The 60,948-nt window shown below is 41.4% G+C and overlaps 2 protein-coding genes across 3 annotated transcripts; both read right to left on the bottom strand.

Annotated features, from left to right (window-relative positions):
• Positions 1 to 10,671: 10,671 nt before the first annotated feature.
• LOC149466197 (uncharacterized) lies at positions 10,672 to 21,768 on the bottom strand. 2 transcript variants are annotated; one of them, XM_089672758.1, is made up of 2 exons: positions 21,668 to 21,768; positions 10,672 to 13,184 (listed from the first exon to the last, which is right to left on the bottom strand). In XM_089672758.1, exon 2 carries the CDS (start codon positions 13,131 to 13,133, stop codon positions 10,935 to 10,937), a length of 2,199 nt encoding a protein of 732 aa, XP_089528884.1. In that variant the 5' UTR covers positions 13,134 to 13,184; positions 21,668 to 21,768; the 3' UTR covers positions 10,672 to 10,934. The 2 variants fall into 2 exon arrangements, with proteins under 2 accessions (XP_089528884.1, XP_089528883.1); XM_089672757.1 differs by lacking the exon at positions 21,668 to 21,768 and adding an exon at positions 21,543 to 21,646.
• A 21,436-nt stretch (positions 21,769 to 43,204) lies between these two features.
• On the bottom strand, positions 43,205 to 54,256 carry LOC149466196 (uncharacterized). The gene is made up of 2 exons (XM_089672870.1): positions 54,148 to 54,256; positions 43,205 to 49,769 (listed from the first exon to the last, which is right to left on the bottom strand). Exon 2 carries the CDS (start codon positions 49,718 to 49,720, stop codon positions 48,836 to 48,838), a length of 885 nt encoding a protein of 294 aa, XP_089528996.1. The 5' UTR covers positions 49,721 to 49,769; positions 54,148 to 54,256; the 3' UTR covers positions 43,205 to 48,835.
• Positions 54,257 to 60,948: the final 6,692 nt, after the last annotated feature.

Genomic DNA, 60,948 nt, shown 5'->3' with positions numbered 1-60,948 from the left:
GATCGCCGCTGATCTCTGTTTCATAAAAGGACACCAAAGTGAGAAACCATAACAGACAACTTCAAATACTAAACAGGACTACAGGCGACCTGTTTCCCAATCCAGCTCGTTCATCTCTTATGCAGCCTGCTTTTACATTTCCCTACTCCTCCATCTCACAGTTGGATCCTCTCTCCTTCACCTCTCTTCTCCACCCCACTACAAACAGAATTAGGCCCCGACTGCTACAGCCCTGGCAAACAGACAATACCAGATGCCTCAAAACACGTAGCCGTGCTCTTGAGCGTTTATGGCGTAAGACTAAGACGCAGCAAGACTTCAACTAATATAAATCTGCCCTTCAAAAATACAATTCTTGTCTCCACACTGCCAAACAGACCTATTTTATCACTCCAATTAACACCCTCTCATGCAATCCCCATCAACCCTTTTCTACCTTTACCTCTGTACTTCGTCCTTCTTTACCTCCACCCACTAACTCACTGCCCAGGAGATCGCTAATCACTTAAAAAATAAGATTGATACAATTCGTGACAAGATCTCCACTGTACAAATATCTCCCTCTCCCTACACTCCTTGTCCACCAGACATCTCCCTCACCCTACACTCCTTGTCCACCAAACATCTCCCTCACCCTACACTCCTTGTCCACCAAACATTTCTGTCACCCTACATTCCTTGTCCACCACACATCTCCCTCACCCTACACTCCTTGTCCACCAGACATCTCCCTCACCCTACACTCCTTGTCCACCAGACATCTCCCTCACCCTACACTCCTTGTCCACCACATATCTCCCTCACCCTACACTCCTTGTCCACCTGCACAATCTATGCTTGCCTTGTATAACCCAGCTAATATAGAGGAGGTTGGTAAACTGTTTTCCAAAGCCCACCTAACCACCTGCCCCCTGGACTCTGTTCCCTCACAAATATTATGGTCACCCTCTGGCTCTATCCTTCACTCTTTAACTAATATCTTCAATCTCTCCCTTTCTACTGGCATCTTCCCCAACTCTCTAAAACATGCGCTAGTCACCCCCATAATTAAAAAGGCCTCAATGGACCCCGCCAATCTTAGCAACCCAAGACCCATCTCCTTGCTCCCTTTTGCCTCCGAACTCCTTGAACGTCTAGTCTACAACCGGCTGAGCTTCCACCTTATTGAGAACAACCTTCTCGATCCCCTTCAGTCTGGATTTCGCCCACAACACTCCACAGACACTGCTCTCCTAAAGCTCACAAATGATTTACCACTAAAACTAATGGTCACTATTCCGTACTCTTACTCTTGGACCTCTCCGCTGCCTTTGACACAGTTGACCACCCCCTCCTCCTCAAAAAACTCTACTTACTCGGCCTCCATGACTGTACTCTCCGTTGGTTCGATTCTTACCTATCTCACCGCACCTTCATTGTCACTTACAACTCTACTTCCTCCTCTCCTACTCCACTTACTGTCAGGGTCCCCCAAGGTTCTGTCCTTGGACCTCTCCTATTATCCATTTACACTTCTTCCTTGGGTCAGCTGATAGCTTCCCATGGTTTCCAATACCATTTCTATGCTGATGACACACAAATCTCTCTCTCTACTCCTCAGTTCACCCCATCAGTTTCCTCCCGTATCACCGATTTACTAACAGACATATCAGACCAGATGTCACACCACTTCCTGAAACTCCATCTATCCAAAACTGAGCTCATAATATTTCCTTCCCCCACATGCCTCTTCCCCTGATTTCTCGGTTAGGATCAACAGCACCACTATCAACCCATCCCTGCATGCCAGGGTGCTAGGGATAACCATGGCTTCTAAACTATCCTTTCAGGCCCACATCCAATCCCTGTCCAATCATGGCGCCTTAACCTCAACAAGAATACGCCCCTTTTTAACCAATGAGACCACAAAGCTCCTAATTTACTCTCAGGTTTTCTCTCGCCTCCACTACTGCAACTCCCTCCACATTGGATGACCATTACATAGGCTATCCCCCTTCCAGTCCATCATAAATACTGGCTCATTCACCTTACCAACCGTTCAGTGTCCTCCACCCCTCTCTGCCAATCCCTCCACTGGCTTCCATTCAGTGTCCTCCATCCCTCTCTGCAAATCCCTCCACTGGCCTCCATTCAGTGTCCTCCACCCCTCTCTGCTAATCCCTCCACTGGCCTCCATTCAGTGTCCTCCACCCCTCTCTGCCAATCCCTCCACTGGCTTCCATTCAGTGTCCTCCATCCCTCTCTGCCATTACCTCCACTGGCCTCCACTCAGTGCCCTCCATCTTTCTCTGCCAATCCCTCCACTGACCTCCACTCAGTGTCCTCCACCCCTCTCTGCCAATCCTTCCACTGGCTTCCATTCAGCGTCCTCCACCCCTCTCTGTCAATCCTTCCACTGGCTTCTATTCAGTGTTCTCCATCCCTCTCTGCCAATCCCTCCACTGGCCTCCATTCAGTGTCCTCCACCCCTCTCTGCCAATCCCTCCACTGGCCTCCATTCAGTGTCCTCCATCCCTCTCTGCCAATCCCTCCACTGACCTCCACTCATTGCCCTCCATCTCTCTCTGCCAATCCCTCCACTGACCTCCACTCAGTGTCCTCCACCCCTCTCTGCCAATCCCTCCACTGACCTCCACTCAGTGTCCTCCACCCCTCTCTGCCAATCCCTCCACTGGCTTCCATTCAGTGTCGTCCACCCCTCTCTGCCAATCCCTCCACTGGTTTCCATTCAGTGTCCTCCATCTCTCTCTGTCAATCCCTCCACTGGTTTCCATTCAGTGTCCTCCATCCCTCTTTGCCAATCTCTCCACTGGCCTCCACTCAGTGTCCTCCAGCCCTCTCTGCCAATCCCTCCACTAGCTTCCATTCAGTGTCCTCCACCCCTCTCTTCCAATCCCTCCACTGGCCTCCACTCGGTGTCCTCCACCCCTCTCTGCCAATCCTTCCACTGGCCTCCACTCAGTGTCCTCCACCCCTTTTTGCCAATCCCTCCACTGACCTCCACTCAGTGTCCTCCACCCCTCTCTACCAATCCCTCTGTTGGCCTCCACTCAGTGTCCTCCATCTCTCTCTACCAATCCCTCCACTGGCTTCCACTCGCACAAATGAATACAATTCAAAATACTAACAGCAACAACTTACAAAGCCATCCACAACTCTGTCCCAAGCTACACCACCAACCTGGTCTCAAAATGTCAAACATACCGCTCTCTTTGATCCTCCCAAGACCTTCTGCTCTCTAGTTCCCATGTCACCTCCTCTCATGCTCACCTCATGGGACTTCTTCCGAGCTTCTCCCATCCTATGGAACTCCCTACCCCAATCTGTCCGGCTGTCTCCTAATCTATCCATCTTTAGACGATCTCTTTAAAGAAGCCTATCCTGCTTATAACTGGTAAACTGCCTTTTAATTCCTCCATCAGCCCATCCCCCTCAGCTATTACCTTTTGTATCACTCAACCCTTCCTCCTAGATTGTAAACTCTGAGGATCAGGACCCTCTGTTTCCTCTTGCACCAAATTGTATTGTTACAGTAATGACTGCCTTCAATTTGTAAAGCGCTGCGCAAACTGTTGGCGCTATATAAATCCTGAATAATAATAATAAATGTATGTTTTTACGGGGGTTCTTCAAAAAGATTCTGCACTTTTTTATACATATGTATAAAAGTGCAGAAACATTTTGAAGACCCCTCATATTTATTTTATTATTTTAATATCATTTTATTATCATTTTATTTTTATTTATTTTGTTATTACGAGGGTTCTTCAAAAAGCTTGCACGCTTTTTTAAAACCTATATGTATAAAAGTGCAGAAACATTTTGAAGACCCCCTCATATTTATTTTATTTTTATTTATTTTCATATCATTTTATTTATTTTATTATCATTTTATTTTATGTTATTACGAGGGTTCTTCAAAAAGCTTCCATGCTTTTTTAAAACCTATATGTATAAAAGTGCAGAAACATTTTGAAGACCCCTCGTATTTATTTTATTATTTTTATTTATTTTCATATCATTTTATTTATTTTATTATCATTTTATTTTTATTTATTTTATGTTATTATTATTATTATTATACAGGATTTATATAGTGCCAACAGTTTTCTCAGCGCTTTACATTATTACGAGGGTTCTTCAAAAAGCTTCCATCCTTTTTTAAAACCTATATATATAAAAGTGCGGAAACATTTTGAACACCCCTCATATTTATTTTATTATTTTTATTTATTTTCATATCATTTTGTTTATTTTATTGTCATTTTATTTTTATTTATTTTATGTTATTATTATTATACAGGATTTATATAGCGCCAACAGTTTGCTCAGTGCTTTACATTATTACGAGGGTTCTTCAAAAAGCTTCCACGCTTTTTAAAACCTAAATGTATAAAGGTGCGGAAACATTTTGAAGACCTCTCGTATTTATTTTATTATTGTTTTTATTTTATGTTATTACGAAGGTTCTTCAAAAATTTTCCACACTTTTTTAAACATGAAGTGTATGTGAAAAATAAAATTGAAAAAGTCCTTCTCCAAAGAGCCTTTGACCTGTGTTGACACCGTATTAGTGCACAAATAACATACCGCACTCAGCAGATATTGGTGAAAAAAACTCTTTTTCTCACCAATATTTGGTGAGTGTGGTATGTTATTTGAGCACTAATACGTTGTCAATATGGGTCAAAGGCTCTTTGGAGAAGGACTTTTTCAATTTTATTTTTCACCTTATTGATTTGGAGTGGGACTTATTTATTTGATGTAATCTATTATATTTTTATTATTTAAGGTTTTTTTTTTGGTAAAATTCTTCGCATGGAGGTTTTTTCTATTTATTTTAATTGTATTTTTTTTATTTTTGCTGTTTTATATTTTATTTTTTTGGTGTTTGCACTAATGAGCAGCAGCATTTATTTAGTAATTAATTCACGTTTTTTTTGGCACTGGTGATTTTTTTGTATATAAACTGTATGTGTATATGCACTTTTTGAAGACACCCTTTTTTATTTTATTAAGGTTTTTTGGTAAAATTCTTCACTGGAGGTTTTTTATTTTAATTGTCTTTTCATTTTTATTTTTGCTGTTTTGATGTTTTATATATTTTTTTTTTTGGTGTTTACAAGTAAAAATTTTTTCTTTTTGCTGTTTTGATGTTTTATATTTTATTTTTTTGGTGTTTACACTAATGAGCAGCAGCATTTATTTAGTAATTCACGTTTTCTTGGCGCTGGTGATTTTTTGTATATAAAGTGTATGTGTATATGTACTTTTTGAAGACCCCCTTTTTTATTTTATTAAGGTTTTTTTGGTAAAATTCTTCGCTGGAGGTTTTTTATTTATTTTAATTGTATTTTCATTTTTATTTTTGCTTTTTTGATGTTTTATATTTAATTTTTTTGGTGTTTACACTAATGAGCAGCAGCATTTATTTAGTAATTAATTCATGTTTTTTTGGCGCTGGTGATTTTTTGTATATAAAGTATATGTGTATATGTACTTTTTGAAGACCCCCGTTTTTTATTTTATTATCATTTTATGAATGTTACTGTTTATCATTTTTATTTAATGTTTTATTTCTATCATTTTTTTTTTGCAATCATTATCCTTCTTATACTACCTGATTTTTAATATTAGGAATAGACATTTTAAATATGAATATTCTAATGACAAACAGTGATTCTAGTCAGTATAATAGCAGTCATAGGTTATAGTGTGTGAACTGAATATACAATAATATTCCTCATTAACGCACTGTCCCAATTGCTTATCTATCCAACCACAGATCTAGGGTACAAACCCTCCGGAGGTGAAAGGGATGAATTCTCAAAACGAATGAGTGGGGCTTTAAATTGTTCCAGAAATGATTGTGAAACACAACTGTATCTAAAAGCCAAAATCTATTTTATTACAAAATAAAATGAAAAAATAATAGCTTCACATTAAAAGCATAACCATCAGATCCAATGTCAACATACACTATGTACATACATACACTACATGACTTTCCACGCACATGACCTTTAATGGCCCCCCCAGTCTTAGTCAGTAGGGTTCAATATTGAGTTGGCCCCGCCCTTTGCAGCTATAACAGCTTCAACTCTTCTGGGAAGGCCGTCCACAAGGTTTAGGAGGGTGTCTATGGGAAGGTTGGACCATTCTTCCAGAAGCACATTTGTCAGGTCAGGAACTGATGTCAGGGGAGGAGGCCTGGCTCACAGTCTCCGCTCTAATTCATCCCAAAGGTGTTCTATGGGGTTGCGGTCAGGACTCTGTGCAGGCCAGTCAAGTTCCTCCACCCCAAACTGGCTCCTCCATGTCTTTATGGACCTTGCTTTGTGCACTGGTGTGCAGTCATGATGGAACAGAAAGGGGCCATCCCCAAACTCTTCCCTCAAAGATGTACAAAATGTCGCCCGAAGCAGTGGTGTATTTTGGTTTTGTGCTGCCCTAGGCCAGACTAAAATCACTAAAATCAGGCACACCCCCCCCCCCCCCCGCATCTAAATTTGTCCCACCCCTTCCTGTTTAAGATCCACCCCTTCATCTGTAAACCCCACCCCTTCCTATTTAGGCTCCACCTCTTCCTATTAGAGCTCCACCCACTGGCAATGATGGGGCGCTATTCCTCCCACTGACATCAACAATGGGGCACTATTCCTCCCACTGACACCAATGATGGGGCACTATTCCTCCCACTGATACCAATGATGGGGCACTATTCCTCCCACTGATACCAATGATGGGGCACTATTCCTCCCACTGACACCAACAATGGGGTACTATTACTTCCACACTGACACCAATGATGGGGCACTATTCCTCCCACTGACACCAATGATGGGGCACAATTCCTCCCACTGATACCAATGATGGGGCACTATTCCTCCCACTGACACCAATGATGGGGCACTATTCCTCCCACTGATACCAATGATGGGGCACTATTCCTCCCACTGATACCAATGATGGGGCACTATTCCTCCCACTGATACCAATGATGGAGCACTATTCCTCCCACTGACACCAATGATGGGGCACTATTCCTCCCACTGATACCAATGATGGGGCACTATTCCTCCCACTGATACCAATGATGGGGCACTATTCCTCCCACTGACACCAACAATGGGGTACTATTACTTCCACACTGACACCAATGATGGGGCACTATTCCTCCCACTGACACCGATGGGGCACTATTCCTCCCACTGATACCAATGACGGGGCAGTATTCCACCCACTGATACCAATGATGGGGCACTATTCCTCCCACTGATACCAATGATGGGGCACTATTCCTCCCACTGATTCCATTGATGGGGCACTATTCCTCCCACTGATGCCAATGATGGGGCACTATTCCATCCACTGATACCAATGATGGGGCACTATTCCTCCCACTGATACCAATGATGGGGCACTATTCCACCCACTGATACCAATGATGGGGCACTATTCCTCCCACTGATACCAATGATGGGGCACTATTCCACCCACTGATACCAGTGATGGGGCACTATTCCACCCACTGATACCAATGATGGGGCACTATTCCACCCACTGATACCAATGATGGGGCACTATTCCACCCACTGATACCAGTGATGGGGCACTATTCCACCCACTGATACCAATGATGGGGCACTATTCCTCCCACTGATACCAGTGATGGGGCACTATTCCTCCCACTAATACCAATGATGGGGCACTATTCCTCCCACTAATACCAATGATGGGGCACTATTCCACCCACTGATACCAATGATGGGGCACTATTCCTCCCACTGATACCAGTGATGGGGCACTATTCCACCCACTGATACCAATGATGGGGCACTATTCCTCCCACACTGGCACTAATGATGGGGCACTATTCCTCCCACTGACACCAATCAGAGAGAGAGAGAGGAGGGAGGGGGGTCCTGGGAGACCGAATATAGTGAATGCAGGGTCCGGGGAGACTGGATATAGTGAATGCAGAGTCCGGGGAGACCGAATATATTGAATGCGGGGTCCGGGGAGAGCGGATATAGTGAATGCAGGGTCCGGGGAGAGCGGATATAGTGAATGCAGAGTCCGGGGAGAGCGGTTATAGTGAATGCGGAGTCCGGGGAGAGCGGATATAGTGAACGCAGGGTCCGGGGAGAGCAGATAGTGAATGCGGGGTCTGGGGAGAGCAGATATAGTGAATGCGGGGTCCGGGGAGAGTAGATATAGTGAATGCGGGGTCTGGGGAAAGGGGATATAGTGAATACGGGGTCCGGGGAGAGCGGATATAGTGAATGCGGGGTCCGGGGAGAGCGGACATAGTGAATGCGGGGTCCGGGGAGAGCGGATATAGTGAATGAGGGGTCCGGGGAGAGTGGATATAGTGAATGCGGGGTCCGGGGAGACCGGATATAGTGAATGCAGGGTCCGGGGAGACCGGATATAGTGAATGCGGAGTCCGGGGAGAGCGGATATAGTGAATGCGGGGTCCGGGGAGACCGGATATAGTGAATGCAGGGTCCGGGGAGAGCGGATATAGTGAATTCAGGGTCCGGGGAGACCGGATATAGTGAATGCGGGGTCCGGGGAGACCGGATATAGTGAATGCGGGGTCCGGGGAGACCGGATATAGTGAATGCGGGGTCCGGGGAGACCGGATATAGGGAATGCAGGGTCCGGGGAGAACGGATATAGTGAATGCTGGGTCTGGGGAGAGCGGATATAGTGAATGCGGGGTCCGGGGAGAACGGATATAGTGAATGCAGGGTCCGGGGAGATCCGGATATAGTGAATGCAGGGTCTGGGGAGAGCGGATATAGTGAATGCAGGGTCCAGGGAGAGCGGATATAGGGAATGCAGGGTCCGGGGAGACCGGATATAGTGAATGCAGGGTCTGGGGAGATTGGATATAGTGAATGCAGGTTCCAGGGTTTAGTTATACTTTAAAGCTTTGCTGATTTCTATCATCCAATAAAGTGCAAGCAAAAATGCTGTTTTTTTTCTATTTCCTTTGCATCTGATTCTTTACCAATTGAAGCGTTACCGTGTTACATTTACTACGGAAAATGAATGCAACTGCACTTGCAAAGTGCACAGTCTATTTGTCTTTAGTAAATCAACCCCATTGAAACTGCATCAAGTTGCAATGCAAAGTCACACTGGAAATCGCAGAACGTTGAGGTCGCTGCAGTGTGAACGGAGCCTTAGCCTTTAAAATGCTAATTTTACATGACTACATCTTACTGTGGCCTTAGCTTCAATACTTGGAATCATTGAGCTGAACACCTAACATGTGCACAGATAAATGTATGACTTTCCTGGCCGAGGTTCTAGGTTAGTGACTCAGAAAGTACAGTAGCATCTGGCTTAAAATAACAGCCAAAGAACTGGCATTTTCAAAGAAGTCTTCAATGGCAACTCTTATTTTGTTTTTTTTTTCAAGTTCCCTTTCAATTTCTTCGCTACCGCACTATAGCCGAAAGACGGCTACAGCGCGGTTGTCCAGTCCTGGGGCAATGTCCATGGACGTCATTCCAGAACACGCCCCCCTGAGCGCCCCCAGACACAGATCACGTGATACGGTAAACGGCCAATCACAGCGGCCTTTTACCACGTGAACAGCTGTGTCCAATGACACCGGGTAAATGCAGTTGCCGGGTTATCGGCTGCACTTTCCTCACGTTGTGACAGCCTGAGGAAAGTACAGCCGATAATCGTCAATTGTCAGAGAAGTGATCGGCACTGATCATCAGGGCACTGATGTGCCCTGATAATCAGTGCCCATCAGTGCCGGCCACCTGTGCCCATTGGTGCCGGCCACTTGTACCCATCAGTGCCACCCACCTGTGTCCATAAGTGCCACTTACCTGTGCCCATTAGTGCCGCCCACCTGTACCCATCAGTTTTGCCCACCTGTACTCATCAGTGCCACCCACCTGTGCCCATCAGTGCCACCCACCTGTGCCCATCAGTTTCACCCACCTGTACCCATCAGTGCCAACCACCTGTGCCCATCAGTGCCACCCACCTGTAACCATCAGTTTTGCCCACCTGTACCCATCAGTTTTGCCCACCTGTACCCATCAGTGCCACCCACCTGTACCCATCAGTTTCACCCACCTCTACCCATCAGTGCCACCAACCTGTACCCATCAGTGCCGCCTATCAGTGCCCATCAGTGCTGCCTATCTGTGCCAGCGCAAAAAATACCCCCCACCCAGCGGCGATTAAATACCACCAAAAGAAAGCTCTATTTGTGTGAAGAAAATGATAAAAATTTCATATGAGTACAGTGTTGCATGACCGCGCAACTGTCATTCAAAGTGCCCATCAGTGCCGACCATCTGTACCCATCAGTGCCACCCACCTGTATCCATCAGTGCCACCCTCCTGTGCCCATCAGTGCCACCCACCTGTGCCCATCAGTGCCACCCACCTGTGCCCAGCAGAACCAACTATCAGTGCTGCCCATCAATGCCACCTATCAGTGCCAGCTCATCAGTGATGCCTATCCGTGCCACCTCAACAGTGCCCATCAGTGTTGCCTATCAGTGCCCATCAGTGCTGCCTATCAGTGCCCATCAGTGTTGCCTATCAGTGCCCATCAGTGCTGCCTATCAGTGCCCATCAGTGCTGCCTATCAGTGCAGCCTCTTCAACACACATCAGTGAAGGAGAAAAATTACCTGTTTGCAAAATTTTATAATAGAAACAAAGAAAACATTTTTTTCTAAATTCTTTGCGATTTTTTGCGATTCTTCCCCCAGCGGCGATTAAATGCTACCAAAAGAAAGCTCTATTTGTGTGAAAAAAATGATAATAATTTCATATGGGTACAGTGTTGTATGACCACGCAATTGTCATTCAAAGTGCGACAGCGCTGAAAGCTGAAAATTGGCCCTGGGCAGGAAGGGGGTATAGGTGCCCCGTAGGCGAGGGGTTTAGTCAGGTAACTGTGGCTCTACCCGTGTGTGTCGATAAATGCCGGGTCAGGTAGTGCTTCAGCACAAAACATTTTCCACAGTCCGGGCACTCGTACTGCCTATTGCCACGATGAATCTTCCGATGCGTGATAAGACCTGACTGGTCAGAAAAGCACTTTCCACATTCCGAGCAAGAAAAGGGTTTTTCACCCGTGTGAATCCTCCTATGGGTGATGACGGCTGACCGGCCCCGGAAACACTTGCCGCAGTCCGGGCAAGAAAACGGTTTCTCCCCGGTATGAATAAGCTGGTGGCCCACCAAACTTGTCTTACAATTGAAGCTCTTAGAGCACACAGGGCATGAAAATGGCTTCTCCCCGGTGTGAATGCGCTCATGTCGGATGAGGTGTGAGCGACTTGGGAAACTCTTTCCACACTGGGTGCAAGTGTAAGGCTGGATGCCGGTGTGAACCCGCTTGTGCACAGAGAAGCACGAACGGTCTGAAAAACGTTTCCCGCAGTCCGGGCAAACGAACGGCTTCTCGCCAGAGTGGATTCTCTGGTGGGTTTCCATATTGGTGTTGCTGGTGAACCTCTTCCCGCACTCCTTACAGATGTGTGGTTTCTCTCGCGTGTGCGTCCTCTGATGTGCCGATAGGACGGAGCTTCTCGCAAAGCTTTTCCCGCACTCGAGGCAAGGGTACGGAGTTTCCCCCGTATGAGTTCGCTGGTGGGTGATCAAAAGTGATCGAGTCTGAAAGCGCTTGCTGCAATCCGAACATTCGAAGGGGCGCTCGCCCGTGTGAACCCGTTTGTGCGTGTAAAGGCCAGAACGATCGGTAAAACATTTCCCGCAGTCGGTACAGGCAAAGGGCTTCTCCCCCGTGTGAATCCTCTCATGTGCAATCACGCCGGATTGGTTGGTGAACCTCTTGCCGCACACAGAACAAGCATAGGGCTTCTCCCCTGTATGAATTCTTTGGTGGGCGATCAGCTCTGATTTGCGGGTGAAACATTTGCCGCAATCACTGCAGGAAAATGGTTTGTCTCCCGTGTGAACCTTCAGGTGAATGTTAAAAAGTGAAATATGGTTGTACGATTTCCCACAGTGTGAACATATAAAGAGCTTAGTTGATATTTTCTGGTCAGGCCAACAAGACCCATCTCTGGGCAACTTCAAACCTACAGTTTCTCCTTGATGACATTCCTGATGGGTCAGTAGATCATCTCCGTTAAAAAAGAGCTTCCGGCACTTCGAATAAGAACATATGAAAAGTTTAGTTGATATTTTCTGGTCAGGCGAAGAAGACCCATCTCTGGGCAACTTCAAACCTACAGTTTCTTCTTGGTGACATTCCTGATGGGTCAGTAGATCATCTCCATTCACAAAGAGCTTCTGGCACTTGGAATGAGAACACAAAAAGAGGTCTAACTTTTGTTGATCGATCAGACTGTCTACGGTTAGATCAAAGGGTACGTTTGCTTTTTCATGACTCTTCTGGTGAGTCTTAAGACCTGCCTTACTTATAAAGTGCCTCTGGCAATTCGAGTCCGTACATATAAAGAGTTCTGACGACTTCCGATGGTCGCTTGGACCAGACCTATCTATAGGTGGTTTCACATTTGCCCCTTTGTGACTCTCCCGATGATCTAAAAGATCTTCTTCGTTTGAAAAGTGTTTGTGACACTCCAAACAAACGAACCCTCCTTGATTGGTAGCAAAGTCCTGCAAGTATTGAGGAAAAGAACCTGGAACGTTGAAAGTCATCATGTGCCCCGGATCGCCTTCATCAGAGGATGTTTCTTCTTTAATGTGAACGGAGTCAATTTGTGGTGGAGTGTTCAGACTGGTGAAATCTTCCTCATCACCCCAATCTGGCTCTTTTTTAATGAGAACAGAGGTTGGCTGAGCTGCTGTAGATGTAGTCAGGTCTGTGGGACACATCTTGTTGAAAGGGGCTTCCTTTTTAATATGGATTGTTGCCAAGCAATCGTGTCCACCCGTAGATAGTCTTCTCTTAGATAGGTTGTGTTGTGAGACTACATCATTATCTTTACATGGTATCTGGTCCCCTTTATCACTGGTTTGTGTGGTACCATCCTGGCCACCAGAGGTGACCGCATCGTATGCGTTCCCGGTAGTCCATCTGTTCCTTGTACATGGCCACTGGTTATGACCTTCTCTACTTTTGGTGGAGTTGATGTCACTTTTAGCTTCCATCTCTGAAACATGAAATTCCTCCAACGTACTACGAGCTAATGATCCGTAAAACTGGAAAAGCAAGAAAAAACAGTTTTAGGGACACAAAGATGCAAACATTTACCCTGATGTTTCTGCTATTGACTTTTCAACAGATTTGTTTTTGAACTGTATTAGCATATCATTTGTACAAAACACCACAGAAGGGAGAGAAACTATGTGGGGGGAGCTTGACACAGAATTAAAAAGGGTTTTCAAGAATAAGGCTTCCCTCCCTATTGCTACACAGGCGTACCTCGGTTTACAAATGTAATGCATTCTCAAGGAACCCCCTAGTAACCTTAGGAGGAAACCTGGTTGAGAATCACGGCAATAAAAGTTTTTGACTTTTACCAAGCAGAACTACACGGCATCTGAGCACCCCATATGGAAGAAAATATATTTGAAATATATTTTAAAAATATTCTTCCCAAATATATTGACATATATTTGAAATACTACAATTTTGGCCATATTCAATATATTTCAAAATATATTTCAATAAATATATACTGCTTGTTGAAATGCATCTTTTATATATTACAAAATATATGAAAAATATTTTTAAAAATATATTTTTTTAAATATATTCAGATTTTTTTACGTATAAAAAAAGTCATTTTACATATATTTGTAAATGCATTCCAAAAATGTAGATTTGTATTTTTAAAGACATACAGTATATTTGAAATTTATTTTTAAAAATATTTTCATATATTTTGTAATAAAAACGCATTTCAACATACAGTATATATTTATTGAAATATATTGAAGATGGCCAAAATTGTACTATTTCAACTATATGTCAATATATTTGGGAAGAATATTTTTAAAATATATTTCAAATATATTTTTCTTCCATATGGGGTGCTCAGATGCCATGTAGTTCTGCTTGGTAGAAGTCAAAAACTTTTATTGCCGTGATTCTCAACCAGATTTCTTTCTAAGGTTACTAGGGGTTCCTTAAGCAGAGCCATGGTGGACTGATCTCCCACCTACACTGACCATCAATACAAGGGGACAGTTTTCCACCGACTACCAATGTAAGGGGTCACATGTACACTGACCATTAATGTTAAAGGGCACCTCAATTTTTCCTGTCTGCCTTTCTTTTCTGCAGTAAATATTTATTTCAACAACTTAACTAAATCTAATAATAATAAAAGAAAAATAATAATCAGAATAATATTGTAAGGGTGCGCCACATTGGAAGAAAAGAAGAATGAAGAAGAGAGAGAGAAAGAAAGAAAGAAAGAAAGAAAGAAAGAAAGAAAGAAAGAAAGAAAGAAAGAAATATAAAGAGAAGAAAGAGGGATGAAGAAGAAGAGAGAAGGAAGAAAGAAGAAGATGAAGAGAGAAGGAAGAAAGAAGAAGATGAAGAGAGAAGGAAGAAAGAAGAAGATGAAGAGAGAAGGAAGAAAGAAGACAAAGAGAGAAGGAAGAAAAGAGAAGGAAGAAGAGGGAAGGAGGAAGAAAGAGGGAAGGAGGAAGAAAGAGGGAAGGAGAAGAAGAAAAAGAAACAAGAAGAGAGAAGGAAGAAGAAAGAGAAAAAATGAAGAAGAAGAAAGAAAGAAGAAGAGAGAGAAGAAGATGAAGACAGTAGGAAGAAGACAGAAACAAGAAGATGAAGAGAGAAGGATGAAGAGGGAAGAAGAAAGGAGAAGAAAAAGAAAGAAGAAGGAGAAAAGAAGAAAGAGGAAGAAAAAGAAAGAAGAAGGAGAAAAAAAAGAAGACGAAGAGAGAAGGAAGAAAAGAAGGAGGAAGGAATAAGAGAGAAGGAATAAGAAGCAAGAAAGAAAGAAGAAGAGAGAAGGAAGAAAATGGAAGGAGGAAGAAAGAAGAAAGGAGAGGAAGAAAAAGAGAGAATAAGAAGAATAGAGAAGGAAGAAGAGAAAGAAAGAAAGAAAGAAAGAAAGAAAAAAATAAAGAAAAAAAAATAAAGGAGAGAATAAAGAAAATGAAGAGAGAAGGAAGAAGAAGAAAAATAAAGGAGAGAATGAAGAAAATGAAGAGAGATGGAAGAAGAAAAATAAAGGAGAGAATGAAGAAAATAAAGAGAGAAGGAAGAAGAAGAAAAATAAAGAAGGAGAGAATGAAGAAAATGAAGAGAGAAGGAAGAAGATAAAAAAGAGAAAATGAAGAGAGAAGGAAGAAGAAGAAAAAGAGAAAATGAAGAGAGAAGGAAGAAGAAGAAGAAAAAAGGAAAATGAAGAGAGAAGGAAGAAGAAGAAAGAAAGAAGTGAGAAAGAAGAAGATGAAGATAGAAGGAAGAAGAAAGAAACCAAGAAGATGAGGAGAGAAGGAAGAAGAAAGGAGAAGATAAATAAAGAAGGAGAGAAGGAAAAAAAATGAAGAGAGAAGGAAGAAGACATAGAGAGAAGGAAGAAGACGAACACAAAGAGAAGGAAGAAGATGATGATGATACATTTTTTTTGTCAAAAACATAACTAAAAATGATAAAAGTAAAAATAATAAAATAACAAAATAATTATTATTATTATTCAAGAACATAACTACAAAATAAATTTAAAAAAAAACCATATATATTTTTTGTTTTTAATTCACTTCACAGAGTAGCTGATCTCCAGAAAAAGTATGTGAATATGTCAGAATAGGACTACTAATAAGAAAAATAAAAAGAACAAAACTACCAGGCAGAAAAAATGAAGAAGAAGAAAGAAAGAAGAAGAGAGAGAAGAAGATGAAGACAGTAGGAAGAAGACAGAAACAAGAAGATGAAGAGAGAAGGATGAAGAGGGAAGAAGAAAGGAGAAGAAAAAGAAAGAAGAAGGAGAAAAGAAGAAAGAGGAAGAAAAAGAAAGAAGAAGGAGAAAAAAAAGAAGACGAAGAGAGAAGGAAGAAAAGAAGGAGGAAGGAATAAGAGAGAAGGAATAAGAAGCAAGAAAGAAAGAAGAAGAGAGAAGGAAGAAAATGGAAGGAGGAAGAAAGAAGAAAGGAGAGGAAGAAAAAGAGAGAATAAGAAGAATAGAGAAGGAAGAAGAGAAAGAAAGAAAGAAAGAAAGAAAGAAAGAAAGAAAGAAAGAAAGAAAAAAATAAAGAAAAAAAAATAAAGGAGAGAATAAAGAAAATGAAGAGAGAAGGAAGAAGAAGAAAAATAAAGGAGAGAATGAAGAAAATGAAGAGAGATGGAAGAAGAAAAATAAAGGAGAGAATGAAGAAAATAAAGAGAGAAGGAAGAAGAAGAAAAATAAAGAAGGAGAGAATGAAGAAAATGAAGAGAGAAGGAAGAAGATAAAAAAGAGAAAATGAAGAGAGAAGGAAGAAGAAGAAAAAGAGAAAATGAAGAGAGAAGGAAGAAGAAGAAGAAAAAAGGAAAATGAAGAGAGAAGGAAGAAGAAGAAAGAAAGAAGTGAGAAAGAAGAAGATGAAGATAGAAGGAAGAAGAAAGAAACCAAGAAGATGAGGAGAGAAGGAAGAAGAAAGGAGAAGATAAATAAAGAAGGAGAGAAGGAAAAAAAATGAAGAGAGAAGGAAGAAGACATAGAGAGAAGGAAGAAGACGAACACAAAGAGAAGGAAGAAGATGATGATGATACATTTTTTTTGTCAAAAACATAACTAAAAATGATAAAAGTAAAAATAATAAAATAACAAAATAATTATTATTATTATTCAAGAACATAACTACAAAATAAATTTAAAAAAAAACCATATATATTTTTTGTTTTTAATTCACTTCACAGAGTAGCTGATCTCCAGAAAAAGTATGTGAATATGTCAGAATAGGACTACTAATAAGAAAAATAAAAAGAACAAAACTACCAGGCAGCTGGACATGATAAATATGTATAGTTTTGACAGGACAATATAATATAGTAGAATATAATATTGTGAGAATACATATTGATATTGAAATGCGAGTGTAATAAGATATTATAATATAATGAGGTATGATAATAAATACTTATGATGTTGATGTGATAGTAAGAAAAAAAACAAAATAGCTCATTATAATATTAATAAAAAACTAATATTAATTTAAAAATTATACTAGTAATAAAAAGCAACATCAGAGTAATTGATGTTCACTGAGCAGCTGATCTCCATAATAAGAACATTATCACGTCAGAATAAGACTAATAAAAATATGTGCTCAAAAACACCACATTTTTAGGCATCCGGGCAAAAAAAAAAAACAGGTAGAAGAATGTATATGTGCTTATATATGCATGTACTATACAGTCCATCCTCACATTTTTAAGCTGGAACTTTCTGGCAGAATATCTGATGTTCATACATTAGTACCGTACGCAAGAACCCTACAACTGCTAGGCAGATGCACATTGTAAGTTATTTATGATATATTGATGTGTTGGTATAATATAATGTGATATTATAATAAATATGTATGATATTGATGCAATAGTATCAAATAATAACATAAAATTCAGCAGAGAGCACAGGAAGTTAACTCTCGATTTTTTTGTCAACATATACTGGTATAATATAACATTATAATGCGATTATTATTATATATATTATTATATGCGATTATTATTATATTATTATATGTATGCTATTGATACACTAGCAGCAAATAATATATTATAATAATATAAAAAGCTATGATAAATATGTATGATTTTGATACGACAGTAGTGATTATTAATGTTTAATAATATAATGAGATATTATAGTAATAAGTCATCTCTGTTTCCTCTAGTGCCAAATTGTATTGTAACTGTAATGTCTACCTTCATTTTGTAAAGCGCTGTGCAAACTGTTGGCGCTATATAAATCCTGAATAATAATAAATGTATGTTTTTACAGGGGTTCTTCAAAAAGTTTCTACACTTTTTTATACATATGTTTCATGTTTATTTTATTATTTTTATTTATTTTCATATCATTTTATTTTTATTTATTTTCATATCATTTTATTTTTATTTATTTTATGTTATTACGAGGGTTCTTCAAAAAGCTTCCACACTTTTTTTAAAACCTATATGTATAAAAGTGTAGAAACTTTTTGAAGACCTCTTGTATTTATTTTATTTTATTGTCTACCTTCATTTTGTAAAGCGCTGCGCAAACTGTTGGCGCTATATAAATCCTGTATAATAATAGTGCATATATTATAGTAATGAATAATAATGTATAGTAATATAATTATTATTATTAATTGTAATAAATATGTATGATATTGATATTCTAGTATAATATAAAAATACGAGATATAATAATAAATATGTAAGATTTTAGTATGATGGAATAATATAATAACGTAGAAAAATATAATATGAGATGTATATGACATTATAATATTATGTAAAATAATGTAATGAGGTGTTATAACAAATATGTGTGATATCAATACAATAGCATCATGTAAATAGAATAATATAATAAATATGCATGATATCGATTTGAAACTATGATATAATACCATGAAATTATATATGTCTTCTACTAATATGACAGTATAATATAATAATATAACATGAAGGTAAAATATAATTAAATAGATATGATATGTATGATACTAACATGACAGTAAAATGTATAATAATGCAATGAGATATTATATTAAATATGTGTGATAATGATGCAACAGTATCAAACAGTAACGTACTGTAGAATAAAATAAAATAATGAACTATAATAAATATGCATAGTGATACACTGGTATCAAGTAATAACTTCTAATAATATAAAGAACTATGATAAATATGTATGATATTGATATGACAGCAATGCTCAATAATGTTTAATAATATAATAAGATATTATAGTAATGAGTAAAAATATAACTATAATGGGATAATATATTAATGAGTAAATATGTATAATAATAAGAGAAAATGAGTAATAATGTATAATAACATAACAAGATATTGTAATAATGTATAATAATATAATGAGATATGAGTAAAAATGTATAATATTATGAGATGTTATAATGAGTAAAACGTATAATAATATAATGAAATATTATAATAATGAGTAAAAATGTATAATATAATGAGGTATTATAATAATGAGTAAAATGTATATTAATATAATGAGATGTTATAATAATGAGGAAAATTGTATAATATTATGAGATATATTTTAATAATGAGAAAAAACGTATAATAATATGAGATGTTATAATAATGAGTAAAAATGTATAATATAATGAAATATTAAATGAGTAAAAATTTATAATAATATGAGATGTTATAGTAATGAGGAAAAATGTAAAATAATATAATGAGATATTATAATAATGTGGAAAAAACGTATAATGATATATTATAATAATTTTGAAAAATGTATAATAGTATAATGAGATATTATATTAATGAGGATAAACTTATTATATTATGAGGTATTATAATAATGGGGACAAATGTATAATAATATAATGAGATATTATAATAATGAATGAAATGTATATTATTATAATGAGATATTATAATAATGAGAAAAATGTATAATATAATGAGATATTACAATAATGAGGAAAAATGTATAATATAATGAGATATTATAAAAATGAATAAAATGTATATTAATACGAGATATTATAATAATGAGGAAAAATGTATAATAATATAATGAGATATTATAATAATGAGGAAAAACATATAATGATATAATGAGATATTATAATAATGAGGAAAAATGTATTATATAATGAAATATTATATGAGTAAAAATGTCTAATAATATAATGAAATATTATAATAATGAGTAAAAATGTATAATATAATGAGATATTATAATAATGAGGAAAAACATATAATATGAGATATTTTGATAATGAGTAAAAATGTATAATAAGAGATATTATAATAATGAGAAAAAATATATAATGAACTTTTATATGAATAAAAATGTATAATAATGTGAGATATTATAATAATGATTAAAAATGTATAATAATATAATGAAATATTATAATGAGTAAAATGTATAAAAATATAATGAGATATTATAATAATGAAAAAAAACATATTATATCATGAGATATTATAATAATGAGGAAAAATGTATAATAATATTATGAGATATTATAAAAATTTGTAAAATGTATATTAATATAATGAGATATTATAATACTGAGGAAAAACGTATAATGATAAAATTAGATATTATAATAATGAGGAAAAATATATATTAATATAAAGAGGAAAAACGTATAATAATATGAGATATTTTAATACTGAGGAAAAGCGTATAATAATATAATGAGATATTATAATAATGAGTAAAAATGTATAATAATATAATGAGATATTATACTAATGAGGAAAAATGTATAATAATATCAGATATTATAATGAGTAAAATGTATATTAATATAATGAGATATTATAATAATGAGGAAAAATGTATAATGATATAATGAGATATAATAGTGAGGAAATATGCATATTGATATGAGGAAAAACGTAAAATAATATGAGATATTTTAATAATGAGGAAAAACATATAATAATGAGATATTATAATAACGAGGAAAAACATAATAATATGAGATATTATAATAATGAGGAAAAACGTATAATAATGAGATATTATAATAAAGAGGAAAAATGTATAATAATATAATGAGATATTATAATAATGAGGAAAAACGTATAATAATATGAGATGTTATAATAATGAGGAAAAATATATAATAATATAATGAGATATTATAATAATGAGGAAAAATGTATAATAATATAATGAGATATTATAATAATGAGGAAAAATGTATAATATGAGATATTTTAATAATGAGGAAAAATGTATACTAACATGAGATATTATAATAATGAGTAAAAATGTATAATATAATGAAATATTATATGAGTAAACGTATAATAATATGAGATATTATAATAATGAGGAAAACCGTATAATAATATAATGATATATTATAGTAATAGAAGCAATAGAAAATTGATGGCAGAAAAAGACCGAGTGGTCCATTGAGTCTGCTCCTTTTTTTTGGGGGGGGGGGGGGGGAGGAGTAAAAATGTCTAATAATATAGTAATAAATAATAATGAATAATAATATAACAAGATTTTATAGTAATGAGTAAAATGAATATTGATATAATTAAATATTATAATAAATATATATGATATGCCTGAATAATATAACAGAGAAATATAATATAACATGAATATGACATAATAATAATAATAATGAGATGTTATAATAAATCTGATATTGATATGACAACATAGAATAATATATGATCTGATCTGTTTGATATAATAATATATTGATATAATAGTAGAATGACAGAAGATAATAAAGTTTCTCACACTGCTGATCACAGTAGTATAATAAATAAAATAATGACGTGATACTAAAGATGGATGACATATAGGATGGCAGGTATAATGTGATGATGACGTCACAGCGACATGACCCATCCTCCCTGTCATAGACCTGGACTGATCAGCTGATCTCCTGTATAACAATCTGCGGACAATACATGACCTCCCGTACGGTGTAGTCCATTGTCCCCGCACACTGAGGACGGTTAGCCCCCATGCCCCGCCCCCTATGGGTACCTGCTCCAATCGCAGCTTCCACCTGAGCTTCTCTTCCACCTCCTGACGTCACCAGAATGGGAAAGAGCACAGGACCCTGGGAGTCCCTATCTATACACGCCGAACTCCTGGCTGACTGCGCAGGTGCGGGAGACGAGTTGTTGTGGCAACGCTAACACTCCCAGCGTGCGATGGCCCAGGCGGCCATTTTTAACCAGGGCAAAACATGATTGCACTAAAAAGGCAAGTGAGCGTACGTTCTACCGCACAGGATTCGCTTCTCTACGTAATCATAGCAAAAAAAATTTTTTTTTACACAGCAGTAAAAATAATACATAAATTCTGAATACATTTTGGAAATAGACATGCTAATAATAGGTGACCGAATTAACTACTCGCCTTCCAGAGGATTCCCCCCCTTTCTGACCATTTTTTGTGATATGGCGCTGTGTTAATTTAACTGACAATTGCGCAGTCATGCAATACTGCGCCCAAATGAAATTTACATCCTTTTTTTCCAACAAATAGATTGTTCTTTCGGTGGTATTTGATTGCCTGTGCTTTTTTTGGGGGGGGGAGGGGGCTATAAGCAAAAAAAGACCGACAATTTTGAAAAAAAAAAAAACAATATTTTGGACTTTTTGCTATAAAACGTCCAGTAAAAAAATTAAAAAAATCTAATTTCTTCATAAATTTAGGCCAAAATGTATTCTACTCCATGTCTTTGCTGAAAAAAATTCCCAATCTGTGTAAATTAATTGGTTTACGTGAAAGTTATAGCGTCTACAAATGGCGGTATAGATACTGGGATTTTTATTATTTTAATAATAGTAATGGCTGCGATCAGCAACTTATAATGGAACTGTGGCGGGCATTCTGACACTGGGGGGAACTAACTGCTGCTGACATCCCGAGTGACAGTTATACAAACGGTGATATATATTGGAATTTGTTTTTTTTTATACTAGTAATGCCAGCGATCAGCAACTCATAGCGGGACTGTGGCGGGCATTCTGACACTAACTGCAACTGACATCCACAGTGACACCAATACAGTGATCAGTGCTAATAATAAGCACTTACACTGTACTAATGACACTGGGCAGGAAGAGGTTAACGTGGGGCAATCAAAGGGTTAACTGTGTATGTTTTCCTATGATTGTGATAGAGTGGCGGGCAATCTGGCGCTACCTGACACTGGCTGGAAGGTACACTAACTGACACCACCAGTGACACTAATCCATTGAACAGTGCTAATAGTATACACTGTCACTGTACTAATGATACTGGATGGGAAGGGGTTAACATCAAGGGGCAATCAAAGGGTTAACTGTGTGCCTAAAAAGTGTAATATGTGTTGCTCTTACTAAGACAGGCTGTTTGATCCTGTCTTCTCTGATTCTCTCCTTCTACTATCTCCAATCCATCTGCTAATAGTACAGAGCCTTAGGGGCAAGCTACAAATGCTCAGTTTGGTGTGTGTTGCTAGTTTTTTTTTTTCTTGGGAGAGTGCAAGTGATCAGCACAGGGCCAATCAGCACTGTCCAGACAGAGGTCAGGGGTCCTGCAGCCTCATAGGACAATCAGGGGAGAATGAAAACTCCTCCTACAAACCTTAACCAATGCTTGGCTGGACACTGATAGAAGTCACAAAACTGCTCTATACTGCTGATGAGAAAAGGTATTTAGCAGTTTATATTTACCAAACTAATTGCATTTCCATGTTCTGTGTACTGTGGGAGACCAGATATAGTGAATGCTGGGTCCTGGGAGAGCGGATATAGTGAATGCGGGGTCCTGGGAGAGCGGATATAGTGAATGCGGGTTTCGGGGAGTGCGGATATAGTGAATGCGGGGTCCGGGAGAGCGGATATAGTGAATGCGGGATCCGGGGAGAGCGGATATAGTGAAAGCGGGGTCCGGGGAGAGCGGATATAGTGAATGCGGGGTCCGGGGAGAGCGGATATAGTGAATGCGGGGTCCGGGGAGTGCGGATATAGTGAATGCGGGGTCCGGGAGAGCGGATATAGTGAATGCGGGGTCCGGGGAGACCGGATATAGTGAATGCGGGGTCCGGGGAGAGCGGATATAGTGAATGCGGGGTCCGGGAGAGCGGATATAGTGAATGTGGGGTCCGGGGAGACCGGATATAGTGAATGCGGGATCCGGGGAGAGCGGATATAGTGAATGCGGGGTCCGGGGAGAGCGGATATAGTGAATGCGGGGTCCGGGGAGAGCGGATATAGTGAATGCGGGGTCCTGGGAGAGCGGATATAGTGAATGCGGGGTCCGGGGAGTGCGGATATAGTGAATGCGGGGTCCGGGAGAGCGGATATAGTGAATGCGGGATCCGGGGAGAGCGGATATAGTGAAAGCGGGGTCCGGAGAGAGCGGATATAGTGAATGCGGGGTCCGGGGAGAGCGGATATAGTGAATGCGGGGTCCGGGGAGTGCGGATATAGTGAATGCGGGGTCCGGGAGAGCGGATATAGTGAATGCGGGGTCCGGGGAGACCGGATATAGTGAATGCGGGGTCCGGGGAGAGCGGATATAGTGAATGCGGGGTCCGGGGAGAGCAGATATAGTGAATGCGGGGTCCGGGGAGAGCGGATATAGTGAATGCGGGGTCCGGGGTTTAGTAACATGTTAAAGCGAAACTGTACTGAGCACCACAAACCAAAAATATTTTATTCATTGTTAATATTCAAAGAAAACTCCCCCATCCATCCATATCTCCATGATTTATTTTGCTGAGAAATCATTTTGAAAAACACCCCTTGGTATTTCTGCCAGTGGTCATCTTGAATAAGGGCAGAGGATTCATGTAGTATTTACTTCCTGGAATCCATCTGCCCTTAGCTCAAGCATTGGCTGACCTGAGAACCCTCCCCTCTTGAAGACTCCTGGGATGTATGACATCATTTGACTAGGCAAGGAAACCAGGAAGTAACTGAATGTAAAAAATAAATAAATAAAAGTAAATATGATATACTCAATATCTATTTACCAATGCTAGAAGCATAAAGATTAATAATAGTCCACGTTGATTGAGAGTTCCACTTTAAGGACTAGGCTTTATCTGGCAATTTTTGTTCACATGTAACAATCGGGGTGTTTTTTTGCTAAAAAAAATTACTTAAAACCCCTAAACATTTTGTATTTTTATGTTCATAGCAGAGACCCTAGAGAATAAAATGGTTGGTTTTCCAATTTTTTTAGGGCACACGGTATTTGTGAAGCTGTTTTTCAAATGCAATTTATTAGGAAAAATATATTTTTTTTTAAATTTAAAGCAAAATAAAATACATAACCAAGTAAATAGATACCAAACATGTCACGCTTTAAAAATTTTAAAAATTCCCAGCAGAGGCAAATTGGATCATGCTTTGCTGGGGTTTTTTTTGCCTTCCTCTGGATCAACTGTGGGTATAGGATTATAACTGTTTTTTTTTTTTTTTTTCTATGGTTGAACTGGTTGGACTTTTGTCTTTTTTCAGCCAGACTATGTAAAATTGCACACTCCCACGCCACGGAGACAAACAGGCCCTGATTCACTAAGATGTGAGTCTATCAGCAGAGTCTGACCATTCAGGCAGACTCCGGTCAATCAATCAGTCGTCTGACCAGCGTCTAGCAAGCTCATTAACGAGCGTCTACTGACTACTTTGCCATTAGTGAATGAGGTATCCCCTCTGGCACATCTTTAGGTGCAATACCGGATATATTCGCTAGATGGCGCATAAGCGCGGGCTTCATTAACATTGGCGTTTTCCTGATAGAAAATTCTAATACAGCTGTACTATTACATTCTGAAAATTCTCTTTTGCTATGTTTTTTTTTTTGCTGTTTCTCCAAAATGATCAGGAAAGTATTGCATTTACTAATGAATGTCATACATTCTATATTCAAATGTTAAACATTTTCACACTTATATCTCAAATAATTTATATACTTCTAATTTCCCAATATAGTTATATATCTTCATTCTCTTTAATCACATAACTATTCTATGTTAAAGACAAGTGCAGCGCTATAAATGCATGTGATCAATAATGAACGCATGTAAAAACCAAAAAGTGCAAAGAATTGCAATAATGATGTAAACTGGTAAATCGTGCTAAAATAAGTTCATAGAATCATTCCTGAATAATGGAATGTCCTTCGTGTGAGAGTACCAACTCAGAGAGTGCCTATGAATGGCACGTGTGGTCTCTCCGTGACGGACAGTAGTGCATGAACTCGTGAAAGGTAAACCACCCTTGGGACTGGTCTACACTCACCAGAAAAAAAGTATTAATGTGCATGGGTTATACACATAGCACATCTGGGGGTGCAGCGGTATGCTGGCAGCTATGGGTTAGTCATCCTGCTCCATCCATCCATCCATCAGGGTGGGTGCCCAAATGGTCCTGGGGAGGAATTAGCTCAGCCACAGGAGCCAGAAAGGTGCTCAATAGTGTAGTACACTGTCACAGGGGTGGATGACCTTTCACGAGTTCATGCACTACTGTTCATGGTTATATTTATCTTGTGTAATACCATTTTACTAGTCTATATCATTTGACCAGCGCTCGCTTTATCATTTTTAAACAATGTAACTATTCTACATTATAGCTCAAACTGTGTTTACCACAGTGGTTTAGTGGTTAGAGCTCAGAACTTACAGCACTTGGGTCATGGGTTCTAATCCCAGTCTTGGCAACATCCCAAAAAAATGGAGATCAATTTTCTGGGTTGTGGCAGGAATATTGATCAATCAATTATGATTTTGCCTAGTGACTAGAAAGTGGATGAATGTTACTTGCGTACTGTTCTTCTGCCAATTAGGTCATGTGCAAGTTTCATGCCGTGTATATTTCATTGTAACTTTTTTCTCTTTTAAATCTGTCTCCTTATACAACTTGACCCCCTCCCCCACCCCATCATCACCTGTCCCATATGCAAATCTATGGATCACCGCCCCACTCTTTAACTATCTATTTACTGATCAAGTGAATGTGTCTCATTTTCTATCAGCTACAGCTCAGATCTCACATTATTATACAATTGCTGATTGTATCTCACCACTAGTCTGATTGAATTCACAATTCCTGGTCAGTCCTGTTCCCTGACCTCTAATAACCTTTAGGGCCAGTTCACACTACATGTGTTTCAGTTGCTTTTTCAGCATCACAAACGCACAGAAAGAAGGTTATATGGTTGTCAATGTCATAGTTCACATCAGCGCTGCATTGTTTCTGCACAGAACTGTACTGGAACACATTGAAACGTCCTTGAATGTACTAAAACGCACATGTCCCTAACTACATTGAATACAAAGAAAATAGAAAAAAATAAGTGGAAGGGATACAAAAATGCAATGTAAACATGTCCAAAACGCATCCAAAATGTACTGGAACACACTAAACATGCATGCCAAAAGGGCATGAAAAAACCCCATCAGGAACACATCTAGACTGTTTCTATAGTGTGAACCAGCCCTTAGGACTTGTTCACACCATTGGTGGTGCAGAAACGCATGCAAGAACACACATTTTCCAGCACAGCAAAGAAATGCAATGCCCTATGTAGATGTGCGCAGGTACCATGATGAAAACGTTGTTGCACCTACACACGTCTATTAAAAACAGCCCCATTCACAGCCACAAATACGCATGGCACCACACTATTGTGCGGTTAGGTGCGACACACTTGGAAAATAACATAAAAATAAGCCAACATGGCTAAAACATATCTTGAAAATATGGGGACTCTGATATCCGGCGACAGTCCGTTCACGAACGAGAAGCAATTCTGCACCCTAAAACCAACATAGAGGAAAGGGATGGTCAAATTGCTGTGCTGCTTCCAAACCACCTCTGGCATGCCAGGGTCATTATGCAGGTCCTCGATGCCAGTTCTTGCCTGCGGCCACAAAATATCCACTGGCCACAAGTGAAGGTGAGTGGAGGACGTGAAGGTGGATTTCTACCAGCTTCAACCGCAAGCAGTACCACTCCTGAAAAATGAGAGCAAATAATCATTGACACGTCATCATGACAGTCAATTCTCAGTGCAGGCTATCTAGAGTGTCTTTCCTTTTTAACCATTTCAAGAGTTCAAGGAAACATTCTTGGAGCATCTACTGTGTTTGGAAAGGCCAAAGGCCCCCCCTCCCCCAGGCACACTAATGCTTATGCAGGCCATAGACGGGGAGAAAAACAGCCGATTTTTCTTTTAAAAAATGAAAAATCGGTTGTTCAAGCGGCCGACGTTACCAGCAATGGTAAAAAAAAAAATCGGCCGATTTTCATCCCGTCTACAGCCGGCAAAAAGTGTCCCTGCAGAGAGCTCCGCTATTTCTTTGACAGTTCTTTGACATTTATAGCGGTTGCAACAATGTATTTGTATCCATTTCGGATACAGATGTTTTTATTCGGAAACAAATAGATACAATGTTGCAACCGCTGTAAATGTCAAGGAACTGTCAAAGAAATAGCGGAGCTCTCTGCAGGGACACTTTTGCCATACTGGAATTCCTCTCATTTTTCATCCTTCTTCTTCCTCTTCTTCTTCCTCTTCTTCTTCATCATCATCCTCTTCTTCCTCTTCATCATCTTCTTCTTCTTCTTCATCATCATCATCCTCTTCTTCATCATCTTCATCATCATCATCCTCTTCTTCTTTTTCTTCTTTTTGTCTTCCTCTTGCAGGTCACTGCTCATGTGCAGATTTTTTATCAGTAAAAAAATCGGCCGATTTGCCCATCATTGCCGCGAAAATCGGCCGATCGGCAAATTCGGCCGTTTTTTTCCAACTTTACCAAAAAAAAAAATCTGCCAAAATACCGAAAAACGGCCGAACAAATAGCCCACTAACGATCCGAAAATCGGCCGATTTTATTTTTGGCCGAAAAATCGGCCGATTTTCGACCCATCTATGGCCTGCATGAGATATGGTGTGGCCCTAGGGTCAATGTGTGTTTAGAATACTTCCAAAATGCACATACAAAAACACTACATCCAAATGCATGTTGCATTTCTATAGCATGTTAAACAGAAGAATAACGCACTTCCATAATGTTAACATGCGCAAGTAAAAATAGACAAAATCCACATCCTTTTATTCTGGCTTCACATACATGCATTGTGGTCTAACACCGCACTCCTGGGCAAATCACATGCAATTTGTGTGCGTTGCAATTAGAGACAAACATTTTGCACACCTCAAATTGCACCGCATCCGGGCCAAAAATGTGCAGGACCCTTTTTCAGGGTATGCACATGGGTGTGAATAGGCATGCCATCCAATTTGGCAAATCGCAATACGCTTTGTGTACCAATATTGGTGTGTTGGTAACTTCACCTAGAAAGCCGCAGCAGGTGGCATGAAGGGGTTGCGGTTGTGATGCGGTGCAGCGCTTGCAAAGAAAACACTGCAAATTTCACATTGCATCTGTGTGACACCAGAATGTGCCAATATGTGGCTTGACAAAGCACAGTGGTCAGTGCAGATTATTTTCAATCCATGTTTTTTTACACTTTTCATTCACTGGTTTAACTCAGGTGATCATTAATCACAATTATCTCCGGAGATCACATGCAGCCCCTCAACCATCTACACATATCTCTGGAAATCTATACAGATCTCCTTGAAAAAAAGTCTCCTCTCCTCTTCGGAAAACAATTGTCCTCCACCTCATAAACAGGGGGACAGAGAAGACTTCTCCTTGATAACTAAAATCAGATGAATTATCTGTGCTTAATAAACATACACCAATACTGCAAATGCATTGTACTGTCCAAGGCATTGCACACGAACGCATTGCACACTAGAAATGTCAAATGCGTTAGTGTGTACAGTGCATGAGTGTAAAATGCTTTAGTGCACACTGCAGTGTACAACGCATTGCACACTGTAATACTCTGTACAAAGTAATACCGTGTACACCCACACATTGTAGACTGTAATGCAGGATGGAGCAACGCATTGCACACTGTGATACCGTGTACACCCACACATTGTAGACTGTAATGCACTGTACACTGTCATGCAGGCTGGAGCTACGCATTGCACACTGTGATACGCTGTCCACTGTCATGCAGAATCCAGCAACGCATTGCACACTGTAATACCATGTACACCAACACATTGTAGAATGTAATGCATTATACGCAGTATACATGTCCAGATATTCAAAGATTAGCCATGAAGGCCTAGCTGGTTACCTATTTGGCGACCGCAGATAGCCGAATAACGCTACACTGCATCCAGGCAGCTCTGGGAGGGTGTCATATGACATCCTGGCAGAACGCGCTCTCCATGATTGCTGTGTCCTAAGGACACAGCTGATCACGTGATGTGGTAAAGACCAATCACAGCGGCTTTTTACCATGTGATCAGCCATGTCCAATGACACGCTGATCACCGGGAAATGCATTTGCAGGGTCTTGGCTGCACTTTCATCACGCTGTCAGAATGTGTGGAAAGTACTGCCGAGAACCAGCAGTTATCAACGCAGGGGTCGGCCCCGATGATCAGTGCCCACCAGTGCCACCCAACAGTTCCGCCCACCTGTGGCCAGCAGTGCCGCCTCATCAACGCACATCAGTGTTGCTAAATTACCAGTTTACCAAATGTTATAATATAAACAGACTTTTATTCATTATGAGCTATTTTGTGGTTTATCGAGCAAAAAGTGAAACTCACAGCAGCAAGTCAATACCACCCAAAGAAAGCTCTATTTGTCTGAAAAAACTGATACAAATTTAAGATGGGTACAATGTGGCATGACCGCACAATTGTCATTCAAAGGGTAACAGTGCAGAAAGATGAAAATTGGCCAGGACAGGAAGGGGGTAGGAGTACCCAGTAGGCAAGTGGTTAATATCATTGACCCATCAATACCCAGAAGCTAATGTACAGATAAGTAGCATGTGCACCAAGTGAGATTCTGCTAGGCCCCACCCACAAAATTACAATTACTTGTCCCTCACATGTTATAAACATATTTGCAATGGCCACAGTTACTTTACATATAAGGATCATCTCCTCAGTTGAGAACTGTGCTCTCGCCATGTCCAAATGCCAATAAAGTTATCAAAATTTTCAACCAACACAAAACCTCCAACCACTTCTCATCCACTTACACTCCCAACAACCACTTCCGGGTGCGCGCGCACCAGATGACGGACTTCCAGGAGGATAGCTGCTCGTGCGCCATGGGGGACACCTGTTTGGCGTTTATTTGTGCACAATCGCGCATATCTATGCACAATCGCTCATTTCTATGCACGGCTATGATAGCTTTCGCGAATGTGTGTTTTAGTGATTTTTTTCTTTTTAAACCTTGGCTAATATATATTTGTTGCCAAAGGCCAAAAATCAACATACAGTGGGGACTATTTTATTACTGTAAATCAAATTGTAGAAAACCTGTAGCTGGCTGCACAGTGAATGTGACATATTCATTAGTACATAACAATATTGTGGTGCAAGCAGGTTTTTTATTTTTTTGTTTGGTTTTGAAAAAGCCAGTTTGCACCCACTTGCATATTCACGCTCTTACAAGCTACATTTGAGCAGATTATATAAGTATACAAAGTAACTATTAAGGTTGTTCATATATTGAACATAAAATAAACACAAAAACATCGGTGAAACATTTATTGATCAAATATATCTTCATTTATTTGGTCAGCAGGAACAAGTAGGTACAGTCAATATCTTGGTGAGTCACAAAAATAGGATTGATGTGGCAAAAATAAAACACTCCTGCTCATAAGAGCTTACAATCTAAAGATACTTCTAATGAACTGTGTGTGCTCAGGTTATAGCAGGAAACAAAGGGGAAGATGAATCAAGTAACATTTTCGTGCACATAAGGTTTACTTACACAATCATTTAGTATAAAGATCCATTCACAAAAAAAGTCTACACATCAAAATATAAAGAAAACAAGACATATGTGAAAAACCCCTCCCACCTCTACAAATCCCCTACACATACATTTGTCAGCAGGTTTGTAAGAAAAAAGCATTTGAGTCTAAATAAGCAAGCAAAATTAAAACAAGAGCAGATTTTAAACAAAACGATTGACATGTGTGAGGCTTTCAATGCAAAGAGAAAAAACACAATCATTGTGCAATAACACACAAACACTTTACAAGGCCAAAAATATGCAAACATTTCCAGCCCACTTCCAAACACAGCCTGAGTGGTGTCTGGGGCAATTCAGCACAAAATCTCTTCCTCCCCCAAACCACTACAAGCAAGGACTTAGTCACAAACCACCCGGCCTAGTAACAGGCCAAATCACTCCCTACTGCACATCTTTATATAAGCTAGGTTGTATTTGGAGCGTGCCAAACAAGGCCCCACACCCAATGAAGCCACACCCACCACTGACCTTAGTTTGGTCAGTGAAAGTGTTTTCACCTGATGAATCCGCGTCCTACCTGCATTAACCCTTGGTATACAGGCCCCACAAATCAGAAAGATATATACAGTGAAATGTACGTGTGCAGCATACAACAGAACATTGAGCAGGGATGTGAAAGGGAACCCCAATTGGAACCTTTATTGCTACTATGGTCACAATTCCCTCCAGATTCTCGCATGAGTTAAGACAGTCACATGACCACATCTTGTATGCAATACTGAAAATGACAAATCGATTTGACTAGTATGGTGAATTTCCCATCAATTGGTAAAACACTCCAGAAATCAAACATCACCAAACATTACACTCTGGGCAAAGCTGATTTACAAATCATGCAACTTACAGTAAAGTTGACCATTTCAATGCAATTTTCAAGACATCTGACACAGATCTCTATGCAAATTGCCACTAAAGTAGTACATGTACTACTATAGAAATCAGTGTTTGAAACGCACCCATGTGGTCGCTCTAATAGCAGACAATAGGGTGCGACTTTGCAGACGATTTACAGCTTGCATGTTGTGCAAATCACATGCCAAGTCCCACTCAATGAGCACGCTATTGGAGCGTTCATATTGTTGTGGTTCAAACTTGGTAGGAGCCGCAAGTAATAATAGAGTAATGAATACACTACTTTTCATGCAATTTGCTGAGAGATCGATGTCGAATGTCTTGCAAATTGCACTTGAAATCACCATGTACCCCGACTTTGAAATCATGCAACTTCTATGCAAGTCACATGATGTGACTGTGGTGTCAATAACACCACTTAGAAATCTGCTTTAATGTGACCGGGTAGCCCCCAGTAACATTGTTTGCGATTGCCATGCAATTGGCATGACAGGCGACTTGCAAATCGTAGACCAAGTCGCACCCTATTGGCCACTGTAGGCTCTGTTCACATCCAATTGGATTGTGAACTCGTGCAACTTCACTGTAAGTTGGACAATTGCCGCATCGGATTAGATGTGACAGTGGTGTTGGCCCCCAGTAACATTGGGTGCAATTTGCCATGCAGAGAGCAAGCTGCTGGCCATGCCAATCACATGACAAGTCACATCCAGGGTGTGCAATTTCAGGTGCGATTTGTGCATTGACATCGTACCTGATATTGGATATAATGAATGTGAGTGTATTAACATACACCATTTGTTGCAGCGAGAGTTCAAAGGTATTTGAGAATTGTGGCCATTTATTAGCAATTTAACATCTAGACTCAAATAGAAATCGCAATGCTACACACAATTGAAAACACAACTAGTTAGTAATTCTCTAGAAAACACAGTAAAATTGGCAACTTAAAGAGTAATTTTCAATTGCATATAGTGTGAGCGAAGCAGGAAAATCAACAAAGGAAATAAATCTTTGAAGGCGTGCGGTACCTGCCTGCTGGGATAAGGGTCTGCTATGCATTTGGGGGAAAAATGCACGCCAGGATTTGTGACAAGTTTGATGTGTGGATTCACCAACCAAGTCTTTTCTCTCTCGTTCACTCTTCTGAATGTCTCTCTTTATCACTCTTCAGTATGTATCTCTTGCTCACTCTTCTTTGTCTCACTGGCTCGCTCTTCTCTCTCGCTCACTCTTCTGAATGTCTCTCTTTATCACTCTTCATATGTATCTCTCGCTCACTCTTCTTCGTCTCACTCTTCTCTCTCTCTGTCAGCTCTTTGCTTGCCAAATCCTTCACAAAAGTGGGTGGAGTGTAAACCATCATTATCAAATAATTCAGGCCCTTATCTTATCCCATTGTATGACATTCACATAAGGTGCAGCTTTGAAGGTGTTTCAACAGACAAGACCTCATTCTAATTCACATTTTAGGGATCATTTAGACAGAATGCAAAGATGTTGCCAGAACATGTATGTGAAGACAGCCACACACGGAGATCATGCTACTACCTCGCCGGGGTTGGGATTCGAACCGACAACCCTAGAGTTGTAAGGCAGCAGTGCTAACCACTAATCCACGGAGCTACATTGCTAACCCAGCCTGTATTTCTGTGCTGTGAATCAATCCTAGGTCCCTGGGCATGGTCAGTTTAACTAGCCAGATATCTCCAATGTGACACAAATGTTGTGCTATGTTGCCAATTCAGATGTATGTTGGTTCTATGTATCCCAATACAAAGGATTGCAATACTAATACAGGCGTACCTCGGTTTACCAACGCCTCAGGGAACGTCATATTTGGGGTACAAATGTCAAACCATTTCAGTTAATTGGTCTGTTTACAAATGTTTGAATAATTTGGTATGGGCATGTGGCCTGGTATGGTTCAGGAGGGGGGGAGGCACTCGCTCGTCGTCGTCCCCCCCTTTCCTGACCTGCCGGGCTGCATGCTCGGATAAGTATGTGTTATGGATTTAGGGGGGTACCCCATGCTGTTTTTTATTTAATTTCAGCGTGGAGTTACCCCTTAACATCCATACGAGACCCGAAGGGCTTAGTATGGATGGGAGGGGGGACCCCACGCCAGTTATTTAAAGAACTGTTTATAAATCACTGCAATACTTTGACATTCAACTGTCAGTGGGGAAATCCGCCGACAGCTGAAACATGAGCGCTGCATTGGTTTTCATTACTAAAATGCTGCATGAGTTGATAACATAACTCATGCGGGATTGTAGGAGCGACAGCCATGAGTTAATGTTTCATCTGTCAGCGGGGTTCCCCACTGACAGCTGAATGTAAAATAATTCCCTTTATTGCATAAATAATAAAAAAAAAGCGTGGGGTCCCCCCTCCCATCTGTACCAAGCCCTTCGGATCTGGTATGAATATTAAGGGGGAACTCCACGCTGGAATTAAAAAAAAAACCAGCGTGGGTCCCCCTCAATATCCATACCAGACCTTTATCCGAGCATGCAGCCCGGCAGGTCAGGAAAGGGGGGGGACGAGCGAGCGCCCCCCCCCTCCTGAACCATACCAGGCCACATGCCCTCAACATGGGGGGGGTGCTTTGGGGCAGGGGGGGCTCCCCCCCCAAAGCACCTTGTCCCCATGTTGATGAGGACAAGGGCCTCTTCCCCACAACCCTGGCCGGTGGTTGTGGGGGTCTGCGGGCGGGGGGCTTATCAGAATCTGGAAGCCCCCTTTAACAAGGGGGCCCCCAGATCCCGGTCCCCCCCCCTACGTGAATGATTCCGCGGTACACGGTCCGCAGACTCATTCACAAAAAAACTAAGTGTGGTGTAAAAAAAACACAGTACAGGGTCTTTGACAAGTCCTTTATTAAAACAATGTCCCCCGAAGTAGATCCAACGTCAATCGCGGCGGCGGCGACCCGAAAAAAGGTAAAAAAAAAAAGGTTCCGCTCCCGTCCGAGGCTTCCAGCCTAGTGAAGAAAAGCCTAGCTGACAGTTCTTATATAGGTATGGGCGGGGCCAGCCGGGGACATCATCCCAGTGACCCGCCCCATGTCACATGCTTGCTGTTCCCGGCTGGCCCCGCCCCATACCTATATAAGAACTGTCAGCTAGGCTTTTCTTCACTAGGCTGGAAGCCTTGGACGGGAGCGGAACCTTTTTTTTTTTTTTCCTTTTTTCGGGTCGCCGCCGCCGCGATTGACGTTGGATCTACTTCGGGGGACATTGTTTTAATAAAGGACTTGTCAAAGACCCTGTACTGTGTTTTTTTTACACCACACTTAGTTTTTTTGTGAATGAGTCTGCGGACCGTGTACCGCGGAATCATTCACGTAGGGGGGGGGGGGCCGGGATCTGGGGGCCCCCTTGTTAAAGGGGGCTTCCAGATTCTGATAAGCCCCCCGCCCGCAGACCCCCACAACCACCGGCCAGGGTTGTGGGGAAGAGGCCCTTGTCCTCATCAACATGGGGACAAGGTGCTTTGGGGGGGGGGAGCCCCTCTGCCCCAAAGCACCCCCCCATGTTGAGGGCATGTGGCCTGGTATGGTTCAGGAGGGGGGGGGTGCTCGCTCGTCCCCCCCCCCCTTCCCTGACCTGCCGGGCTGCATGCTCGGATAAGGGTCTGGTATGGATATTGAGGGGGACCCACGCTGTTTTTTTTTTTTATTTTCGACGTGGAGTTCCCCCTTAATATCCATACCAGATCCGAAGGGCATGGTACAGATGGGAGGGGGGACCCCACGCTGTTTTTTATTATTATTTATGCTATAAAGGGAATTATTTTACATTCAGCTGTCAGTGGGGAACCCCGCTGACAGCTGAAACATTAACACATGGCTGTCGCTTCTAAAATCCCGCATGAGTTATGTTATCAACTCATGCGGCGTTTTAGTAGTGAAAACCAATGCAGCGCTCATGTTTCAGCTGTCGGCGGAGTTCCCCACTGACAGTTGAATGTCAAAGTATTGCGGGGAATTAGAAACTGTTTTTTAAATAACTGGCGTGGGGTCCCCCCTCCCATCTGTACCAAGCCCTTCGGATCTGGTATGGATATTAAGGGGGAACTCCACGCTGAAATTAAAAATAAAAACAGCGTGGGTCCCCCTCAATATCCATACCGACCCTTATCCGAGCATGCAGCCCGGCAGGTCAGGAAAGGGGGGGGGACGAGCGAGCGCCCCCCCCCTCCTGAACCATACCAGGCCACATGCCCTCAACATGGGGGGGGTGCTTTGGGGCAGGGGGGGCTCCCCCCCCCAAAGCACCTTGTCCCCATGTTGATGAGGACAAGGGCCTCTTCCCCACAACCCTGGCCGGTGGTTGTGGGGGTCTGCGGGCGGGGGGCTTATCAGAATCTGGAAGCCCCCTTTAACAAGGGGGCCCCCAGATCCCGGTCCCCCCCCCTACGTGAATGATTCTGCGGTACACGGTCCGCAGACTCATTCACAAAAAAACTAAGTGTGGTGTAAAAAAAACACAGTACAGGGTCTTTGACAAGTCCTTTATTAAAACAATGTCCCCCGAAGTAGATCCAACGTCAATCGCGGCGGCGGCGACCCGAAAAAAGGAAAAAAAAAAAAAGGTTCCGCTCCCGTCCGAGGCTTCCAGCCTAGTGAAGAAAAGCCTAGCTGACAGTTCTTATATAGGTATGGGCGGGGCCAGCCGGGAACAGCAAGCATGTGACATGGGGCGGGTCACTGGGATGATGTCCCCGGCTGGCCCCGCCCATACCTATATAAGAACTGTCAGCTAGGCTTTTCTTCACTAGGCTGGAAGCCTCGGACGGGAGCGGAACCTTTTTTTTTTTTCCTTTTTTTTCGGGTCGCCGCCGCCGCGATTGACGTTGGATCTACTTCGGGGGACATTGTTTTAATAAAGGACTTGTCAAAGACCCTGTACTGTGTTTTTTTTACACCACACTTAGTTTTTTTGTGAATGAGTCTGTGGACCGTGTACCGCAGAATCATTCACGTAGGGGGGGGGACCGGGATCTGGGGGCCCCCTTGTTAAAGGGGGCTTCCAGATTCTGATAAGCCCCCCGCCCGCAGACCCCCACAACCACCGGCCAGGGTTGTGGGGAAGAGGCCCTTGTCCTCATCAACATGGGGACAAGGTGCTTTGGGGGGGGGAGCCCCCCTGCCCCAAAGCACCCCCCCCATGTTGAGGGCATGTGGCCTGGTATGGTTCAGGAGGGGGGGGGCGCTCGCTCGTCCCCCCCCCCTTTCCTGACCTGCCGGGCTGCATGCTCGGATAAAGGTCTGGTATGGATATTGAGGGGGACCCACGCTGTTTTTTTTTTAAATTTCAGCATGGAGTTCCCCCTTAATATCCATACCAGACCTGAAGGGCTTGGTACAGATGAGAGGGGGGACCCACGCTGTTTTTTTTTTTTTTTTTTTTTATTGCGGACCTTTATTTTTACATTCAGCTTTCAAAATAAATTTTATCTAGACCTTCAAAATAAGTAAAACCATAACAGAAATAATTATAAAGGATAAGAAACAAAAATATAATCACTAAAACGAAGGAAATCTAATTAGATTACATGAAGATATGCTTAATGCTGTTTATTAAACACAGTAGTCGCGACCGAGTGCCGGCTGTCAGAGGAATCCACAATCAGATTCACTATTAGTCAGTGGCTAAAAAGCAAACGCCCATGGCAGAGGACTAAAAGGTGTTCTGCACATGCTCAGTTCTATCTGCCAAAGACACTGCACGGGCATCTAGATTTTTACTGTGTCGATTTCCTTGAGAAAAACGATTTTTAACACATTCTTAATTTTTTTGGAAATAGCAGATATTGTTTAAAGTGAAGTCCTGATATTTGGCAAAGCAAATTTCTAAGTGAACATGTCTCTACAGTGATTTTTCATGGTGTTAGACGTGCTTCTTAGCAAGTCTGCTTTTGTGAGTCTGATTCCGGGCGTGTGTCTTTTTGTGAATTAGATTGGGCGTCTGCTTATGGGCTCTGCTCAATAGTGAATTAGGTTGCAGGGTCAAAAATGGACGGACGCCCATGAAAATTGGGCTTAAGCCCATAAATATGCGCCCACGCCCAATAGTGAATCAGGGCCACAATGTCTGGTGCTAGAATTCCTGCTCATGATCTGACATTCGCGGTGATATTTCACGTGTGGGACAATCACGGTTTGTCTGCGTGCGGGACCAACGCGTGCGTTCACCTGTATGTGCCAGCAAAGGGGAATAGGAGCACGTTTAATTTTTTTTTTTTTTTTACACTGTAGTTTCAAATTTGTTTAAGCTTTTATTACTATATTGTTTTTTTATTTGTTTAAGTTTTATTGCTGTCACAAGGAATGTGAGTCCTCCTGCACACGAGTTGTTTTTACAGCGGCTGTTTTTGGCTTTTGACTTTTTTCTCTACAGCCAGTAAACTGGAATCAACGTTTTTGGCAGGGACATTTTTTTGGCTGGAAAAAGAACCCAGGACTAGTGGGCTTCTAGTAGAGAAGTTCTTTTAGCTGTAAAAACTCTCTAACGCTGACAAACACTGTAAATCGTGGCAAACCATCATTTTTTGACCAGAAAAAATATTTTTTGGTAAAAAAAAACCCACTAAAAACCATAAACGTGAAAAAATGTGACTTTACACAGTTAACGTTACCAGCGTTATCAAAACGCCCCGTGTGCGTTAACATCCCGTGACAGCAATAGGCATGTAACAGGTGCTCTTTATAGACCCCAAATCCCTCCTCTGCACTTAAAAGCATTTAAAACACCAAGATCTTTCTTTTTAAATGCTTTTAAATGTAAAAAAATATATATATATAATTTTTTTAACCATTTCCTGTCCGGACACTTTTCTCTTCTTCCTGTCCAGGGCCATTTTCAGGTTTCAGCGCTATCACACTTTGAATGAGCGGTCATGCAACACTGTACCCATAAGAATTTTTTACCATTTCTTTGGGACGAGATAAAGCTTTAGTTTGGTGGTATTTATTCACCACTGGGATTTTTATTTTTTTTGCTATATAAATGAAAAAGTCCAAAAATCTTTTTAAAAAAGTGTTTTTCTTATAAAATTTTGCAAATAAATAATATTTCATCATAAATCTTGGCCAAAATGTATTCCGTTATCTTTTTAGTAAAAAAAAAAAAAAATAACCCAAATTAGTTTATAACCAAAAATTATAATTTTTAAACTTTTTTTTACATTTTTATATTACTTATGTTTTTTTTTTTACATACTGTCACCCTAGTACTGTACTACTTGTGGGGGGGTGATGAAGATTTTTTTCTTTTTTTACACTGATTGCTTTTACACCCATATAGCATGTAAAAGCAATCATTTCTCCTCTCTGTCTGCATTCTTGCAGCCATTGAGAACTACTGTGTGAGCTGTGATTGGTCACAGCTTGTCACATGGTACAAGGCTGTTGTGAATAGCCCTGTACCATGTGACCTCTGTGATCATTCACAGATTTCACACGTAGTAAGCAATGATATCAGAAGTGACATATTGCTTACTACTCTGCATGTGATCACTGATTGGCCAATTGGTGATCACATGATCGGGACCTCGCAGAGAGGTCCCGTCCAACGATCGGAGTTCCACTGTGTCTGGAGGACACAGCGGGCACTGGCTCGCGGTGCTGCACGCTCCCAGGGAGCGCGCACAAGCAGGGAGGCCGTTTATAAACGGCCACCCGCCCCTGCACTACCACTATTTATATACAACGGCCGGAAGGGAGGTGGTTAAGAAAAGTTCAAAGTGCCCCCGTCTCCCCCCTGTGCTCACACGTAGTGGTGAACACATATGTAGGCCACGCCCACATATGTAAATGGTGGTCAAACCACAGGTGAGGTATCGCCACGAACGTTGGAGCAATAATTCTAGCACTAGACCTCCTCTGTAATGTTACACTGCTAACCTGTAGAAATTTTTAAAGCATCACCCATGGAGAATTTTAAGTACCGCAGTTTTACGCCATTCCACGAGCGTGCACAATTTTAAAGAGTGACATGTTGGGTATCTTTTTACTCGCCCTAACATCCTCTTTCATATTTTACAAAATTAGTTTGGGTATATATTGTTTTTTTAATCAAAATATATTTTTTTCCAAAAAATATATATTCATTTTTAAAAACTGCGCATTTTAGTTTTCGGCCAAGTGCATTTTGAATTTTCGGTTTCGGCACCAGAATTTTCATTTCGGTGCACCACTACCTGAGGGTAAAACAAATCTTAAAGCCTAAGCACAATTTTGCAACTTTAGCAAAACCGTCAGAACTATTTTTTTTTTAATTACCAAAGAAAAAATGGCCCAAAATAGTAAAAGAAAAAACAATTTTTTTTAAATGTAGCTGTATATTTCTTGTTACTACCATAACTTACCACCAAAGAGCAACCCAAAATAATTTCTCCTGCTCCTGACAATCGCAGCGATACCACATGTGTGTGTTAGTTGTTGTTTGTAAACGTAGTACGGCCCAGAAACAATAGTGCACAATATGCTTTTTTTTTAACTGATATTAGTTTTAAAAAAAACCCTGCCCCCCCCCCCTCCATAAAAAAAAAAAAGGAACCTGACCTTGACCCAAACACTAAAGATGGCACTGACCTAGATCTAACCTTGATCTACGTCATTTTGTTTATTTTTTTTACTCACTTTTTTTTTTTTTTCTCTCTCTGAAAGGACAGAGAAAGAGATACAATATATCGCTGTCCTCCATTCAAAGAGAGAAAAAGGGGGGGGGGGGCTTCACAGTGACTGATCACTGATAGCCAATCAGAGGCTATCACAGCCATCAGGTGACCCACAATTGGGAGTTCTGGGTCTCGATTGTTAGAACGGACCCGGGGGCTCTCAGTGACACCCAGTTCTTTGTGCAGGGAGTGTGCTCTGCGGTGCCTTCCCAGCAGAAAGGCAGGTGTGCAAATTTAGCGGCCCCACGGAAATTTGTGCGGTCGGCGTCAAGGGGTTAAAATCCTTTTCTTCAGTAGTTCTTTAACCCCTCGCCTACCGGACACTTACACCCCCTTCCTTACCAGGCCAATTTTCAGCTTTCAGCGCTGTCAAACTTTGAATGACAATTGCGCGGTCATGCAACATTGTACCCATATTAAATTTTTATCATTTTTTTCACACAAATAGATTTCTTTTGGTGGTATTTATTTTTATTTATTTTGGTTGCTGAGGGTTTATTTTTTGCACTATAAACAAAATAGAGCAAAGAGTTTGAAAAAAAAAAGTATTATAAAATTTTGCAAACAGGTAATTTTTCTCCTTCACTGATGTACGTTGATGAGGCTGCACTGATGGGCACTGATGAGGCTGCACCGATGGGCATTGATAGGCTGATGAGGAGGCACTGATGATGCTGCATTGATATGCAGCAATGATGGGCACTGATCATCAGTTCCTGATGATCAGTGTAAATGTCCTCTGCTGGTTATCGGTGGTACTTTCCTCGCGCTGTGACAATGTGAGGAAAGTGCAGCTGATAACCGGCAACTGTATGTACATTGTGATCTGCTGTGTCATTGGACACAGCTGATCACGTGGTAAAAGTTCGCTGTGATTGGCCTTTTATCTCATCATATAATCAGCTGTGTCCGCACGGAAGGGCACGTTCTGGGAGGATGCTCTCCCAGAACTGGACAACTGCGCTGTAGCCATCATTCAGCTATAGTGCGGTTGGCAAGTGGTTAAGGAACGCAGAACTATCACCCAAACCGCCCTCTCCACTCCTCCCATGACCTCCTGTTCTCTAGCTCCCTTGTCTCCTCCTCCCATGCTCGTCTCCAGGACTTCTCTAGAGCTTCCCCCATCCCCTGGAACTCTACCCCAATCTATCAGACTATCGCCTACTATGCCCACTTTTAGGCGATCCCTGAAAACCTCCCTTTTCAGGGAAGCCTATCCCGCCTTCAGCTAATAATGGAATCTTCTATCCCTCCTACCAGTCCATCCCCCAGTTATTACCTTTTGCACCACCAGCCCCTCCCTCTTAGATTGTAAGATCCCAGGATCAGGGCCCTCCTAACCCTCTTGTATTGAACTGTATTGTTGCTGTATTGTCTCTCTTTATATTGTAAAGCGCTGAGCAAACTGTTGGCGCTATATAAATCCTGTATAATAATAATATAAATCCTGTATAATAATAATAATATAAATCCGGTATAATAATAATAATATAAATCAGGTATAATAATAATGTAAATCCTGTATAATATAAATCCTGTATAATAATAATATAAATCCTGTATAATAATAATAATATAAATCCCATATAATAATAATAATATAAATCCTGTATAATGATAAATAATAACTCCACTCATCTATGTGTGGTTATAGCTGACACATATGGGAGATCTGGACACCTATAGTATCAAAAATCCTTTTTCCTCATTGGGAAACACTATGGGGTTGATCTACTAAAACTGGAGAGTGCGAAATCTGGTGCAAATGACCATGGCAGCCAATCAGCTTCCAAGTGTTTTTTTTTAATTGCACAAGCTGAAGTTAGAAGCTGATTGGCCGCCTTGCACAGCTGCACCACATTTTGCACTCTCCAGTTTTAGTAAATCAACTCCATTATGAATGGGGATTTCCATATGTACAGGCAAGCAGAGCAGTAGAAAAGACGGTAAATACACTAGGCTGGCTGGGGCTGCCTTCACATGTTCCGAATGAGCAAATTCCAGCTTAACTTGAAAGCAAAATTGCTACAACTTTTTTACCGCTTCATCAGGGAGGCATGCAAGGTAACAAAAATACAAACAACCCAATAACATCCAAATAAAAAGCAAAGCCATTAAAACTTTAATTAAGATATAAAAACAGAAACATCTTTTATTCATCTCAGGAATATCTGGTTTTCTGCATGAATGATTCCCGCAATATCATAATAAAAGCTACAGGGCTCCATTCACTAAAGCAGACCGTATGCGGTATTTAGGCGTCCGGATACATAAATATCGCATGCAATCCGGTCATTGTATCTTCACTATGCTGTCTTGTGGTATTTATCACAAAATGCTCAGTAAATACCGCATAAAACTCAATTCACAAAAGGAAATAACTAAATAAATGCATGCGGTAATGAAGTAGTGGTCTAGGCATGCAATAGGGCAGGGGTGTCCAAACTATGGCCCTCCAGGTGTTGAGGAACTACAAGTCCCTTGAGGCCTTGCAAGAATCTGACAGCCACAGGCAAGACACCCAGAGGCATGATGGGACTTGTAGAACTTCAACAGCTGGAGGGCCATAGTTTGGACACCCCTGTGATACGGAATTTGTATGATTGTAACAGGTTGTTAAGGAGCCATCAGCCGCCGGCATCCAACAACCAGTAACTGTCATGGTTGCTAAGAAGCGGGCAGCCGCCCCATCCCTAACAACCATGGCTCATGTGCTGTTAGTGGGGTTCCTCGCTGACAGAATGTAAACTAAAAAATAAGTAAAGTGGGCAGCACAGTGGCTAAACGGTTAGCACTTCCTGGCAGTACTCAGGTCGTTGGTTCCAATCCCAACCACAGCACCTCCTGCCTGGAGTTTGCATGTTCTCTCTGTGCCTGGGTGGGTTTCCTCCGGGTACTCCGGTTTCCTACCACACTCCAAAGACATGCTGGTAGGTTAATTGGATCCTGTCTAAATTGTCCATAGTATGTGTATGTATGAATGTGAGTTAATTAACTGCGTAAATTAACAGCGCTATATAAGTACCTGAAATAAATAATATCAGCCATATAATAATTGACTGATATTGAATTACATTTTTATTATTATTACATGACTGATAATAATAATATATCAGACGTATTGGTCATGTGATAATAATAATAATATCAGTCATATAATCATAATATAATAACATATGAACTGACAAATATATTATTATCACATGACCAATACGTCTGATATATTATTATTATCATCACATGACCAATATGTCTGATACATAATTATTATTATTATCGCATGACCAATATGTCTAATATATTACTATTATCACATGACCAATATGTCTGATATATTATTATTATTATCATCACATGACCATTATGTCTGATATATTGTTATTATCATCACATGACCAATATGTCTGATACAATAATATTATTATTATTATCACATGACCAATATGTCTGATATATATATATATATATATATATATATATTATTATTATCACATGACCATTATGTCTGATATATTATTATTATTGTTATCACATGACCATTATGTCTGATATATTATTATTATTGTTATTATTATCACATGACCAATATGTCTGATGCATTATTATTATTATCACATGACCAACATGTCTGATTTATTATTATCACAGAACCAATATGTCTGATACATTAATATTATTATTATCACATGACCAATATGTCTGATATATATATATTATTATCACATGACTATTATGTCTGATATATTATTGTTATTATTATTGTTATTATCACATGACCATTATGTCTGATATATTATTATTATCACATGACCAATATATCTGATGCATTATTATTATTATTATCACATGACCAACATGTCTGATTTATTATTATCATCACAGGACCAATCTGTCCGATATATTATTATTATCACATGACCAATATGTCTGATATATTATTATTATCACATGACCAATATGTCTGATATATTAATATAATCACATGACCAATATGTCTGATATATTAATATTATTATCACATGACCAATATGTCTGATATATTATTATTATTATCACATGACCAATATGTCTGATATATTAATATTATTATCACATGACCAATATGTCTGATATATTATGATTATCACATGACCAATATGTCTGATATATTAATATCACATGACCAATATGTCTGATATATTATGAATATCACATGACCAATATGTCTGATATATTAATATTATTATCACATGACCAATATGTCTGATATATTATTATTTTTATTATTATTATTATCACAGGACCAATATGTCTGATATATTATTATTAGTATTTAAATATGTGAATGATGTGAATGTACAATGATGTGTATATATGTAAAGCACTGCGTAAATTGAGGGTGCTATATAAGTACCTAAAATAAATAAATAAGTAAAATAGGGCCTGGTATGGGATGGATTGGGAAAGGGGGGGAGGGGGGGGCATGCTGTTTTTTAAATTTTTTTAAATTCTGGCAATTCTTTTATCTACATTTTGCTGACAGCAGATGAGTCATGGTTGTTAGGGATGCAGTGGCTGCCCACCCCTTAACAACCATGACAGTTACTGGTTGTTAAATGACCACAAATTTTCACTACTAAAATACTGCATCACTTCAATAACACATGCGGTTGTTTAATAGCGTTTTATTTAGTGAATTGAAAAAGATTATTTTTTAAATGCTAATGCAGGCCATACATGGGTTGAATTGTGAGCGATTTTTTCGTCCGAAAATCAAAAACATCATTCGCTCGGTAATCCGATGGTGCCATCAATAATTTCAAAAATCGCCCGACCGAGTCATAAAGTTCACCCCATCTAACAGGCGAAACTTCTGTTCCTTCCATGCGCATATTCTTTTCGGAAAAACGATCGTACGATTTGACGATTTAACCATCACTAAGTCGAAAATCGGACGTTTTTCATGAATTTTCCAACATGCCCGATCACCGAAAAGGGGAGGAACCACGAAAATCGGCAGGTACCATTGACCCACTAACAGAGCAAAAATTGGCCGATTATTCTTAGGTCCGATCAAATTTCGACCCATGTATGGCCGGCATTAGCAGTATTTCAGCGCATTTTTTAAAGCTGTAGATACCGCTTTGTGAAGGGAGCCCATAACAGAAACGTTATATTGTCACATATTTATTTAAAGCTGAACTCCAACCTTGTCTTTTCTCCCAAACTTAATAGCAAATCCTCTCCTATGTTGAAACCATTCACTTTCACTTCCCTGCAAACATGCATCTCCGTAATATAACCCTTTGAAGCTGCATATAAAAACAAATCCCTGACTCCCTTTAAATGTGCATGCTCAAGGAACCAATTGGCAGAAAGAACAGCTAAAATCTGTGCCGCCTAGTGACAAGCAAGGAGGAGCATGCTTGTCTAAAGGGATCCCGGGGATGTGTTCTTTTATATAATGCTTTTGAAGGAAAGGTAAAGTGCTTTGACATTTGCAAAAGCACTTTGTTGAAACCATTAACTTTCAACTCCCTGCAAGCCTGCATCTCCATCATATAACCCTTTGAAACTGTATATAAAAAAACACATCCTTGGCTCCTTTTACGTGTGGATGCTCCAGCAACCAATCGGCAGAAAGAGCAGCTGAAGTATGAACCACCTAGTGGCCAGCAGGGAGGAGCATGCTTGTCTAAAGGGAACCCAGGGATGTGTTCTTTTATACAGTGCTTTTGAAGGAAGATCCAAAGTAAAGTGCTGTGACTTCTACAAAAGCATATTAAACCGCACAAATATTCCTATGACAAAATTGTGCTTGAATTGAATGATCTGGGGACAGGATCTCTCCAACATATAATTTAAACGGTGAACTCTGGGCGAACAGCTACAGTAAATAGATGTTTTTTTACCTGACAAATAATTTGTATTTTTGTCCATCTAGCCCTGAGATTTACACAGCTCTGCTACACAGGGGACAGACCTGTTTTTTTTTTCTCTGCTGCAGTCAAGTAACACTTACAGGTCTTATCCCACCTCTAGCCTGCGACTGGACAGTGAAAAGAAAAGTAGCACACTGACAGGCTCATCTCCCTGCTCTCTCTTGCACTGCAGCACAGCAGGAAATCAGGCTGGTGCTATCTGACTTGAGAAGCTCACAGTGTGCGGTGAAACCAAAGGAAGCAATTTCAGTCCAGGAGAGGAGCCGGTACAACTGCGAAAGCCTGAAAGAAAGGCTGGAGTTCATCTTTAACCACTTCGCGCCGGCGCCTCCTGGCCCTTTAAGGGTTTCGGAAGCTGAGAGGTGGGGCTTAAGGTCATGTGACCGCCATGACACGCCGTCACGACGGTCACATGATCAGGAAAGGTCCCGATCGAAAGAGGAGATCGGGACCTTTCCGTGAGTACCGGACATGTGTGCTGGGAGCGCGCAGGGCGCACGCTCTCAGCACATGTTCTTTTTTAATAGAACGCAAATGTGCGGCCGCTCGGCGTCTAGGCCCAAACGCACATTTGCATTCGGCCGGCGTGAAGAGGTTAACATAGTAAAGTCGTTTCAAGTCTTCAGCTCTTATTAAATTAACAACTGGTGACTCTGCCATGAAGGTCCATGTTCAGGCACTTCCTGTTTCAAGGGTGACAACGTGGTCCCGGCCTGTTATCCCGTCACGTGTCTCTGATCAAGACAACAAGCGGCCACATTGCATAGGCATGGTCCACCATTGAACTGGTCCTGACCAGTGATGGGTTGCCGACACCGAATCCAGTGCATGTAGACCGGAAGTGGCTCAAAAAGACTGGATAGGACTGACAGTAACGAGATGCAAAAATAGGATGGGAAAAAAAGTTAAAAAAACAGTCCACCATGGGAAAATAAACGGCATCAATTGTTCGAGAGACAAGGTGCTTTAGGGTTTTTACATCTCCTTTTCTGTGTTTTTGAATCACTGTTACTGCATAGAAAACCTTATTCTGAGTTTTAGATCCGCTGCAGATACCCGGACATTCTGCAGAAGATGATACAAACTTTCATTGGACCCTCAACATCTCAATGTTGTGAGGCACCAAATCTACGAAGCTTCCTCCACCATGCTTCACAGTTTGGGTGACTATTTAGTGTCCTCTTTAAACATAATGCTATATACATATGCTCACCGGCCACTTTGTTAGGTCCACCTGTTCAATTGCTTGGTAACGCAAATTGCTAATCAGCCAATCACATGGCAGCAACTCAATGCATTTAGGCATCTAGGCGTGGTGAAGACAACTTGCTGAAGTTCAAACCGAGAATCAGAATGGGGAAGAAAAAGGATTTAAGTGACTTTGAATGTGGCATGGATGTTGGTGCCAGAAAGGCTGGTCTGAGTATTTCAAAAACGGCTGATCTACTTGGATTTTTACGCACAACCATCTCTAGGGTTTACCAAGAATGGTCCGAAAAGGAGAAAATATCCAGTGAGCGGCAGTTGTGTGGAGGAAAATGCCTTGTTGATGTCAGAGGAGAATGGGAAGACTGGTTGCTTCGATATTCAGATGGTCAGGTCAGAATTTGGCGTGAACAACATGAAAGCATGGCTCCATCCTGCCTTGTATCAACGGTTCAGAGTGGTGATGTAATAGTGTGGAGGATTTTCTTGGCACTAGCAAGTTGTACCTAATAAAGTGGCCGGTGAGGGTATGTTGAAGAAAATTGTTCCATTAGGGATGTAAAAGACCCAGGTGGTCTTCAGAAAACTTGAGGCAGACCCCAATTATTCTTGTTGGAGAGCAGCATCCTCCTCCATGGTAAAGTCCCATGAACACCACTTGCTCAGTGTTTTCCGTATGGTAGACTCATGAACGTTGATATTATCAAGTGCCAGAGATGCCTTCAGGTCCTTTGCCGTGACCGTAGTGTTGTCCCTCATATGTTTGAGGATTGTGTGGCGTGCCTTTGCACCGATCTTTGTAGGACGTCCGCTCCTAGGAAGAGTGGCGACCGTACTGAATTTTTTCCATTTGTAAATGATCTTTCTGACTGTGGACAGATGTAGATCCAAGTGTTTGGAAATCCTTTTGTAACCCTTTCCACTCTTATGAGCTTCAACAACTTGTTTCCTGAGGTCCTCTGAGATCTCTTTGGATCGGACTATGTTGTACTTCGTATGACGTGTCCGTTTACGCTGAGTAACAGGAGAGCCTTGAACGAGAACAGTCTCCGTGTTCACCAGACCTTTTCCCCCAGAAGAAGCATCTTCATCCCCGGAAGACACATCTTCTTCTTCTTTCCCATATGTATCTTCTTTCCTGAAGGACACATCTACTTCTTCTTTCCCATATGTATCTTCTTTCCATGACGACACATGTTCTTCTTCTTTCCCAGATGTCTCTTCTTCTCTAGAGGACATGTGTTCTTCTTTCACCTGTTTGGCTGAAAATCCATCACGGCTATTTAACTTTTCCTTCTCACAAGAGTGAGGATTTGAGGTTTGTGTCTGGTCACCGGGTGCAGTAATGGAGGTACGGAAGGTGGTTTTTCTACCAACAGATGTAGACATGTGAGAAGCCCTCCCAGCAGACTGCCTTTTCCTCACACTCTTCTTTTTACCAAGGCCATCTTCAAAGAGACTGTTGTCATTGTCATTTTTATCCTCCATCTTTTCGACAGGATCGTGAAAGATCTCCAACGTGTTGTTAATTAAAGATCTACCAGAAAAAGAGATGAAGGCGGAGACATTCAATGCCAACTATATACATGTGGTGACAAGTTATGGTGAAGCCATGGAACCAGTCCACCCAATCAAGAAACATAGGGATGATCCTATCACAGGGATGTATAACTGACTGTCACAAGCAAAGATGGTTACTCTCTTGCGCTTAAATGTGGACCTTCACCCTCTCCCAACCTAAATGTGGACCTTCACCCCCCCCCCACCACACACACAACCTAAATGTGGACCTTCACCACCCCCCCCCCCCCCCACAACCTAAATGTGGACCTTCATCCCCCCACACAACCTAAATGTGGACCTTCATCCCCCCACACAACCTAAATGTGGACCTTCACCCCCTTCCCAACCTAAATGTGGACCTTCATCCCCTCCACACAACCTGAATGTGGACCTTCATTCCCCCCACACAACTTAAATGTGGACCTTCATTCCCCCCACACAACCTAAATGTGGACCTTCATCCCCCCACACAACCTAAATGTGGACCTTCATCCCCCCACACAACCTACATGTGGACCTTCACCCCCCCCCCCCCCAACCTAAATGTGGACCTTCATCCCCTCCACAACCTAAATGTGGACCTTCATTCCCCCACACAACCTAAATGTGGACCTTCATTCCCCCACACAACCTAAATGTGGACCTTCATTCCCCCACACAACCTAAATGTGGACCTTCATTCCCCCACACAACCTAAATGTGGACCTTCATTCCCCCACACAACCTAAATGTGGACCTTCATTCCCCCACACAGCCTAAATGTGGACCTTCATTCCCGCACACAACCTAAATGTGGACCTTCATTCCCCCACACAACCTAAATGTGGACCTTCACTCCCCCACACAACCTAAATGTGGACGTTCACCCCCCCACACACACAACCTAAATGTGGACCTTCACCCCCCCCCCACACACACACAACCTAAATGTGGACCTTCACCCCCCCCCCCCCCCACACACACACACACACACACACAACCTAAATGTGGACCTTCACCCCCCCCCCACACACACACACACAACCTAAATGTGGACCTTCACCCCCCCCCACACACACAACCTAAATGTGGACCTTCACCCCCCCCCCCCACACACAACCTAAATGTGGACCTTCACCCCCCCCCCTACACAACCTAAATGTGGACCTTCACCCCCCCCCCCACACACACAACCTAAATGTGGACCTTCACCCCCCCATACACACAACCTAAATGTGGACCTTCACCCACCCCCCCCCCACACAATCTAAATATGGACCTTCACCCCCCCCCCCCCACACACACAATCTAAATGTGGACCTTCACTCCCCCCCCCCCCCACACACACACACAGACACACACACAATCTAAATGTGGACCTTCACCCCCCCCCACACACACACACAATCTAAATGTGGACCTTCACCCCCCCCACACACACAACCTAAATGTGGACCTTCACCCCCCCCCCCACACAACCTAAATGTGGACCTTCACCCCCCCCCCCCCACACACACACACAACCTAAATGTGGACCTTCACCCCCCCCCCCCACACACACAACCTAAATGTGGACCTTCACCCCCCCCCCCCACACACACAACCTAAATGTGGACCTTCACCCCCCCCCCACACACACACAACCTAAATGTGGACCTTCACCCCCCCCCCCACACACACAACCTAAATGTGGACCTTCACCCCCCCCTCCACACAACCTAAATGTGGACCTTCACCCCCCCACACAACCTAAATGTGGACCTTCACCCCCCCACACAACCTAAATGTGGACCTTAACCCCCCACACAACCTAAATGTGGACCTTCACCCCCCCACACAACCTAAATGTGGACCTTCACCCCACCCACCCACCAACCTCAAATTTCCCAGTGCATGCTGATCCAGAAACACGTTCAATTTCAACAGGAACTTTCATTTATCTTCTTCTAACTTTCTAGTTCCTCGAGGCACTGGTGACATACTCTCAGCAGCACGGGTGTCTCCTGGGAAAGCCACGTCATCAGGGCCTTCCGAGGAGATCCCACGCATGCGCTGTACAAGCCGTGCAGCTGTTTGTGACTGTTCAGTAATAAACTACTTCACGGGTCGTATGGTGCATGCCCAACTTCATGATCTTCTTCCTTGCATGTGCCGTGCAGGTTGTGAAATGTTTGTTTTCCTTAACCACTTCCTACGGGTGGACGTCATATGACGTCTTTGGAGGGAATTGGTTAGACCCGCACCTGCAGGCATCATCCCGGAATCAAGATTTACAGCAGCCGATGCCCTGTAAAGCAGAAGTGATTTGAGCGGCTATACGGCCACTCGGTCACTTCTGCAGGTGGCGGATAGGGTGCTTTCCCGTCCAATGGGGGAACCTAGACCGGTGGCATTGGCTGCATTGCACAAACAGAGAGGAACTGACGTCAATCCTCCCTCTCTGTGACCCCAGAAACTGGAAGCAATCAGGATTTCATCACTTCTGGCTCTACATCTACCGGGCTAGGAGAGCAGTCTAAAAGATCGATCTGTGTCTGATCAGCCGCAGTGAAGGCCAGAGGAGAGATCTGGGGTCTAATAGACCCCAGATCTCTCAGTAAAGGGTACCTGTCACTGCCTATTGCTGTCACAAGGAATGTGTGATAATAATAAACGTGATAATAAAAAATTTAAAGGGAAAGTGTAAGAAAAAAAAAATACAAATTTTAAAGTGCCCCCACACCCCTCCCTGTGCTTGTGCGCAAAGGTGAATGCATACGTAGGTCGCGTACACATATGTAAACAGAGTTCGCACCACCCATATGAACGTTATAGCGAGAGCAATCATTCTCGATCTCCTGTGCGACTCTAAACTGGTAACCTGGAAAGGTGTTTAACCCCTTCAATACCAGTCACTTCCACCCCCTTCCTGTCCAATATTCAGCTTTCAGTGCTGTCGGACATCCGAGTGACAATTGCGTGGTCATGCAACACTGTACACGTGAAATTTGTATCATGTTTTTTTGGTGGTATTTAATCACCACTGAGGTTTGCTAAACAAATGAAAAAAGACAGAAAATTTGGGAAAAACATTTTTGTTTCTTAGTTTCTGTTGCAATTTTGCAAATAAGTAATTTTTCTTCTTCGCTGATGTGCGCTGATGAGGCTGTATTGATGAGGATACACTGATGGGCATGGATAGGCTCTACTGATGGGCACTGATGAGGATATATTGATGAGCACTGATGAGGCTGTACTGATGGGCACGGATAGGCTGTACTGATGGGTACTGATGAGGATATATTGATGGACACAGATAGGCTGTACTGATGGGCACTGATGAGGATATATTGATGGGCACTGATGAGGCTGTACTGATGGGCACGGATAGGCTGTACTGATGGGTACTGATGAGGATATATTGATGGGCACAGATAGGCTGTACTGATGGGCACTGATGAGGCTGTACTGATGGGCACGGATAGGCTGTACTGATGGGTACTGATGAGGATATATTGATGGGCACAGATAGGCTGTACTGATGGGCACTGATGAGGATATATTGATGGGCACTGATGAGGCTGTACTGATGGGCACGGATAGGCTGTACTTATGGGTACTGATGAGGATATACTGATGGGCACAGATAGGCTGTACTGATGGGCACTGATGAGGATATATTGATGGGCACTGATGAGGCTGTACTGATGGGCACGGATAGGCTGTACTTATGGGTACTGATGAGGATATACTGATGGGCACAGATAGGCTGTACTGATGGGTACTGATGAGGCTGTACTGATGGACACTGAGGAGAATATATTGATGGGCACTGATGAGGCTGTACTAATGGGCACTGATGAGGATACATTGATGGGCACTGATGAGGCTGTAAAGATGGGCACTGATGAGGATACATTGATAGGCACGGATAGGCTGTACTGATGGGCACTGATGAGATGACAATGGAGGGGGGGGGGGCACAGTGCACGGTGTGATGGGGGTCTCCGTCCCTGTGTACAGAGTGGGGGATAGGGAGAATCTGTAGGAGCCAGGATACTGCACCCCCCCATCATACACTGATCACAGGGGCCTCCAGGTGTGAGAAACTACAAGTCCCATGAGGCCTTGCAAGACTCTGACAGCCACAGGCAAGACTTGCAGAGGCATTATGGGACTTGTAGTACTTCTATAGCTGGAGGGCCGTAGTTTGGACACCCCTGTCTGCAGCCTCCAACACACACACGGAAGGAAGGCACATTGCTGATTACATTCAATTATTCCATTGTCATACAAGGTGGACTGTCCCTTTAAGAATGCAAAAGCCCCCAGACAGCCTTCCCTGAGTCACAATCCCTCCATCCCCCCTGTACCGCCATACTGCACCCCTCTACCTGATCCCACCGACCACACTCTCCTTCTCTTTGCAGTCCTTCTACAGGGTCACGTCACCGCACGGATCCCGCCCCCCCGAGGTCCCCACTGATCATGTGGGCAACTCCGCTGTCTACTGCGCATGTACGAGATTTCTGCGGCCGCGTTAACGCTGCTGCTGACAGGATGCAGCACGGCGGCCATCTTGGAGAAGGGCAAACTGGCAAACAGAAAGATATACATATGGGTAGGTGCCTTGTGTGATGTGCGAGGGGGGAGGGGCCTTCTTGTATCATCTGACTTTACTCCATTATTATTAGTACAGTAACATTTTTCAGGAGCTGGTCCTTCTAAATCATCTACAGCACAACATAATAATAATATGAAATAATGATAAAAATAACAACAATAATACAATTAATAATAATTATTGTTATTGTATATTTTAGGCCAGCTCCTAAAGTGTATTACTGTGATAATAAAAATAATAATAATTATTTATTACATTATTATTATTGTTATTTTTATCATTATTACTATTGTTATTATTCATATTATTATTATTGCCATTATTACTAGTAATATTGTGAGGATGATTATTATTATTGCATTGTATATAAATCAGAAGGGTCGGCTCCTAAAATATATTACTGTAATAAGAAGCATTATTAGTATTTTTATTATTATTAATATTGTCATTATTATTGTATCGAAGATGATTTAGAAGGTCCAGCTCCTAAATATTACTGTAATATTATTCAGCATATTACTATTAATATTGTTGTTATTATTATTGCATTGTAGTTGATTTAGAAGGTCCAGCTCCTAAAATATATTACTGTAAAATTATTCAGCATTATTACTATTAATATTGTTGTTATTATAATTATTATTGCATTGTAGATGTTTTAGAAGGTCCAGCTCCTAAATATTACTGTAATATTATTCAGCATATTACTATTAATATTGTTGTTATTATTATTATTATTGCATTGTAGATGATTTAGAAGGTCCAGCTCCTAAATATTACTGCAATATTATTCAGCATATTACTAGTAATATTATTATTATTATTGCATTGTAAATGATTTAGAAGGTCCAGCTCCTAAAATATATTACTGTAATATTTTTCAGCAATATTAATATTGTTATTATTGCATTGTAGATGATTTAGAAGGGCCAGCTCCTAAATATTACTGTAATATTATTCAGCATATTAATATTGTTATTATTATTATTATTGCATTGTAGATGATTTAGAAGGGCCAGCTCCTAAATATATTACTGTAATAATAAGCAGCATTACTATTAATATTGTTATTATTATTGTTGCATTGTAAGTTATTCAGAAGGGCCAGCTCCTAAAGTATATTACTGTAATAATAATCATTATTATTCATATTGGCATTGTTATTGTCAATAATATTATGTATGTGTTGGAGATGGTTGAAAAGGGCTAGCTTCTAAAATAATTCTAAAATCAATTAATATTATTATTCCTATATTGTAGATGACATAGAGGATCCAGCTCCTAAAATATATTACTGTAATAATAATCATTATTAGCATGTTTACTATTATTAATATTGTCATTATTATTGTATTATAGGTGATTCAGAAAGAATGACTCCTAAAATATATTACAACATTATTATTAATATTGTTATTATTAATATTATTGCATTGTAAATTATTCAGAAGTGCCAGCTCCTAAAATATATTACTGTAATAATATTATTATTATTATTAATATTGGCATTGTTATTGTCATTATTATTATTCAGGTGTTGTAGATGATTCATAAGGGCCGGCTTCTAAATGATAATACTGTAATAAGAAAAAAGTGACATGTATCGAGTATTTATTCCTAATGGAAAGCTTTATGAAAAAAAAAAATATATATATGTATATACACAGTATCTCCCAGAAGTGAGTCCCCCCCTCACATTTTTGTCAATATTTGATTCTCTCTTTTCATGTGACAACACTGAAGAAATGACACTTTGCTACAATGTGACGTAGACAGTGTACAGCTTTTATAGCATGTAAATTTGGTGTCCCCTCAAAATAACTCAACACACCGCCATTAATGTCTAAACCACTGGCAACAAAAGTGAGTACACCCCTAAGTGACAAGGTCCAGATTGGGCCCAAAGTGCCAATATTTTGTGTGGCCGCCATTATTTTTCTGCACTGCCTTAACCCTCTTGGGCATGGAGGTCACCAGAGCTTCACAGGTTGCCACTGGATTCCTCTTCCACTCCTCCATGATGACGTCACAGAGCTGATGGATGTTAGAGACCTTGCGCTCCTCCACTTTCCGTTTGAGGATGCAGTTGAATGCTAAATGTTTGCGGTCCAATCCGTTTCTATTGTCTGGCATGCAATTTACTGTATCCAATGGTTTGCATTGCACTTGGTGATGTAAGGCTTGGATGAAACCCCACACCATAATCCCCCCTCCACCAAACCTTACACTTGGCACAATGCGGTCAGGCAAGTACAGTTCTCCTGGCAACCGCCAAACCCAGACATGTCCATCAGATTGCCAGACAGAGAAGCGTGATTGGTCACTCCAGAGAACACGTCTCCTCTGCACTAAAGTCCAGTGGCGGCATGCTTTACACCACGGCATCCGACTCTTTGCATTGCACTTGGAGGTGTAAGGCTTGGATGCAGCTGCTCGGCCATGGAAACCCATTCCATGAAGCTCTCTACGCACTGTTGTTGAGCTCATCTGAAGGCCACACCAAGCTTGGAGGTCTTTAACTATTGACTCTGCAGACAGTTGGTGACTTCTGCGCACTGTGAGCTTCAGCATGCGCTGACCCCGCCCTGTCATGTGACGTGGCCTACCACTTGAGGGCTGAGTGGCTTTTGTTCCCAGTTGCTTCCACTTTGTTATAATCCCACTAACAGTTGAGCGTGGAATATTTAGTAGCCAGGAAATGTCACGGATAGACTTATTGCACAGATGGCCACCTATCACGGGACCACGCTTGGAGTCACTGAGCTCCTGAGAGCGACCCATTCTTTCACCAATGTTTGTAGAAGCAGTCTGCACCTGTGACCATGGAGGGGATTGGAGCACCTGAATCACATGATATGGAGGGTGGGGACAATACTTTTGGCAATATAGTGTATGTGATCCAGCGCACTAATAAACCCCAGATCTCTCCATAAAGAGGACCTGTCACAGTCCATGCTGTCACAAAGCATTTTTTCCATTCCTTATGACAGTAAAAAAAGTGATTATAAAAATTGTAAAAATTAAAAAAAAAAAATCCAATGATTAGGAGGGCTGGCCCAATAATTTTGCCAATATAGTGTATGTGTGCATATATACATAGGTGTGAAATGGCTCGTGGGGGGTACTGCTGTGCACCAGGGTGTATATACTCCATACCTCTGCACTCTGGAGTTTACCCATTCATGACTCCTGCATATTGTATATTACATACACCTTACTCCTGCACTCTGTATGTTATCTGCTCCGGACTCTTGCACTCTATATAGGTATAATGAGCAGGTGTGGGTAAGATGATTGTTCATGCTCAACACAGATCTCCAATGCAGATCACATTGCAATACATTCCTCCCTGGCTATTCTAGCTGGGGAAAGTGACAGCGGTGATCCGGAAGTGACATCATAAACCGCGTTTCGGGTCACAGCAAGAAGGGGAGGAGGGTGGACCCACCAACGCCCACCCGCCCACGCCCGGCATGTCGGCCCCGGGGCCTGCCGATGGGCAAGCGGACCTGGCAGAAAAAATGTTAAAGTACATAAGCCATAGTCCTACTTTCTAGGCAAAAGTTTTTTGGGGTTTTTTTGTACGCACGTAAAAAAATTTCTTCAGTAGTTCATTGAGGAACATAGAACTCATCTACGCACGGGTATAGCTGCCACCTCTGGGAGGTCCGGACACTATTCAAATCAAAAAATGGGCACAGCCCCAGCTAGTGGCTCTACCGTTGCATGTGCAGTACAAGATCAGGAGTAGCAAGCAGAACCAAAAAAAAAAATAGAACCCAATAATATCATAATAAAAGCAAAATCATTTATTTTATTACACACTTTATTTAGAATATAAATAACTGCTCCTGGTTAGGTTTCCTGTTTTGGGTACAGGCCCCTTCCCCGTCTTGTTTTTCAGGGGGATGCAGGGTAAGCACTAGGTGCTTGGGTAGTTTATATGTTTTGTCTTTTGTTTTTTCTGTGCTGGTTCGTGCTCACTTGCTGCCATCTCCCGGGCCCGGGTGCCCCCCTACTACCATTTGACCACTGACCATGGCATCTGGTCAGAGTGAAAACATAACTGCCCTCTCCTGGAATGTCTGGGGGCTCAGTTCAAAATGGCTCTGCTGTTCCAATACGTTGAATCCCATTTCTTATTGTTACAGGAGACGCATTTGGTGGGCATCAAGCTGATGGCCCTAAAGAAATCTTGGGTTCAGAGGGCCTTTCATGCCTCATACTCCACGTATGCTAGAGGTGTTTCGATCCTGATAAGTCACTCTTCTGTGTCATTGAGGCAGTCCCTCGGGGTAAATATGTTATTTTAGTGCTCACAATATGCAATCAACGCTATGTACTTGCTAGTATTTTTATTCCTCCACCATTTCAAGTTACCCTGCTTTATGGTATTCTGGAGAGGATCGCCCCACAAAATTTCTGCTTATGGGTGATTTTAATGCCATTTTTTCACCTGCTTTGGACAGGCCTACTCCTCCTAAGTCTTAAGCTGGGGACTTTTCCAATTGGGCCTCATGGAGGCTTGGAAGTAGAAACATCCATCCACCAGAGCGTTCTCCTTCTTCTCTACTTCCTTATAAAGCCTCCTCAAGAATTGATTTAGCTTTTGGTAATCCCTCTATGCTGGCTGACGTCTCTGAGGTGCAGTACCTTCCCAGTGGCCTGTCTGATCATAGTCCCATGGTGATTACGTTTAAAATTAGTACTGTCCATAATGGCTCCCTGTGACGCCTTGGAACTCACTGGATTTCATACCCCCAAATCTCTGATCGTACTCCCTCTGCATTGCAGGAATATTGGGACGTCAATGTAGGGTCTTCCTCTCCAGAAATGGTGTGGGACGCCTTTAAGGCTTTTCTCGAAGGACATTATATTTCTGCCATAAAAGTGGTTAAAGAGAATCAGGCAGCCGCCACAACCTCCCTCTGTACTCAAGTTGTTGACAGATCCATTCAATATGGGGCTGACTCCTCTGACACTAATTTTGACTTGCTTATGTCTGCCAAGCGTGACCTACATCTACACCTGACAGAGGTCACACAGTTGGACATGTACACCTCCAAACATTTTTTTTGAACAAGGTGACAAGAATGGTAGGTTGCTGGCTATGCTATCCCAGCATGATGCCCCCCTTACCGTGGTCTATAAGCTTACCACCCCCACAGTCGAAACCATCACCGAAGCAGAGGGCATTCTCAAGGAATATCATGATAATTATCAAAATCTATACACTTTAGAATCTGGGCTTATCGAGGCAGATCTCTCATCTCTTCTGGATCCTATTGCCCTTGTTTGGCTTTCAGATGAGGAGAGATCCCACCTAGTGCACCACATTTCCTCAGAGGAGGTTCTATCCATGATCCAGGCCTTCTCTTCTGTAAGGCCCCTAGCCCTGATGGTCTGCTCATAGATTTTATAAGGAAATGCTTGCTCCCCTTCTGGCCTCTTTATACACACACACTGACTCCACACGGGTACCCTCCCTCAGTTCATGTTGGACGCGCATGTGGTTCTTATATACAAACCTCCTAAGGATCCCAAATCCTACGCCTCCTGCAGTCCGATAGCGCTCTTTATAATGACCTAAAAATACTGACAAAACTTCTGACCAACAGACTTAATCCCCTCTTACCCTAGATGACTGACTCAGACCAAACTGGGTTCATGGCACATAAATGCACTGACATTAACTTACGTAGACTGTTCAAAAACTTTCATGCCCAGCATATTAATCAGAATTCCAGACAGGGGCGGACTGACAACTCATGGGGCCCCCGGGCAATAGGAAATCATGGGGCCCGTGTCCTCGCCCACACTCAAACCACACCCAAAAAAGCCTATAAAAGGTACCAGGGGCATCTCATGGGGCCCCCTATTGACCCCGGGCCCTGAGGCAGTGCCCGAGTGGCTAAATGGACAGTCCGCCCCTGGTTCTAGAGTGATTGCCTCGCTAGATATCAAGAAGGCATTTGACACCTTAGAGTGGCCCTATTTATGGGAGATCCTTAGGAGGATGGGGTTCCCCCTGGTTTTTATCAAATAGCTACAGACAATATACCACTCCAAACTGCTGCCATTTGATTGGGAGGTCTCCTCTCTTCTACACTTACCCTGTCCAGGGGTACCAGACAGGGTTGCCTGCTCTCTGCAGCACTTTTTGCTATTGCCATGGAGCCACTGGCCAAGGCGCTCTGAGTGTCCCCCCTTATTAAAGGCCTGAGGCTGATGTGGCTGGAGGAGAGGGTCACCCTATATGCTGAGGATCTTTTGCACTTTCTTAATGATGCTGGTGCCTCTCTGCAGGGTGCACTGCATGTCTCAAATTCTTTCTCAGTTGTGACGGGGCTCAGAGTGAACTGGTCTAAATCCCAACTCTTCACCATTGATCCCAGGGCCAGAGTGCACCCTCAGATCTGCAACTACAATGGGTGGGGGAGTTTAAATACCTGGGGTGGGGTTCCAGGGAGGTGATTACATACCCTTGAACTTGGCTCCAGTGGTCCATTCTGTTAAGGCTAAAATGAAAACATTGGGAGAATCTTCCCTTGTCCCTCCTAGGTCAGATTAA

The sequence above is a fragment of the Staurois parvus genome, unplaced genomic scaffold, assembly GCF_062004578.1.
Source record: "Staurois parvus isolate SC_StPar_1 unplaced genomic scaffold, SC_StPar_1.0 ptg000132l, whole genome shotgun sequence".
NCBI lineage: Eukaryota > Metazoa > Chordata > Amphibia > Anura > Ranidae > Staurois > Staurois parvus.
Note: the sequence above shows the minus strand (reverse complement) of the source record. Positions and strands in the feature narration are given on the sequence as shown.

Excerpts from the sequence above, each read along its gene's own strand:
- LOC149466197 (XM_089672758.1), bottom strand. The coding sequence starts at position 13,133 with ATGGAAGCTAAAAGTGACATCAACTCCACCAAAAGTAGAGAAGGTCAT.
- LOC149466196 (XM_089672870.1), bottom strand. The coding sequence starts at position 49,720 with ATGGAGGATAAAAATGACAATGACAACAGTCTCTTTGAAGATGGCCTT.